We start from the raw sequence: 72,089 nt of genomic DNA, 5'->3' as shown, positions 1-72,089 counted from the left end.
CACAAACACAGAAAACTTCTACAGAAATAGCACAAAATCTCATGACAATAATTTTTCTCATTGTCAATGGTCTAAATGCACCAATTAAGAGACATACAGTGGCAAAATGGATTAAAAAACTGAATCCAACATTCCTCTGCCTATAACAAATGCATTTGAATAGTCAGAGCAAACACAGACTGAAAGTCAAAGGATGGAAAACAGTCCTTCAAGCAAACAACTCCCTCAAAAAAATCAGTTTGCCATACTAGCATCTGACACATAGATTTCAGGCTGAAAAAGATTAGAAGGGACATGAAGGCCATTTTTTAATTATCAAGGGATATGTACATCAGGAAAAACTACATTCCTGAATATATATATCAAAAAAGTGGCCTGAAAAATTCTTAAACAAGTGCTAAAAAACTTCAAGGATTATTGGAGCAACATAATAGTAGTCGGAGACTTCAGCAACACTTTATCACCTCTTGATAGATCAATGAGACTAAAATTCAGTGAAAGTACTGACTCTGAAGGAAGAAATGGAAGTGAGAGCTGGCAGATATACACAAGGATTTTCATCCCTCAAAATATGAACACACATGCACATGGAACATTTTCCAAGATAGACCACATGCTGGGCCACAAAACATACCTCAATAGAATCCAGAAGATAGAGATTGTATCAACTATCTTTTCAGACCACGATGCACTGAAAATAGAAATTAATCACACAAAGAAATGGAGAATCAAATGACACACCTGGAAATTTAACAGCTCAATGCTGAACAACCAGAGAGAAATCAACAAAGAAATCAGAAGATTCCTGGAAACGAATGAGAATGAGGACATGAGCTACCAGAACTTGTGTGACACAGCTAAAGCAGTGGTAAGGGCAAAGTATATAGCTCTGCAAGTGTTTATCAGGAAGGAAGAAAGGGCCCACATCAACAACTTGACTTCACAGCTTAAGATCTTAGAAAATGACCAACCAAATGAGCCCAAACTAGGCATGAGGAAAGAAATAAAACTTAGAGCAGAAATCAACGAGCTGGATTCCCCAAAACAATCCAAAAGATCAATGAAACCAAGAACTGGTTCTTTGCAAAAGTAAATAAGATTGATAAACCATTAGCAATACTCACAAAGAAAGAGAGAGAGAATCCTAATAAACCGAATCAGAACTGAAAGGGGGAAATCACAACTGAAGCCACAGAAATTCAATAGATCATCAGAGATTACTTTGAGATTCTATATGCCTCAGAAGAAGAGAACCTAAAAGAAATGGATAAATTCCCGAATTCCTATTACCTCTCAAGGATAAACCAAGAAGATCTGGAATATCTGAATAGATCTATCACTCTCAAGGAAATTGAAATGGTAACCAAAAGTCTTCCCCAAAGCAAAAGCCCAGGTGCAGATGGATTCACTAGTGAATTCTTTCAAACATTAAAGAAGACCTATTACCAATATTTTTCAAGCTATCCCAGGAAATTCAAGAAACAGAAATACTCCCAAACAGTTTTTATGAGGCACCTATCACCCTGATACCAAAAAGCAGACAGAGACACAACAACAACAACAAAAACAAAAATTACTGGTCAATATACCTGATGAACACAGACAAAAAGATCCTCAACAAAATTCTAGTAAGCAGAATTCAATGATTCACCAAAAAGATCAAACACCAGGAACAAATGGTTCCTGGGGGTGCAAGAATGATTTAATAAGTCAATTAACATAATTCATCATATAAATTAATAATTTATATCAACTATATAATAAATTCCTCCACCCCTCTCAGAGAGCCTGTCAAGCTACCGAGAGTATCAAGCCTGCGTGGCAGAGCCTGGCAAGCTACCCGTGCGTATTGGATATGCCAAAAACAGTAACAATAAGTCTCTTAATGAGAGACGTTACTGGTGCCCATTTGAAAAAATCGATGAGCAACGGGATGACAGTGACAATATAAATAATAGAAATTATAATATGCAAGTCAATTAACATAATTCATAATATCAGCAAAAAGATGAAAACCACATGATCATCCATCAATAGATGCAGAGAAAGCATTTGACAAGATCCAGCACCTGTTTATGATGAAATCTCTGAACAAAATGGGAATCAAACGAACTTTCCTCAATATAGTCAAAGCCATCTACCAGAAGCCCACAACCAGCATTATTTTCAATGAGGAAAAAACTAAAATCTTTCGCTGTAAGAATTGGAACAAGGCAGGATGCCCACTCTTGCCACTTCTGTTCAATATAGTACTGGAAGTACTTGCCATAGCAATTAGGGAAAACAAAGATATTAGCGGCTTCCAGAGAGGGAAAGAAGTGTAGCTTCCACTATTTGCAGATGACATGAGACTGTACTTAGAGGACCCTAATACCTCTGCCAAGAAGCTCCTAGAAACAATAGATTTGTATAGAAAAGTGGCAGGTTATGAAATCAATATCCAATAGTCCATATGTGCATATAGGATTTCCTATACGCAAATAATGAAAGAGAAGAAAGAGACATTAAAATAACTCCCATTCACAATTGTGCCTCAGATATCAAGTACCTTGAAATCAACTTAACTAAGGATAGGTAAAGTATCTGTACAAAGAAAACTACAAAACGCTACTTCAAGAAATAAAAGAAGACCCGAGGCAATGGAGACCCATTCCCTGCTCTTGAATCTGGAGAAGTAGCATTATCAGAATGGAAATACTCCTCAAAGTATGATACAGATTTAATGAGGTCCCTAAGGATAGCCAGGACACTTTACAAAGAAATTGATCAAATGCTCCTGGAATTTATATAAAACATAAATTTTCATGAATAGCTATGACAATCTTTGGAAAAAAGATGATTGGAAACATCACCTTCCCAACTTCAAACTTCACTACAAAGTGGAAGCAATTAACACAGCATGGTATTTGAATAAAGGCAGACCCACAGATCAGTGGAATAGAGTGCAATATCCTGACACACACCCTCAAATATACTATCATCTAATTTTTGATAAGGGAGCAAAAAATATGAAGTGGAGCAAGGAAAGCCTCTTTAACAAATGGTGCTGGTGAAACAGGACAGGTACATGCAAAAACACTTGACTCAGACTTCTATCTAACACCATGCAGATAAGTAAGTTTATAATTGATTAAATGCCTCAACATCAGACCAGGATCCATAAGGTACAAGGAAGAAAATGTTGCCAAAACCTTTCACGATATTGGAGCTTAAGGTATCTTCAAAGATGAAATGCCACTGACTGAGTAAGTGGAAGCAAAGATAAACGAACGGGACTGCATTAAACTAAGAAGCTTCCGCACTTCAAAAGAAACAGTGCCAAGATACAATGCCAGTTTTCGGAATGGGAAAGGTTATTTACCTAAGACCTTTCTGATAATGGGTTAGTACCAAAGATACAGAACGCACTTTTTTAACTTTCAAGAAAAACCATCCAATGCCATCAAAAAATGGGGCAATGAAGTCAACAAAAACTTCCTCAAAGTATAGATTTGAATGGCCAAAAGGCACATGAAAAATGGCTCTTCATCACTAATCATCAAGGAGATGTAAATCAAAACAACAATGAAATATTATCTCACACCTCAGACACTGGCACACATCCAAAAGAACAAGATCAACCTGTGGTGGCACAGATGTGGGAAGAAAGGGACTCTTCTTCACTATTGGTGGGAATACTGACTGGTCCAGCCTTTTGGGAAAACAATATGGACATTTCTCAAAAAACTAGAAATTGAGCTCCCATTTGACCCAGCAATGCCACTTCTGGGAATATAACCTGGGGCTCCAAAAACACACAGCAGAAATGCCATCTGCACTCTTGTTTATTGCAGCACTATTCATAATAGTCTGGAAACGACTCAAGTGTCTGAGAACAGACAAATGGATAAAGAAGCTATGGCTCATCTACACAATGGAATACTATGCAGTTGTTAGGAAAAATGAAGTCATGAAATTTACCTATAAATGGATAGACATGGAGAGTATCATGCTGAGTGAAAAGAGTCAGAAGGATAGAGACAGATCTAGAATGACTGAATTCATTTGTGGTGTATATGTCTCTGTTTATCTCTTTCTGTATATATATACATATGTATGTATATATATACATATATATATGAGTAATATAGCCAAGGAAAACAGGGAATAGGAGAACTGGTCAGTGATTGGAATCAACCACAAGTGTGTGTGGGGCAGAGGGTAGGAAAGATAGAGAAAAGACCAATATGACAATAATTGCTGGAAATTATCATGCTGGACAAAAAGTAGGTAAAGGGATATACCTGATCACCTTTCAGTATTTGTATTGCAAACCACAATGCACAGTGCCCAAAAGAGAGGAGAGAGAGAGAGAGAGAGAGAGAGAGAGAGAGAGAGAGAGAGAGAGAGAGAGAGAGAGAGAGAGAGAGAGAGAGAGAGAGAGAGAAGAAAGTGCCTGCCATAGAGGCAGACTGTTTGTGAAGGACTGATGGGAGGGAACCTGGGGACATTGGAGCTGGGAAATGTACACTGGTGGAGGGATGGATATTGAAACACTGCATGACTGAAACTAGTCATTAACAGTTTTGTAAGGGTCTGTCTCACAGTGATCTAATAAAAAAATAAAAAAAAGAAATGTCATAAATGTCATTTAGTCACTATAAATCTTTCTACTGTCAAAGGTGTGAGATTAAGGTAAAAGTGAAATGGTCTACTCTTTGGGATTTGCTGTTCATTGGTAGCAGAATCATTTTCTGTATTTGCTTCCAAGTTTCTATAGACCCACTATGCGTTTTACTCATCACCGTAATCACCACCACTACCAATCTTCTCCTCTTTATAATTTTTCTCTGAGTCAGTACTGCAGTCTGGTTGTTTCTGTATTATTTATTGTGTTACTGATTACAGTACATGTTTTATTTATTTATTTTTATGCTAAGAAGAAATCATCTTTCCTGATTACTCCCCGGTATCTGCAAGCACAGATGTTATATATTTCTTTATCCCCTCCCCCCCCGCCTTTCTCTCCCCCTCCCCCCAGGACGGCCATTTAAACTCTACTCTAGTGCCCACTCCACCTTTTTTGTGACAATTGGCTTTGGGCTATATGGTAGAGAATGTGACCCAGGGGGAGTGCATAGTTTTGCTTTGACTGCCAGGAACCTCCAGGCCACATTTAGTGATGCTTGGTGAGTTAATCAATTTTAATTAAGAAGTGCACAGCTGGGGCTGGAGTGATAGTTCAGCTGGTAGGCCGGGAGTTTGCATGTGGCTGACCTGGGCCCCAGCATCCCTTATGGTCACCTGAGCACCTCCAGGGGTAATTCCTGAACGCAGAAGCAGGAGTAACCCCTAAGTATCGCTGGGTGTGAACCCACCCCCCCAAATAGGAAAGAAAGAGACCAAAGAATTTATATGTGAGCTAAAGTAAATAGAGTGATTAATCTTAAGATTCTTTTTTTTTTCTTTTTGGGTCACACCCAGCGATGCACAGGGGTTACTCCTGGCTTTGCACTCAGGAATTACTCCTGGCAGTGCTTGGGGGAACCATATGGGATGCCGGGGATCGAACCAGGGTCGGCCGCGTGCAAGGCAAACGCCCTACCCGCTGTGCTATCGCTCCGGCCCCTAATCTTAAGATTCTAGACGTAGTTGCTTTGGCTCAAACCCCGGTTTTAAACTTGGAAGCAGTGTGCAATTAGCTAGCCTGTTTTCAGACCAATTTCTTTACATGTTAAGCGAGTCTATCTCTGTCCTCGAAGGAGAGATGAGAGCATTGATACTTATGAGAGCTTTGGCACTGCGGTAGGTTGAGATCTACTTCTTTTCCTTAGGTTTTTGGGCCATTCCCAGTGGTTCTCAGGGCTTACTCCTGTCTCTGCAGTCAGGGATCACTTCTGGTGGGGCTCAGGGGACAAGTGTGGTGTCTGGGACCATTACATGCAAGATGTCCTTACCTGGGCACCAGAGAAAAGAGTACAGTGGGCAGATCAGTGGCTTTGTTTGTGTCCCACCTGGTTTAGATCCCTGGTCCCCCCAGGAATGATCCTTGAGTGCAGAGCCAGGAGAGTAAGGAAGCCCTGAACACTGCTGGGTGTGGCCCAAACCCACCACTTTCTTGCCTCCCCCTCAAAAAAATAAAAGTGGTATTTCCTGCTTTATTGTCTCTCTGGCTCCAATGTAAACATTGTAATCGGGCCATCTCATAGTTCATTTTTCCCAGCACCTCATCCACTCACACCGTACATTCTTTTTTATTAGGCTTTTCTTGTCACTTACAATAAGACACACATGGGTTTTTCTTTCTTTTTCTTTTTTTAAAAAAACTTTTTAATTGAATCACTGTGAGACAGACCCTTACAAAGCTGTTCATGGTTGGATTTCAGTCCTACAGTGTTCCAACACCCATCCCTCCACCAGGGCACATTTCCCAGCACCAGTGTCCCCAGGTTCCCTCCCATCACCCCCCATCTCTCACCGCTACCTGCCTCTATGGCAGCCGCTTTACTTTCTGTCTCTGTCTCTGTCTCTCTCTCCTTTTGGGCATTGTGGTTTGAAATATTGATACTTGAAAGGTTATCAAGAATATCCGTTTACCTACTCTTAACCCACAGTTCTTATCCACACTGTAAGTATTCTCCGTATGATTTAATGTTGTGAGCCCCAAGAGAGGCCATTCATGAATTTTTAACATTTTTAATATACTTTAGTCCTTGAGTCTCTCTCTCTTTCTCTCTCTCTCTCTCTCTCTCTCTCTCTCTCTCTCTCTCTCTACTGTGGATACATGTGTCTAATGCCTATTGGATGGGGACCTTTAGCCTCTGTCCAGCGGGGTCAGTTGCCTAGAATGAGACTAACACACACGTGCCTGTTCGAGCTATAGGTGAGCTCGGCAGGCATCAGTCTATTCAGGCTGGACATTTATTCAACACAGGATTGCCACCCTACTGGCTGACTTGGTTTAAATTCACAGAAACACTAACATGCAATAGATACACGAGGGCTAGAGAGAGGCTGTGGTACTTCACACAGGCACCTTTAAATCAGCAAGTACCTTTAAAAATATAAAATCATAACAATTTCCTATCCTAATTTGTCATGCAGCTCTCCACAACTGAAAAGTCCTAAACAGTTTTATTCTATGCTCACTCACTGGGCACACATGTGCAGCCTGCAGATATTTACCTTCTAGTCTAGCCTTTCCTGCTATTCTATTCTTTCTGAGGTGCACATTTGCAAACCATTTGCATTATAAGACCTAAACTATTTTACCTAGGGGCATATCCCGTGGTTGGGTTTTTTGTCAGGGGGGTGAATTCCTATACACATGTCTCTTGCCCCCTGGATCTCAATTTTTGGGTAAATTTTCATTTTAATTTAAATCTAAGTATGATAATATAAAGAAAGAGAGCATCTGTCAAAAAATAGATGTCTAAATATTGGTATGGTACCTTTAAATTGAAATAGAGTTTAAAAGATTTTATTGGATAGACACAATTTTGAATAAGAACATAATTTTACAGATTGCATTTGCTATGACATTTAAGATAAAGGAACCAAAACACTTTTAAAAATAATTTGAATGTGTAGAATGATCTTCAGAGAAAACTGGATGCAAAATTTGACAATTTTGTGACATTTTTATCTTATATTAATTGCAAAGTCACTGCCGTTGCCACTGCCATCGATTTGCATGAGCAGGCACCAGTAACGTCTCCATTGTGAGATTTGTTGTTACTGTTTGTGGCATATCGAATATGCCACGGGGAGCTTGCCAGGCTCTGCCCTGAGGACGAGATACTCTCTGTAACTTGCTGAATTCTCAGAGAGGGGAGGAGGAATCGAAGCCAGGATGGCCTTGAAGTAAGAAGTGTATTATTGTAGTCAGACTTGTCAAAGGAGATGGTGATTTAAGAATAGCTAAAGGGGAGTCAGAGTGATATTTCGAAGTGAAGTGTGTTTGCCTTTGTCACAACTGACTCAAATTCGATCTCTGGCATCCGATAAGGTCCCGCAAGCCAGGAGCAATTCCTCAGTGATGATCCAGGAGTAACCAATGAAGCCAGACTCAGGTCTGATCATTTTGTCTGTATTACAGCAGGATTGTCTATTTCTTCACTACATGTGTGAACAAATTAATTGAGAATTTTTATCTGAGTACTTTGGTTCTAATATCATCTGACTTTAGAAAGCTTATGAAGAAGATTAAAATAATGATGTATGAAATAGAAAATATTGTGTGCCTGTTTACATGTCAAGAATATTTAACAACTAAAACACTACTGTCTGCAAAAATTTAATATAATCAGTATCCCTGAGAAAACATGGATAATTATTTTAAAATTATTTTTTATTTAATTAAATAAGTAATTTAATTTTTTAAAATAAAATTTTTTGTTTTTGTTTTTGTTTGTTTTTGGGCCACACCTGGTGATGCTCACGGGTTACTCCCGGCTCTGCACTCAGGAATCATGCTGGGCAGTGCTTGGGTCCATACGGGATTCCGGGCATTGAACCTGATAGCTCATGAGCAAAGCAAGCACCTTACCTATTTCCATCTCTCCTGCCTTGGTAATTATTTTTAACTCACACGTCAATTACCTCTTTTTTATTCTATACTGAGGCCTATGCTGAGACCTTTGCAATATAAGATCAGTCTGACTGTATTTTTTGTGAGATAGCAGAGAACACTTACCGGATGACCCAAACATGCAAAATCATCTTGTTTTGATCGGGGAAGAACTCACAGTTGTCATGCTCTCTTGTAGTTCAAATGTGTTCATGTTTTGATTCTAATAAACCTTCACTTCACTGGGAATTCAGAAAAGTTCTTGGTTAGAAATGATCATCTCTAAATATTGGATTAGCTACCAGTTTCTTCTATTAATGCTGCAATCCTATTCACTTGTGAATGCACAGGCTGAACTCAGATTTAATAGAAGTCTTGAATATAGATAATGAACCTGAGTGAAAAGGAAGACTGATGCAAGTCAGAGTTGATGAATTTAGGCATATATATATTTGATAGGACACTCTTTTTTTATTGTATTGCCAGGGATTAAACCCAGGGCCTTACATATGCAAAATGCTCTGCCATTGAGCTACATTTTGGCCCAAGATACTCTGTTAATGTGTTCTTATTGGACACATTTATAGGTAGATTTTGCCTAAATGAATAAGGAGGGTATTTTGATCTCTCTGTACTTCAAGACTCATTACTTCGCAGCCAGGAAGTATTTATGTGCAATACTAAAGGTGACAATGTCGAAGGATTTAGACCACAGGGACTTGTGCTCTCAGAGGTGATTAAAAAAACCTATGTCTAGCAGCAAAGCTTTACCCAAATAGCCATGCTATGGATTTTATTAGGTACTATTTTTAAAAATTATTTTGACAAAGATTTTTATCAGATAAATTGACTCATTTTAAATTTGCCTTTTGTGATTGAAATAAACACAAGAAATTAACACATTTATTGGCAATTTGATTTATCCAATAAATTCAGTTTCAACAAGTTGGAAATTACATGCAATTATCTAGGAGTTGTCTCCACAGGTTGTTCTTGATTAAAAAATCTGAGTCAAGAATAATTGAAATTCTAGGTTCATGAGCTACATCTTTATTATATTGAAAAGAATTAAAATAATAGTATGAATATCTTGATCTTACAATCAATTCAGTAGAAATGTACCATTCTATTTGATAGAACTTTATATATGCTTTTGTTTTTTTACTCTCCATACCTGATTCATTTTGTTTATTATACACTGGTTTTGGATATAATTTCTGTATTAACACACTCATATACACACAATTGCCTGGAGAGCACGTACGTAATGTTTAGTTGCTTTTGAATTCACAAGAAGATTATTTTTGAGATATGGTTTGGGATTTAGCTTTACTTAATGTTTTATTGCTGGAATGATCTAATATATTCTGTATACTTTTATTTTAACTTCTGTATTCTTATACATTGAGAAAATATACTACAGTAATATGCCTATTAACTCATTGATGGTAATTTTTGCTAATTGCCCTTTTTGACTTATCTGAAAGACTGAGTTATGAAAAAACAATTTTGTGACTGTCAATCGGATGTGTATGTGAAACTGTCTTCTGGGTGATTTCCTATAAGAGTAATTGTTGGATTTGGGAATGATACATAATAAACTTTGCAAATCATTATCTCTAAAGTGATTCTATTTAACTTACATTCTTAATATATAAATCCTTGCTTTTAACTACATTTTATTGAATAAATAGCCTGCAGATTTTAATTGTTGTCAACTTAGGGGATTATGATAATTGAGATAGAAGTGAGGGTCTTTTTCAGAGGAGAAAGAGCAAAGGGTACCCATTAAGTATAAGAAAGGAATGACGCAGGTTAAAATTCGAGCAGCCCACAGAATAGGGAATATGTCCTATTTGCTATGGTCAATTTTATATAGGGCTTTTCTTAAACTTCCTTATTTGGTCTTTCTATGCAGATAATAGTCTGTTGGTAGGGCATTGTCTTCAGGGGGAGAGTGTTGACATTTCAGTGGTCTTTAATGTTCTTAACACAGACTTCTGTGTTGTGTGAACGTTCATGCGGTTGGAGGTGCTGAGATAAGGAACGTGGAAGAAATATATTTCATGGAGGGCCAAGGTTCTCTCTGACTCTTGACAAAGGTAGAGAGCCCCGTGATCTCCTTTTATTGATCATGGTACCTCTAAAGGGTGCAATACAGTGACATCACCAAAGGCATCAAAAGAAGTTACAGGAGGAACATTGAGGCAGTAGAATATGCATTATTTCCTTGCATCTGCAGGCCAGTAATCTTGACCTCGAAAGAAGATACAAAAACCAGAACTGAAACCTTTCTTGGGCTACAAGCACTTGGATTTATATCCCAAAGACAAGGCTGGGCTGCCACATGAAATCTACATGTTAATTACAAACTAGGCAGCACCTGAAATCTACATCCCAAAGATGAGACTGGGCCAGAGCCCAGAATCTACAATGTCAAAGATCAGGCCTGGCTAGCACCTGAGATCTGCATGTCAAAGACCAACCAGGCTTCTGTGAGAGAAGGAAAACTGCCCCTTTCAATATACTGAAATTATTTTCTGAAGGAAGCTTGAAGGGAGAAAGTGTTCAGCTTCATCCAAAACAGTCTAGACACATGGGTCCTATGTTCCTGTCCGTAGTACGGTACAGTCAACATGAGCTCGCCCTGACAGCTCAGTCCAGCCCCAACACTTCTGTTCATGTTACGGCTTCTCCTGTCCTGGTGGGATCTCTACTGATTGGGCTGGTGTCTGTTTCTGCACCTTCAGAGGTCTATAGCCTGTGTGACTTTACGTTACTTCATGGCTAGTGACAAAGAAATTTCTCTAGTATCTCCAAGAAACTCAGGGCCCCCACCTGCCTGCCTGATTTATATTTCCCTTGGGGATTTCACCCCTTTAAAATTTAAGGGGTATATGTTTGAAGTTCCCTTTTCTTTTCTTTTTTATTTTTAATTTAAATTTTATTGAATCACCATGTGGAGGGTTACATAGTTCTCAGGATTATGTCAGTTATACAATACTCAAGCACCCTTCCCTTCACCCGTGCCCATATTCCATCACCAACCACCCCATTATACCTCCCGCCCCCTCCCGCCCCCCCCAGTCCCCGCCCTTGTAAGTGATAAGTTTCACTTCGTTTACGCTTTATCTTGGTTACATTCCATGTTTCAACACATAATTCACTATTGTTGCTAGGGTTTCCCCCCAAAAAAGAAAAGACAGTACCACTGTCAAGGAAGCATTTGATGGCTCTCCATTGCTGAGAATGCAGAGATATTAAGTCCCGCTGTTTATTACATAACTTTTCTATTTTTTTCCCCCCTCGTCCCGCGCCACCGAGTTCATGCCTGTTTAGTAATCACCACGCTGAAGTTCCCTTTTCTGGAGCTACTTTATGCTGGCAAAAGATGTAGGTGTATCTAATTATGGATTAAAATCTCTTGATATCATAGTTTTACTAGAGCCCAGACATTGTTTATTGGGCTCTTGTTAAAAGTAAGTTTTCACAGAGTTTCTGGAAATTTTTATTTTAAAATTAAAAAAATTATTATTAATTAATTCATTATTTTTTCTGGAAATTCTTCTTCTGCAGTTCCAACAGTTTTCTCCTAAATGGCTCACAAAATTATACATGTCATCTGATTCTTAGATAGCTCACCAAATGTCTTGAACTTGTTTCTTTGTGAAAAGACTTCCTGATGAGTTCAGAATTGGAAGTGAAACTTTTTCTCCCTAATGTGTCATGCATTTACAAACTAAGAAAAGAAACCCCAGAAATCTTCTTAGGGGGAGATATGTTAAAATATTAATCTAGAAGTTAAAAATTCATTTTTAATGTAGGAATACTGCTATTTATTCAGCCATTGATTAATCTGATTGAATTGGGCATGAACTTCACATTACTTAAAAAATTATTTTTAATTGAATGCCTGTGAGATAGACCATTACAAGACTGTTTATAATTGGGTTTCAGTCATACAATGATCCAACACCCAACCCTCCACCAGTGCAAATTTTCCACCACCAATGTCCCCTGTTTCCCTCTCACCATCCTTCAACCATTCCCACCCCATCCCCCGCCCCTCACCAGCCTCCAGCCTCCCTCTATGTGAGGCACTTTCCTTCTTGCTCTCTTTCTCCTTTTATTTTTGGGCATTATGGTTTGCAATACAGGTGCTAAGAGTTCATGGTGTTTGTTCAGGGCATTCAGTATTTTTATTGAGTTGGTAATGCTGGAGTAGCTTTTCAATTGGGTGACTGCTTTGAGGTATGGATAAGACTGCAGAGGCTTCCAGAAATGCAGGGAGGTTGGGGGGAGGTAGCTATCTCAACCTCGAGAAACACTGGAGATTTCTGGCACAAAATCTGCATTTCTAAATAAAAATAATTCTTATGATAATCTATTTCAGTGACCCCAAACCAGATTTGTGAGTATTTTTTCCCAGCTTCTGCTGCACCGGCCAACACTTCTTCTCTTCTCTCTTTGGGGGTCTTCCTTTATCACTTCTCTGTACAGCTTTTCGAGCTCAGACGTTAGCTTGTGGATGCTTAGGCTCGTGCCAAACCACGTTGGCAAATGAGCTCAAGAGTTTCTGAAGACAGGCGTCTGTTTATGGCTTTCCCACTCTCGGCATTTTTCTTGCAATCATGGAGGTGCTCAACCAGTCGATCGTATTCCTCATCCATGTTATCAACGATGGCATCTTTTCACATTGCCACAATAGTGCCAAAGAGCTCCCAGTTGGTGGTCATTCCTGGAGTTCTCTTCTTAAGCTTACACTTTGCAGTCCTTTCTCCCCGCTCTGTGAAGCAGAATTTTGCATGAATGAGATGTTGGTTCCATCCTGTTTGGAATTTTGGGACAACAGCGACATCAGTCAGGCAAAACCTTCGGTTGAATAGGATGTGGTCAATTTCATTGTGGAACTGTCCACCGGGAGACACTCATGTCCAACGTTTAGATTCGGCCTTCTGGAACTGTGAGTTACCATGCATGGTCTTGGTCAACATGATGAACTCAGACAGTCTCTCACCTTGTTCTTTCCATTCGAGGCCATGGGACCCATTGTGGAGTTCTTTGGGCAACCTTCTCGATCCTATCTTGGCATTCAAATCACCAACAATGATATTGTACAAGGTGTGGTCTTCTTTATAGAACTTCTCCAGCTCCATGTAGAACTTCTCAATTTCTTCTTCATCGTAGTTGGATGTTGGTGCATAGACGATGAAGATAGAAACTGCCGGCAGTGAGTCACATCTATTCAAGCATAATTGTCCAATTCGGATTGTTAGGCATTCGAATGAATCAATGCTCATGGCCAAGTTCATGTTGACAAGGACACTGATGCTACCGACGCCTCTGTTGTCGTATGTTCTGAGGAAGAGTTCTTCTCCAGTGTCGAAAATAGTGTGAGGTGATTGATGCCTTCTCGTTTCAGTCAGACTAATGATGTCATACTTGATCTTCTGCACTTGCACCATCAGGTCTTCGATGGATGCTTCTGATACCAGTGTACGTGTGTTGAAAATACAGTCATTTTAGTCTTTCTTCATTTTGGAAGTCCCTGAGATTTTATCAGCCTCTCCTTGCTCATCCTTCTTAATGCTGCCATATTGAGGGCTCTTTCGGTGTCAGGCAAATGAGGCCCATTATTGTTACTGTTTTTGGCATATCGAATACGTCATGGGTAGCTTGCCAGGCTCTGCCATGTGGGCGGGGTATTCTGGTAGCTTGCCAGGCTCTCCGAGAGGGATGGAGGCTCTTAGGGCAGGCTTCAATCCCCCTTACAGATGTTCCCATGGTTCAGACCATATTTGAAGTCCATCAAATATGGTGCGGAAATTATGGAAAATGGGTATTAAGTGTCCAGAAAGTGGCCTGGAGCATGGCGGTGGCTGTGTAGTGGAGGTAGTAGAGATCTGCCGGTGAAGTATCTATCTGGATCCGGTAGGGTGGGGCTTCTGGGTTTGATCCCTGGAGCACTGGAGATTGGAGGAGGCCTACAGAGGATGTTGTTTCCGGTTTCATTGAGCCAGGAGTCCAAGTTCACAAAGTTCTCCTTTACCTGGTTCTGTGGGTCTTCACTCATGCATGAGGTTCAGCCCAAGTGTATGGAAAGCGGCCTGGAGCGTGGTGGTGGCTGGGTAGTGGAGGTAGTGGAGGTCTGCAAAAAGTATTCGCTACGCTGGCCTGTCCTTTGACAACTACAAGACCAAGATGACTGCCCTCCAACATCCTAATGGATCTAGCACATCTTCCAGAAGGGCAATGGAGAGGATAATTCACGACTTCTACTCAGATCTCTTTGACAGCCATGTCCACCTGCCCACATATCAAATTCCGCAGGATGGATATGTCATTCCTCCCTTCCGAAATCTGACATGCCATTTCATCAGTAAAGACGCATATAACATCTGGTTGAACAAGGTCAGACCTGAACACCTGAAGAATCTGCTGCCAGTACTTGTCAATACACTGGCTTGGCTCTTCACACACTACCTGTCTGAATGCAAGGTTCTGTCCCAATGGAAAACCAGCAGGACTGTTCTGTTGTACAAGAAGGGAGACATCCACGACATCAGCAACTATTGCCCAAACTGTCTGTTATTCGTTGTCTACAAGTCGTTCACTCGAGTCATCCTGAATAGAATAGGCAGAACACAGACAAAGGACAACCATGCAAGGAAGCCGGGTTCCAAAAAGGATTCAGCACAATCGACCATATCCACAGAGTGACCAAACTCATTGAAGTTTCGCGAGAGTTCAAGATGCCACTCTGTCTAACATTCATCGATTTAAAGAGGCCTTCAATTCTGTTGAGACTGAAGCTGTCATCAAAGCCCTAGCCAAACAGGCCGTTCAAAATCAGTACATCAAGATCCTCCGCAAGGTGTATTATGGATTCACCACCAGAATCTCACCATTCTCCAAGGAAGTGATCATTGAGGTAAACAGAGGGGTACAGCAGGGTGATACCATTTCACTGAAACTCTTCAGTGCCACCCTTGAGAACATCATGTGAAGATTGGAATGGGAAGGAATGGGAGTGAAGATAGATGGTTGGCAATTACACCACCTCCACTTCGCTGATGACATCGTTCTCATAACGCCAAACATTAGCCAAGCAGCACAAATGCTGGTCAACTTCGACCGTGAGTGTGGAAAGGTCAGACTGTAGCTGAATCTCAACAAAATGATGTTTATGAAAAATGAACTAGTCCCTGACATTCCATTTGCTCTCAATGGAAAGAACATCTCTGAATGCAGCAGCTATGTGTACCTGGGTCAAGAACTCAACATGAGGAATAACTTGGGGCCAGAACTATGCCTTCAAGAGTGTTGAAGAAGTGGTTAAGAGGATGAAGAACCTCTGGCTCCAGGCACATCTTTTTGAGTTCACCGTTCTTCCTGCACTAACATATGCCTCAGAGACCTGGGCCTTAAGAAAACAGATGAGAATGGTATTAGGGTATCCCAAAGAGGAATCGAAAGAGCCATGCCAGGAGTATCACATTTCACTCAAGTGAGAGAAGGAATCCGGAGTTCTGACCTCCTTCGACGATCAAGAATCAGGGACGCTGTCTCGTTTGCCAAGGCATCGAGAATCAGATGGGCCAGACATGTAATGCGATTCAGAGACAACCGCTAGACTAGAGCTGTTACTACTGGATTCCAAGAGACGCCAAAAGTCCGAGTGGCCACCCACCTACGAGATGGTCAGACTCCTTCGTCAAAACCCTGAATGAACGGTTTAAGGCTCTTCCTGTTCCTGAAGTGAGCAGATACCATTGAACTACACTAGTATGTGATAGGGACGAATGGAGACATTACTGGTGCCCACTCGAGCAAATCGAAGATCATCAGGATGACAAGTGATATAAGTGAAACCAGATTTATTTAGAGTGAGGTGCGTTTTTTTTTATGAATAGAGTCAAGACCTTATCCCCTACCAGATTTTGTCCCAATAGAAAGTTAGCTAATTGGTTATAGCATTGGAACCCCAAATTCCTGGGCTCAATATTGCACTCTATATCTTTTATATTTCCTGTGAGGAGGCATTGCTCTCTTCATGAGGGTGGTCCATTTCCATCTTACTCTTCCAACCTCCTAGGTTTTTTCCCCCCATTTGTCAGATCTAGGTACCCTCCACATTGGCTGTCTAGCAACAGGCAGAAGAGGGAGAAGGTGAGTCAGCAAGAAACTTGTCTTGGAGAAGATGCCATAGATCTCACACATACTGTTTCCTTAACATTGTGGAGGTGAGGGGTAATGTGTTTACAGCATGACAGCCTCAGACTCAGTCCCATGACAGCAGAGAGGGAAAAGTCTGGGGATAGGCAGCCTGTGTAGGACCAGGTGTACAAAAGGAACTTGTTTATCCAAGTGGTACGTTTGTGTGATAAAGTCATTGTCAAGCACCCTTCTTTATTTGTAGAGCATTTGATTGAAGTTCTTCCTCAGGAATTAGTATGCATACCTATGACGTACTTATCACATTTCTTTATTACATGTTGTTGATATGTACTTACTGAGAATCCCCACAAATAACTTGCCTTTCATTTATATGTCTGGGTCCCCATCCTTTACCATTTCTTAATAAAATTGTGCCTCGTGAAGTTATTGGTACATGGAAAAAGTCCAGGAGAAATAGTTTTTTTGGTTGTGATTGATTGCTATTTGATTTCAACCTATGTAAACAAAGAAACTCAAATTATTTAATACAAAATAGTATATTGTCTATTGTCATTTGCATAATGCAGCTTTAAACTCTGCCATCTAAAATGCAATTATAAGATGTTAAATAAACTTCTACCATGGATCAGACCTCCTGACCCTTATTTCTACTTGCCACAAATAGGGAGTGTGGGGAGTGTAGTTTGGACAGAGAAGGGACCACTATGACAGTGATATCTGAAAATGATCACTCTGGACAAGAACTGAGTGTTGAAAGGAGGTAAAAGGATATGTGATAACCTTTCCGTACCTGTACTGCAAACCATAATGCCTAGAAGGAGGGAGGGAGGAGGAAGGGGGGAGAGAGAGAGACAGAGAGAGAGACAGAGAGAGAGTGTCTTTTATAAAGGTAGGCTGGGAGGGGGTGACAGGAGGGAAACTGGGATACTGGGGATGTTGGTGGTGGGAAGTATGCACTGGTGAAGGGATGGTTGTTGGAACATTGTATGATTGAAACCCAATCATGAACAACTTTTCAAACTGTGTATCTCCTGGCAATTTAATAAAAAGGAATAAAAAATGTTAAATAACAGTATTTTCTGTGGCCAAGGCTGATGCTATGTCTATAACTCTCTCTGCATTTTGAATTTTCTATGTTTTGATTAACTTTACACTTTTAACACGCAACATTTTCCTTATTGCTTTCTTTACATCTTTGTTTCTTAAAGTGTAGATGAGAGGGTTAAGACTGGGTATAAGTATCACGTACACCAGAGCAATGAATTTCCTTTCATTTTGTAATGAGCTGTTCTGTGGCCTCAAGTACATAGACATGAGTGTTCCATAAAAGAGGGTCACCACGGTGAGGTGGGAGCCACAGGTGCTGAGGAGCTTCTGCCATCTTGTTGCTGACTTGATCCTCATGACAGCTCGAGTGATTGCACCATAGGAGATGAGAATTGCTATTAGTGGCACCAGAAGAAATAGCACGGAGAGAGCAAGGAAAACTGCCTCAAGTACTTTTGAATTGGTACACGCAGTCTTGATGAGATCTAGGATCTCACAGAAGAAATTATCCACCTCTTGGTGCCCACATCTTGGCAGCATCAAAGTCAAAGTGGAGATAACTGTGGCACAGCCAAGAGTAGTTAGCCAGGCAGCCAGCACCATCCTGTGGCAGAGCTGAGGGTGCATTATCACCATGTAGTGCAGAGGCTGGCACACAGCAGCATAGCGGTCATAGGCCATCACAGCCAAGAGCAGACACTCTGTGGCACCCAGGTCAACGGAGACTGTGGCTTGAACCAAACAGCCCACATATGTAATAGACCTCTTTGAGCTCCACAGATTTACCAGCGTCTGGGGGATAATGCTGTTGGTATAGCAGAGATCTAAGAAGGACAGATTGGAGAGGAAGAAGTACATGGGCGTGTGGAGCTGGGGGTCCAGGTGAGACACCAGGATGATCATTGTGTTTCCTACCAGAATCACAACATAGAAGATGAGGACAAGTACTGAGATGATGCGTTCCAGTTGGGGCCATCCAGAGAACCCCAGAAGGATGAAGTCCGTGGTGGAACTTCCATTGCTCATTTCCATTGCTCCTTATGTTAAGTTAAGAGAAAACCAGGTTAACAAAAATTTCCATCTGTCTTAAGTTAGAGTACAAATCTCCTAAGTTTGTCTTGAATACCACAAGTCATCCATCTGCATATTTACTTTTATTTGGGGTTTCAATTTTCATAGTTTTGTTGGTCAAAGCCCAAAGCCTCTCCATATTCAATCACACTCAGTATGGTTCTAAAAGTCTTGAATGCATTCACAGTGAATTGTTAACCATTGAAGAAGTCTAACATATCATGTGGCCTAGGTGACTAAATATTTTGATTAAGTATTCAATCCATAAATCAGTTTTCTAATTTTTCACATTGTACGGCCATATGTGTTTGGTTTTAAGCACACATGTGTTTGGTTTTAACATACTTGCATGTATTCTCTTATATATTACATTCTCTGTCCCTCCTGGAAAGCCTGGCAAGCTACTGAGAGTGTCCCACCCGCATGACAGAGCCTGGTAAGATCTCCGTGGTGTATTAGATATGCCAAAAACGGTAATAATAATGGGTCTCATTCCCCTGACCCTGAAAGAGCCTTCAATATGGCACCGTTGGGAAGGACGAGTAAGGAGAGACTGCTAAAAATCTCAGGGCTGGGATGAATGGAGAAGTTACTGGCACATGCTCAAGCAAATCAATGAACAACCAGGATGACAGTGATACAGTAATTCAGTGATACTTGCTTATTATGACTATCAGGAGAGGTTGCGTGACTGCAAATCTGGAATTCTAAAATTGTAAATTGTTGAGGTCCAGAGACATCTCTGTAGGGAACTAATACATTTTGAGATTCATTTGAGAGTCTCTGGATCAAGACCGTTGATGCCCTGAGATGGTGCTCAGGTCCCCACATTTATTTCTTAAAAAGTTATAAAACTAGCACACCTACCCACAAGTCATTATTATTCACCTTACTCATTATTTAATTCATCTTCACTCTGATAATATAATGAAGATCTAAACTGGAAAGCTTAAAAATGTTCTATAAAACTTTAAAAAATTCACACATATGTTAAAAATATTCCATAATGTATATTGAACTGATAAGTGTCAGAATAGGAGAATATAAAGCTTTGGTTCAAATGCTTATTAAATTTATTTTCACTTTTTGACCACTTAAGGTGGGCTAAGGGGGGCTGGAGAGACAGTACAGTGCATAGGGCTCTTGCCTTCTGGCCAACCCAGGTTCAATTCCCAGCACCCATATGATTCCTCAGCTCATCAGAAGAAAACCCTGAGCACCACCAAATGTGTGTGGCCCCCAAGCAAAACAAAAAAATGTGGGCTGAGGATAGGAATGGAAAGGCCATGGAATTTGAGGATTAAATTGGATCTCAGATGCCACAGATTCAGACTGTCCTGCACGGAGATCACTCCATAGAATGATCACACAACTACCACGTTCATAGCCCCAGTCACGGGGCTCAGCTGCACATGGAGGAACTTATTTCCCCTGGTCAGAGCCTCCCTCTTACTTTGTATGATGGAATCAAAGATGCTGCTTCTCGGCACCCGTGTATTGACTTTCGTTTTGGTGCACCATCGTTCTGAAAAGACACAAAGTACTGAATTACAGATTGCCTTACTTTAAAAATATTTTTATAAAATTAAAAAGAAATATGAGCACCTAGGGCTGGAGCGATAATACAATGGGTAGGGCGTTTGCCTTTCACGCGGCCGACGGGTTCCATCACTGGCATCCCATGGAGTTCCCCTAAGAACTGCCAGGAGTTAATTCCTGAGTGCAGAGCCAGGAGTTACCCCTGAGCATGGCTGGGTGTGACCCAAAAAGCAAAAAAAAAAAGCATCTCAAAAACACAAACTTAAAAAGAAAATGAAGGTGAATATTCATATTCGTGTAACAAATCCAACTTAAAAAAACTTTGACTATTGCCCGTCTGTTTGTAATCACTCTGTGTTTCCAAACCACCCTAATGCACATGTGTAGACACTATTGTTTAATGCAACTCATTAAATATGTCCACGTGTCTTTTAAGTTGCTGTTAATATTAGGATTGTTCATTAGACTCTTAGCTTGTTCTTCCCAGTCTAATTCGCAGGTCACTGTCACTGTTTTAGCACCATATAATCTTGATTATTATGCTTTTCTGCTTGTTTTTAATTTGTTTTTGTTTTTGGCCACACCTGGTAGTGGTGCTCAGGGCTAACTCTTGCCTCTGTGCTCAGGGATCACTCCTGGCAGGGCTGGGTGGGAGGGTAAGAGCATGGCAAATGCCTATCCACTCTCCTACTGCTCAGGCCCTTCCCTGGTTGTTAATCACTAGATATGGATTTTAAATGCTTTAGATTATTGAATTAAAATAAATGAACAAAACCATGGAACTCCAGGGATGCTGCTCTCAGAGAAGCGTGAATATATTTTAGCAATGGCTAGCAGGGTAATAGCAGGTAATGGCCTTACTGAGTTAATTTACTCTAGTGTCTCCTATGGCCACTGGGATTTGAAGTATTGCCACATCAGGAAGTGTTTGCATAACCTAATGTGACAAAGGCAAATAGAGGATTTAATGCATTTTAACTTTCCAATATTAGGTTAAAGCTTAGATCTCTCTCTCTCTCTCTCTCTCTCTTTCTCTCTCTGTATACATATTTTGTGTTGCTGGAAATTGAAACTAGGTTTCAAGATACAGCTGAACCATATCTCCGCTCCTTGGATTATAATTTTTGATAAATTTTTATTTTAATTTAAAGTGAATATGACAATATAGCAAAATAGAGCATCTGACAAAGAAATAGCAAAGTTATTAAGATACTGGTATCAGAGCTTTTAGTTGAAGCACATTTAAAAATTTTAAGGTTAAACTACAATTTTTAATAGCAGCATAATTTTACAGATTACAGTTTCAGTGATGCTTAAGACAAATGGACTAAGCACATTTGATTGTAATTTGAATACCTATGATGATAATGACAGAAAAATTGAAAAATATTAATAATTGTGTGACATCTTGGATATTTCCTCAGTGCCCAGGTTTATATTGTTGTAATCACACACTTAGTCAAAGAGAAAATTATTTTAAAATAGCTAACGTCCCTGAGTTTAAATAAGTAAGACTGTTGTGACTCTATTAATCAGAATGAAGCGTTTCCTCATTGCACAAATATGAACGAGACAATTGAGATTTCTCAGCTAAGAACTCTGAGTCTAATGCCACCTGCTTTTTAAAGCATGGTTATGAAGAAGATTAAATGATGCAAAAATGCGATGTACCTCTCTCTGATAGAGAACAGTCGGCAAACAAAAATTCCACAAACTGCTCTTGTTGAAATTTAATATAATACTCATCCCTGAGATAACACTGGCATGTTGTTAATTATTTGTAACACACATGCGTTCCTTTTGTTTCTATGCTAAGATCTATCAATGTAGAATTTGCTTTGACTCTGTCTTTTCTGTGAAATGGTGTAGAAAGCTTACCTGAAGAGGAAGATAAATGAAATCATCATGTTTTTGTGAGGAAGGGAGGAGCTGTCATACTCTTGTGCCACAAATGTATGCCTGTTTCCATTAGGATGATCCTTCTCTGCACTGGTAGTTCAGAAGAGTTCTTGACCCAAAACAGTCACATCTGAGAAATATATTGGGTTAGCTACTAGTTTTTCATACCAATATTAGTTACATGTGATTGTTTAATATGTTTAATATGCACGATGAAGCAAAGCTGTGAGACTGGTAGAGTTGATGAATTTAGGTAAGTATATTTCACCCGAGTCTCACAGGTGCATGGCACCTATTCTACCTCTGAGCTACATCCTTGGCCTAAGATATTATTTTAAGGTGCTCTTACTAGGCACATTATAGGTTGATTTATGAATATGAATAAATAAGTAAAGAGATTACTATGTTGATCTCTATGTACTGGAAGAATTATCACTTGTGGTGGGGAAGTATTTAAAACAATGCTAAAGGCTACTTGTGTTGAAGTGATTTAGTCCTTAGGGATTGGTGTTCACAGAGGTGATTAAGAGATCTATTGTCTAGCAGCAGAATATTATCCAAAATGCAATTTTACGGAAATTTCCCTTAGGTACCAGGTTTCATGTTTTCAGTTTCTTTTATGAAAATTTTTATCAGATAGATGTATCTATATTTAAAATAGGAACAAGTGTTTAAAATATGATATAAATGTTTTACATATTATACAAATAATATAACATAAGTGCTTTAAATATAAAAATGTTTTGGAGATCAAAAATAAATGTGACTCAATACTAAAAAATTAGCACATTTAATTTCAATTTGGTTAATTCAAGGATTTCAGCTGGACATGATGGGCAGTTATCTAGGCATATTCATAGGAAAGAGGATATTGGATTAAAATTATGGAATAATGATGATTCTAGGTTCATAAGCCATTTCTCTTTTATACCATAATGTTATGAACACCTTGAATTTATATTAAGTTCTGTAGGGAAAATTTACCACAGTTTAGGTTTATCAATATATTTTTCTACTCTTTTTCCTCCTGCCAAAACGAACCACTTTGTCTTTGTCATAAATTGTTTTGGGACATAATTTCTATATTAACACACATATATACACAACATGAATGTCTAATTAGTATACATTTAAAACCCATATGTTTTGGGGGGCCACACTGGTGGTGGTTAGGGCTGACTCCTGCATCTGTGCTCAGTGATCACTCCTGGAGGGCTGTGGGGGACTCTACAGGGTGCTGGGGATCAAGCTGGGTCAGTTGCATGCAGAACATGCAGAATATATATATATATATTCTGTTCAATGAAAAGTCAAGATTTTTTTCCATGCAAACAATATTTTACCCTCTGATGTAGTTCTCTTTCCAAATCCTTACACTATCTCAAAGTTTATATTGTCTTTACTTACATTTGTTTATTTATTTTTGATTAAAAATTCTTTTTAATTAAATCACAGTGAGATATACAGTTACAGGGTTGTTCATGATTTGGCTTCAGTCATATAATGTTCCATCACCTGTCCCTTCACCAGTGTGCATTTCCCACCACTACCGTCTGCAGTTTCCTTTCCACATTACCCCCCACCCCCGCCACACACACCTGCCTCTTTGACAGGCACTTTTATTCTCTCTCTCTCTGTATCTTTCTCTTTATCTCTCTCTCTCTCTCTCCTTTTGGACATTATGGTTTGCAATACACATTTTGAAAGTTTATCATGTATATCTCTTTATCCCCTTCAAAACTCAGTTCTTGTCCAGAGTGATCATTTCCAGCTATCATTGTCAGTAGTCCCTTCTCTATCCTAACTGCCCCTTGTTCCCCCTGCCCGCCCCCACAGATACTTGTGGCAAGCTTCCAACTATTGACAAGTCTTCCCGACCCCTGTTTACCTGGCCTTGGATATTAGTTTTATACAGTTTTTAAAATTTATTATTTATTTATTAACTTTTTTATTGAATCTCTGTGATCATGATTGTATTCAAAATCATGTATACAAAACTGATCATGATTGGATTCCAGTCATACAGTATTCCAACACCCATCCCTCTTCCAGTATACATTTCCCAGCACCATTGTCCCCAGGTTCCTTCCCATCACCCCCACCTCAACTCCCTGCCTGCTTCTATGGAAGGAGCTTTTCTTCTCTCTCTCTGTCTCTGTATTTCTATCTCTGTCTCTCTGTCTCTGTCTGTCTCTCTTATTTATTTATTTATTTGTGAATCACCGTGAGGTACAGTTACAGGCTTACAAATTTTCGTGCTTGCGATTCAGTCATACAATGATAGAGTACCCATCCCTCCACCAGTGCTCATTTTTCACCACCAATGGTCCCAGCATCTCTCCCACCACCCCCATCTCATCCCCACCACCCCGCCCCGCTTCTGTGGTAGGGCATTCCCTTTTGCTTCCTCTCTCCTTTGGGTGTTGTGATTTGCAATAGAGGTATCGAGTGGCCATCATGTTCGATCTATGGTCTACTTGTGGCACGCATCTTTCAGCCCGAATGGGGTCCTCCCAACATCCTTTACTTGGTGTTCCCTTCTCTATTTGAGCTGTCTTTTCCTTCAGCATGTGAGTCCGGTTTCCAAGTCGTGGAGCAGACCTCGTGGTCCTTATCTCTACTATGCTTGGGTGTTAGTCTCCCATTTCGTTACTTTATATTCCACAGATGAGTGCGATCTTTCTATGCTTGTCCCTCTCTTTCTGACTCATTTCACTTAACACGATACTTTCCATGTTGATGCACTTATATGCAAATTTCATCCTCTCTTTCCCCTTTTGGGCATTGTGGCTTGCAATATTGATACTGAAAGGTTATCAAGAATATCCCTTTACCTACTTTTAATCTTCAGATTTTGTTCAGCTTGATCATTCCCAGCTATTATTGTCATGGCAGTCTGTTCTCTATCTTAACTATCCTCAGCCCCACACACATTGTGGTTAGTTCCAACCATTGACTAGTGTTCCTAACCTCTGTTTTCCCTGGCCATGTATATTATTCTTCTACTATATACATATATTCACATATATAGAAGAATATACACATATATTCTTTTACTATGTACATATATTTTTATATACCACAATGAATGCAGTTATTCTATATCTTTCCCTTTCCTTTCTGATTCATTTCACTCAGCATGATACTCTCCATGTCCATCCAATTATACGCAAATTTCATGACTACATTTTCCAATAGCTGAATAGTTTTCCATTGTGTAGATGTACCACAGTTTCTTTATCCAGTCATCTATTCTTGGGCACTCGGGTTGTTTCTAGATTCTGGTTATGTGAGTAGTGATGCAATGAACATAGAAGTGCAGATGGCATTTCTACTGTGTGTTTTTGGGCCCCCAGGGTGTATTCTCAGAAGTGGTATTGCTGGGTCAACTGGGAGATCAATTACTAAATTTTTGAGGAATGTCCATACTGTTTTCCAAAAAGGCTGAACTAGTTGGCATTCCCACCAATATTGAATGAGAGTTCCATTATCCCCACATCCACACCAGCACTATTGTTCTTGTTCTTTTGAATGTGTGCCAGTTTCTGTGGAGTGAGATAATATCTAATTGTTGTTTTGATTTGATTCTTCCGATGATTAGTGATGAAGAACATTTTTTCATGTGCCTTTTGTCCAACTGAATTTCTTCTTTGAGGAAGTTTCTGTTCATTTCTTCTCTCCAGTTATTGATGGGGTTAGATGATTTTTCTTGTAAAGTTCTACTAGTGCCTTATATATTTTTGATATTAACCCCTTATCAGATGGGTTGGATGAATAATTTTTCCCATTCCGTGGACTCTCTGTGTATTTTGGTCACTGTTTCTTTTGAGGTGCACAACCTTCGTAGTTTACTGTAGTCCCATTTGTTTATCTTTGCTTCCACTTGCTTGGTCAGTGGTATTTCATCTTTGAAGATGTGTTTTGCTTCAATGTCATGGGGTGTTTTGCCTACATTTTTATCCACGTAGGTCTGATGTTGAGGTTTTTTGATCCATTTTAATTTTTTTTTTTTTTTTACTTTTTGGGTCACACCCGGTGATGCTCAGGGGTTAGGAATTACTCCTGGCAGTGCTCAGAGAACCATATGGGATGCTGGGAATTGAACCCAGGTTGGCCATGTGCAAGGCAAACGCCTATCAGCTGTACTATGGCTCCAGACCCTTGATCTTTTTTTTTGATACGTAATGTTAGAGGTCTGAGTTCATTACTCCTATTGAATATAGTACTGAAAGTACCTGCCATAACAGGCAAAAATATGTCTATAAAGGGCATCTGGGGGGCTGGAGCGATAGCACAGCGGGTAGGGCATTTGCCTTTCATGTGGCTGACGAGGGTTCGATTCCCAGCATCCCACATGGCTACATGGTCCCCGGAGCACCGCCAGGAGTAATTCCTGAGTGCAGAGCCAGCAGTAAACCCTGTGAATCGCTGGGTGTGACAAAAAAACCCCAGAAAATAAAGGGCATCTGGGTAGAAAAGGAAGAAGTCAAGCTTTCACTATTTGCAGATGACATGATACTATACTTAAAAAATCCTAAAGAGGTTCTGGTGAGCAACGCGGCTGGAGAATGCTCCGGACCCGAAACCGGACCAGCAACACTGGGGATCCAGAGGGAGGAGGTGCAGCCACCACACCTTCTCCAGATGGAGCCCTGGTGACACTGAGCAGCAACTAACACAGCTCCGGGATGCGGGACTGGGACACATCCGAATCGCGCGGCCGCTAACGTGGCCGCACGACCTTTTCTAAAAACTGAAAACATACAATCTTTTAATGGAAGACTAATTATCAGATGCTTCCTTAGTAGGGCTGTCTTTCTTGGGGGGAAACTCCAACAACAATAGTGAGTTTTGTGTTGAAATATGGAACGTAATCAAGGTAAAGAGAAAATGAAGTGAAATTCATCAGTTATACATTTGGGGGTGGGGGGCAGGACCGGGGGTATACTGGGGATTTTGGTGGTGGAATATGGGCACTTGTGAATGGATGGTGTTTGAATATTGTATAACTGAGACATAAACCTGAGAACTTTGTAACTTTCCACATGGTGATAAAATAAGAATTAAAAATAAATCCTAAAGACACTACTAAAAGCTCCTAGAAACAATAGATTCGCATAGTAAAGTGGCAGATTACAAAATCAATACACAAAAGTTCATGGCTTTCCTATATGCAAATAATAAAAGAGAAGAAAAGAGACTTAAAAAAATTTCGTTCATGATTATGCTTCAGAAAGTCAAGTACGTTGGAATCAGGTTAACTAAAGAGAGGAATGACCTATATAAAGAAAACTACAAAACACTACTTCAAGATAAAAGAGGACACTAGGAAGTCAGAGACACATCCCCTGCTCATGGATAGAAAGAATTAACATTGTAAAAATATCAATACTCCCCAAAGCATTATACAGATTCAATGCAGTCTCTATAAGAATACTCATGATGTTTTTCAAAGAAATAGACCAAACACTCTTAAATTCAAATGGAACAATTAACCCCATGAATAGCTAAGGCAATCCTTGGGAAAAGAAGAGGGGTGACATCACCTTCTCCAACTTCAAACTGTACTACAAAGCGATAATAATTAAAACAGCATGGTATTGGAATAAAGGCAACCCACAGATCAATGAAATAGAGTTGAATATCCTGACATAAACCCTCAAATATATGATCATTTAATCTTTGATAAAGGAGCAAGAAATATAAAATGAAACAAAGAAAGCCCCTTCAACAAATGGTGCTGGGAAACCTGGGCAGCTACATGTATTTATGTCACTTGTATCACTTGTCATCCCGTTGCTCATCAATTTGCTCGAGTGGGCACCAGTAACGTCTCCATTCATCCATCCCTGTTGCATGCTAGTGTAACCCAATGGTGTCTGCTCGATCCAGGAACACGAAGAGCCTCAAACCGTTTGGTCAGGGTCTTGACGAAGAAGTCTGACCATCTCGTAGGTGGGCGACCAGGTGTTCTTTTGACATCCCATGGAATCCAGCTGGTACCAGCTCTAGTGTAGCAGTCATCTCCGTATCGCATTATGTCACCAGCCATCTTATTTTCGACACCTTGGCAAATGAGACAGCGTCCCTGATGCTCGATTGTAGATATAGTTTGGAAGTCCAGATTCCTTTTCTCACTTGAGTGAAATGTGATAATCCAAGCACAGCTCTTTCGATTCCTCTTTGGGAGACCCAAATAACGTTCTTATCCTGTTTTCTACTTATTTTTATTTTGGAGGGGTGGCATCCAGTGGTACTCAGAGGCTATTCCTGGCTCAGTCCTGATGGATCTATCACATCTTCCACAAAGGCAATGGAGAGGATTATTCACAACTTCTACTCAAATCTCGTTGACAGCCATGTCTACCTGCCCACATACCAAATTCCACAGGATGGATATGTTGTTCCCAACATCCTCCCTTCTGAAATCTGACACGCCATTTCATTGGTAAAGATGTGTACAGCACCCGGTCCAGACAAGGTCAGACCTGAACATCTGAAGAATCTGCCGCCAGTACTCATCAATACACTGGCTTGAATCTTCACACGCTACCTGTCTGAATACAAGGTTCTGTCCAGTGGTAAACCAGCAGGACCGTTCTGTTGTACAAGAAGGGAGACATCCATGACATTGGCAACTATCGCTCAATCGGCCTGCTGTCTGTCGTCTACAAGTTGTTCTCTCGTGTCATCCTGAATAGAATAGGCAGAACACTAGATGAAGAAAACCATGCAAGCGAACCGGATTTCTAAAAGGATTCAGCACGATAGACCATATCCACACGGTGACCAATCTGATAGAAGTTTCGCGAGAGTTCAAGATGCCGCTCTGTTTAACCATTCATTGACTTAAAGAAGGCCTTTGATTCTATTGAGACTGAAGCAGTCATCGAAGCCCTAGCCATACAGGGTGTTCAAACCCAGTACATCAAAATCCTCCACTAGCTGTACTGCATATTCACCACCAAGATGTCACCATTCTACAAAGATATGATCACTGGCGTAAAGAGAGGGGTTCAGCAAAGCGATACCATTTCACCGAAACTCTTCATTGCCACCCTAGAGAACATCATGCGATGATTGGAATGGGAAGGAATGGGAGTGAAGATAGACAGTCGGCAACTACACCGCCTCCACTTCACTGATGACATCATTCTCATAACACCAAACATTAGCCAAGCGGCACAAATGCTGGCCGACTTTGACTGTGAGTGTGGAAAGGTCGGACTGCAACTGAACCTCAACAAGACAATGCTCATGAAAAATGAACTAGTCCCTGACACTCCATTTGCTCTCAATGGAACGAACATCTTCGAATACAGAAGCTATGCTTACCTGGGTCGAGAACTCAACATGAGGAATGACTTGGTGCCAGAACTGCACAGGAGGAAGAGAGCAGTGTGGAACGCCTTCAATAGCATCGAAGAAGTGGCTAAGAGGACGAAGGTCTCTGACTCCAGGCACATCTTTCCGATTCCACCGTTCTTCCTGCACTAACTATGCCTCAGAGACCTGGGCCCTACGCAAACAGGATGAGAACACTATTCGGTTATCCCAAAGAGGAATCAAAATATCTATGCTAGGAGTATCATGTCTCTTGACTCAAGTGAGAGAAGGAATCTGGAGTTCTGACCACCATTGATGGTCAAGAATAAGGGACACTGTCTCATTTGCCAAGACATCAAAAATCAGATGGGCCGCACATGTAATGTGATTCAGAGAACCGCTGGACTAGAGCTGTTACTGACTGGATTCCATGGGACGTCAAAAGACCGTGTCACCGCCCACCAATGATATGGTCAGACTTCTTCGTCGAAACTCTGAATCGCCGGGTCTGACTCAAAAAGCAAAAGAAACCCCAAAAAACAAACAACCGAAACCCTGAATGAATGGCTTGAGGCTCTTCCTGTTCCTGGAGCAGCAGATTTCATTGGGCGCCACTAGCACTTGACAGGGAAAAATGGAGACATTACTGGTGCCTGCTTGAGCAAATCAAAGATGAACGGAAAAGACAAGTGATACTATTTTCCACATTAGTTTAAGCTTTGTCTTTTTATCAAAAAAATGGGGGAAGAGGTGAACAGAAACTTTCTCGAAGAAGACATATAGACGGCCAAAAAAATATAAAAAATGCTCTGCATTACTTCTCACCAGGGAAATGCAGATAAAAACAACAATGAATGTTATCTAACCCCAGAGATACTGGTGTATATCAAAGGAGCAAAAACAACCAGTATTGGCATAGATGGAGGAAAGAGGACACTCATATACTGCTGGTGGGAAGATTGACTGTTCCAGCCTTTTTGGAAAAACAATATGGAGACTCTTCAAAAAAAATCAAAACAACCTACAAATTGAGTGCCTATAGGACCCAGAAATTACCCTCCTTGAGCTCTGTTCTAAGGACAAAAAAAAAAACTCCGCTCAGATTAGACATTGGCATTTCTGTGTTCATTGCAATACTATTCACAATAGCCCCAATCTGGAAACAATTCAAGTGTTCCCAAACAGATTATTAGATACATAAACCACAATGTAATCACTGTATCACTGTCATCCTGTTCGTTGTTTACCGATTTGCTTGAGCAGTAATGTGAGACTTGTTGTTACTGTTTTTGGCATATCGAATACTCTTGGTAGCTTGCTGGGCTCTCTGAGAGGGATGGCAGAATCAAATCCGAGTTGGCTGCATGCAAGGCAAATGCCCTACCAGCTGTGCTATCGCTCCAGCCCACAATGCAATACTACTTAGATATTAAAAAAAATGATGAAATTATGCAATTTGCTGCTACATGGATGGATTTAAGAATATCATGCTGAGTGAAGATACTGAGGAGTGGTGCAGACACAGAATGATCTCTCTGATATTCAGGATATTAAGAAACATAGTAGAAGATTAACAAGTACGGAAAAGACAGTAGAAACTGAGAACTCATTTTCAGTAGGAAGCTTCCGGAGTGGGGAAGGTAGGGCAATACAATGGGGAGCACAGGAAGGGTATTCAGCCCACCCACCTCCCGAGGATACCCTGGAGTTTTCAGTCACGGGGCCTGTGTTTCCATACATTTCATCTGTCTGTTGTGCATCTCCTTGGAGTCTGGAATTGGTAGAGCAAATCCTTCGGGTGAGTGGACATGGTGGCAGCTGTGGGAAATGGGCCTCACCTGCAACAGTTGATCCTAATATCACCTACATCTTAGTTTGGTGGTGAGGAGATGAAATGATGTGTGAAAGAAAATATTAAGTATCATCTTTGCACTTAGAGAACATGAACCTACAACATCATTAATTGCTCTTGTTGAAATTTAATATGAAACATATAATTTCAGGAGACATAACACATTGGCAATTATTTATTATTTATTTGTTTTTGGGATAGACCCAACAGTGCTCAGGGATTGCTCATGGTTCCTGGGTCACTCTTGGAGGGCTCAGAGGACCTTATGGGGTGCCAGATATCCAACGCAGGTTGGCCACGTGAAGGCAGTGCTCCACCTGCTGTACTATCTCTCTGGTTCATTAGTTGTTTCACTACTCTGTCTTTTTCTCATGAGATGTCAGAAAATACTTATCAGAAGACAAAACTCACAAATTAATTTCATTCTCGTAGGGAAGAAATATTAGCTCTCGTGTTGCCCAAAAGTATTTATATTTTCATTATGATGACCTGTCATTTTATTCAGAATTCAGAAAACTTCTTGCTTTGGAAATTTTGAATCAGAAATAATGGATCAGCCACCAGTTTCTCCCACTAATACCGCAAGCACATTCACATACGACTGCCAAGACTGAACTAAGATTTGATAGAAGCTTCAATGTAACATAGGTAATAGAGGAAAATGAAGTTGGGACTGGTGGGAGAGTTGATGCATCTGGATAGTTATTACAATTTTGATTGGATATTTGTAGTTTATAAAATTTGCTTGAAGACACATTTATAGGTATGTTTCTGTAATTAAACAACAGAAGTACCATACTAATCTCTGTATGTTGTAAGAATCATGATCACGAAGCAGGGAAATATTCATGTAAAATTATAAAGACTATAGTGTAATATCACTTAAGCTTTGGGAACTAGTTCCCACAGGAGTTATTATGAGAACCAGGTCTACTGTCAGAGTCTTATCTAAATAGCAATTTAAAGAAAAGTTCCCTTAAGACATTTGTCTTATGTTTTTTTCCTCTCATATGGGAATAAGTTTCTCATATGGGAATTAATTGAAGAAAAATTTATTTATAGTTTAAACTTACTAATAAAGATTACAAATATGTTATTCAAACCTATAAATATTGACCTTTAATTATAATTTGGTTAAGTCACTGCCTATGATATCAAGAAGTTGGAGCAAATAGGCAATATCTAAATGTTTTGTCCATAGGAGAGAAAGTATTTTGTTAGAATTATGAAATAATTCTAAGTTCATAATTAATATCTTTGTTGCCCAATTTGAAAGTATTAAAAATCATGCATGAACCCCTTGAGCCACAATCTGGTAACGAACTGGATATTTAATAATAACCAGGATCTACCATTGTGCTTTCCCACTCCCGTTTATTCTGCTTATGCCCCCGGGAAATCATGATACTAAGTTTTGTGTACACTGCACACTCTTTTCAGGTGTAATTTCTATACCAACACTCTCACATAACACATGAACGCCTCAACAGCCTGCATTTTAATGAGTGGCTTGGGACGTTTCCTTTCCTTTCCATTTTCTATTTTGGCCTCCATGTGATGCTCAGGAATCTCAGGGTCCCTCTTGATGACAATTTTAGGCTCATTTTAGGTTCAGAGGATGTTGCTGTTGAGCCTGGCATGCCAGGGATGACCAGGACCACCCAGGACACCAAATGTGCCAAGGTTCCAGAGCCACACCTATTGGTGCTCAGAGACCACGGTGCCACTATTGAACTGTGTTGGCCACATGCAAGGCATGTTTGTTCTCCAATCCCCCAGTCGACATTCTCTAATTCACATGATGCATTTTATTTTATTTTATTTTTTTGCTTTTTGGGTCACACCCAGCGATGCTCAGGGGTTACTCCTGGCTTTGCACTCAGGAATTACTCCTGGCGGTGCTTGGGGGACCATATGGGATGCCGGGGATCAAACCCGGGTCGGTCGGCTGCGTGCAAGGCAAACGCCCTACCTGCTGTGCATGATGCATTTTTAAAGAAAATGATTTTGTGTTGTTGTGATTTTCTTTTGAAGAAATATAAAATTCAGTATTTTTTCCCATCGATTCATTGATCTTCATGAAAAAAGACTCTAAAAATGGTAGTCAGGATGCCAGAGAGATAATACAAAGGTTTAGGTGATTGCCTTGCACATGGTCAACTCCTGCTTGATTCCCTGCTCTAGTATGAGGCTCAATCACTGATAGGATGATCCCTGCACAAAGAGCCAGGAGGAAGCCATGAGCATAGGCAGGTGTGATCCTGCATCCACACCCCCAAATTTTAACTGAGATATGAGAACTACAGGAGTGTTAGTATTTATGCTTTTGGTGCACAAAATTACTTCACTTATGCCACCCTTTCATTCAGCGTCATATTTGCTGACTACTTCTTTTGGTTCATAAGAAAAAAGGTTCATATTTTATATTTGTCACTTAGAAAAACAATGTGAGTAATCAATAACATTCCCCTCGACTATTCCAAAACTCCTCTTAAAAACACCCCTTAAAAGTCCTGTATTACTCTGATACCAAAATCAGACAAGAGACTATTAAGAAAAGGGTTAATAATGACAAAGCAATTAATTTAATGAAGAATATTAATGAGAAATATCTGTTTTCCAGATATCAAGATTTATAATAAATATATGATAATTAACACAGGATGGTTGGTATAAGAAAATTCAAATTGACCAATGGATTGAGATATAATACACAGAAGCATGTCAGAATCCTCACAAGTATAAGTACACAGGACTTTAATATATTTGGGAGGTATTATTGCATCACTGGAAAAAGAAAAGTTATTGCAAGATATTAAGTGAGAATTTGAGATACCATATCAAAAAATAAATTTATCCCCACTCTCCAATTTAACTGTTAGAGAAAATAAATTATTTCAGATGACTGAAATTAGAATTTGAAGAACTTTGGCATAAATTATAAATAGCTTTCTGATTTTGTATAAATAGGGAATTTTTAAAGGAGGTTAAAAATAAGAACTTCATGTTTAAATTAGAAAAGTAAGATTATCAAAAAATAAGCTTATGAAGTAAAATGCTAAGCAACAAATAGAAAAATTATTTGCTAGGATGTAACCTATATGCTTAAGCACTTCTACCTTGTTGGATAACAATGTACACAATCAATAGCATCACTAAAATAACATATAAAAGTAAACAAATCCTATTAACAACATTCTTATAACTAACACAATATTCTGCATCATACTCTCACCTCTAGCTGACTGTTGCCTCAACCCAGGTGCTCTTAATGTGCCATGTCTTAAGTGTCCAGTGAGCTTTTCAGTCTGAGCTCAAGATTATCTGGTCCACCTGATGTGAGGTTGACAGAGGAGAGCAGGGGCTCACCCGGTCTTCTTCTGACAGGTTGGAGACCAGTTGGACAGTGTCCATCCAAGTCTCTGGCGTGTTGGGACATCAAGAGGAGATCCAGAGGTTCATGCCAGTTGCAAGTAAGTTGGAGACAGGGAGAAGATGCGTCTGAGTCTGCCAGGGTCTATCAGAAACCTGTCATTTAAAGGACCACTGACCAATCAATTTGGAGTGTCTCAGTCAAATTGGTCAGTCAGAGTTTAAGGTGGGAAGCATCTGTGCCACTAGATAATCAGATGTTTCAGCTTGGGGTCTGTGTCTAGTTCTCAGTGGCTTTGTAAGAAATTCACTAGCTAACTCTCCTCCTCCTCCTCCTCCTCCTCCTCCTCCTCCTCCTCCTCCTCCTCCTCCTCCTCATCATCATCATCATCATCATCATCATCATCATCATCATCATCATCATCCCGTTGATTGTCAAATTTCTCGAGTGGTCTAAGTAACGTCTCCATTCATCCTAGCCCTGAGATTTTAGAAGCGTTTCTTTACTCGTCCTTTCCAATGGTGCAGCATTGGAGGCTCTTTCAGGGTCAGGAGAATGGGACCCAGCATTGTTACTGGTTTTGACATATGAATATGCCATGGGGAGTTTGCGTAGCTGTCCCATGTGCGCAGGAAACTCAGTAGCTTTCCAGGTTCTCCCAGAGGGAAAACTAGGCTATAAGATGTGGCCCAGCTGCAAAGCGGCCACATGCTTCTGGGAGCTTGATTTTATAGTCTCTGGATGTTGTCCAAGCTAACTATATCACACACAAAATGGTGTAACTTTTGTTCACACAGAATGAAGTGTCTTCTGTTCATAACACTACCTGAGTTTAAATATGTTATTGGTCCAGCTTTTATTACTAATGTAGATGACTGTAAATGTCTCTTCCAGGTATTTGATTAAAATTACTATGAATAACCATACCTCTATATTTATGAGTAATTTCATTGTCACCCAATTTTCAAGAAGTTAAAAATATTAACTTGAGCTCTTTAGAGTCTACCACTCAACCTAGAATGGAAAACTTACTAAGAGCTGAGAGTTACGCATAAGCTTTACATTCTCTTTCCTGCTGATCCCCCAAAGAAATAATGATTTTGAATTTTCATCACACAGTTTACTTAGATATAATTTATATGCCAATATTCTCACATACATATATGAATGACTGTCACTGTCACTGTCATCCCATTGCTCATCGATTTGCTCGAGTGGGCACCAGTAAAATCTCCATCGTGAGACTTGTTGTTACTGTTTTTGGCATATCAAATACGCCACGGGTAGCTTGACAGGCTCTGCAGTGTGGGCGCGATACTCTTGGTAGTATCGGATTGCTGAGCAATCCGAGAGCGGAGGAGGAATCAAACCTGGTTCAGCTGCATGCAAGGCAAACACCCTACTTGCTGTACTAATAGTATTTATTTAAAAGTTTTTTCTTCAGTTTAGAAAAGAAATGTTATAATGTAGAAAGATAATACTTTTTGTTGATCTTAGAAAGGGAAATAATGTGATTTTATTTAATAGTAAGTCTTCCTACTAACCTTGATATTTGTTACCTAAATTATTCAACATATTTTATACAGGTGCTGTTCTTTTATTTCTGATTTATAATATTCCATCACGTTAAACGAGAAGGCAGCAAATAGGAAAATGCCCCTCCCCCCTGCCTATGGCTGCCAGAACCCACCTTGTGGACACAGGAACTGAGGCCCAATGATAAGACGTACCTGGTACCACTGCAGCCCAGAGAAGCCTGGACACAGTTTGCAGCACTGTTATCATTTGTAGTTTTATGTGTCACCTCCCCTCACCACCACCAAAGTGCCCATGGCAAGGAAATGGGTCATGAACAGGGGGGGTAAAGAAATGGACTGGAAAGAACAACTTTCTGGTTTATGTTTCTGGCTCTTACTACAATTAGATGAGTGGATGCACAATATAAAAAAAAAGGATGTAACATCAGCAACTTGATTATAGATTAGAAAACAAAAATATTCCATTATTATTATTATTATTATTTGGGGAGCATTTGGGACAGAGCTGACTGTGCTCAGGGATTACCCCTGGTGATACCTGGTGGACTGGACTGATAGCACAGTGGGAAGGGCATCTGCCTTGCATGACGCTGACCCGGGTTCGATTTCTCCGTCCCTCTTGGAAAGCCCGGCAAGCTACCGAGAGTATCCTGTCTGCATGGTAGAGCCTGTCAAGCTACCCATGGCATATTCTATATGCCCAAAACAGTAACAACAAGTCTCACAATAAGATGTTACTGCTGTCTGCTCGAGCAAATCGATGAACAATGAGACAACAGTGGTACAGTTATACTTGGGGGAACCATCTATGGTTCCAGGGATAAAACTGGGTTTGTTGTTGTATGCAAGGCAAAAACCTTACCCACTGAACTATATTTATGGCCCTCTCACATAAATTTTCACAGGAAGACAAGGGAAGTTGTTAATGAAAGGATTTTGAAATAATAAGCAACATTGGTAGAGATCACTTAATGTTCAGTATAACAGGTATGCATGATATCCGTTTATTATGGAAAGCTTTTCAGGCGTAAATTAAAATCTAAAGACTATCAGGAATGCATGCATGGTATAGGTAGGCTCGTAAGAACACCAAGTTAGCAAAAATAGAGCTTGTTTTAATGTTTTCTAATTTTCTCATGGCTTCAGTGCCATACATAATGTTTTATTTTTAACCAGTTATCTTGTAAATTTGAGCCTTAGCTCCATGGAAAAAATGTGTGTGAGCATGAGAAATCAGATGACTATCACAAAACCATTCCCATAACTGTCAGTAAGATTCATAGCAATATTTTTCACAAGTCATTGTCATCTCCCAGCTTAACATTATGCTGAAGGCATTTCTGTGATGAGTTTTAATTCATGACCATTTACACCTTTCTAACCAGGATAGCTCCTGAAAGGGGTTAATTATAGCACTGGGATTTCCCCTCCCAGTGGCCCCACTCAAGGAAAGAAAGTCAGATTATTATTCTTATTTCCATAAAGACCTCATCTGTTCTTCCATGAGGGCCCATCCCCAGACACTTCAAATACCCTAGAGTTTCCCATGTTCTGTGAAAAGCAAATCTTTCTAACATATCGGAGCTTTCCAATGAGAACCATGGGATTTTTAGATGCACCATAGTTAATTTTGTACATAGTATAGAGGGGCAATTAGTTTGATGTATTCCTATCACATGACAAGAGAGTAGCAGTTTATACACGATGAGGGGCTAGACCAGGAAGAGAACAGCCAGGAACGAGGGAAGGTCAGTATGAAAGAAGTGCTTGGGCATCAGCAGGAGAAACAGGTGAAGTATAAAGGAATGACTATCACAAAAAGTACAGAAACGCTAGTAACCAGGATGGGATGAGAATAGACTGTTCAGCCTTCATTTCTGAAGGCAGTGGACCTTGAGCTTGGGTCCTACTGGTGGGAAAAGAATTTGCCCGGAAATCAAGATGATATAGGTGAAAGCAATGTCAGTTTATTAAAGAGAAACAGCACAATGGGCTGACAGACTGGAGGCTTCTGGAAGAGAGGGTCTCTGAGACATTCTTGTGGGAGTATTTTTATTGTATGTGGCCTGGGCAGGAAGTTGTTGCTTGCTGTATACTAAGTGATTCTGGGATCAGGTGAGTGGGAGCTGTGTGGCCAATTCTGAGAAGGGAGGGGCTTGTCTATGGAAGGGACTGACCCAGTCCTGTGAAGAATGTGAGGTGTACATATCTGTGAGATGTATGTTTGGGTCCATCTGTGGAAAGGAGTAAATGGGCCATTTCTAGAAAACTGTGTGACGGTAGGGCGGAATATCTTGATGAAGCAACTCTTGAAGTAGGTTGTCTGAACTCATTCTAGAAATTGAGCAGTAGAGTTGAGCTACATTGAAGCATCATCTCGAGGGTCTTATGCTAGACCACGTCAATCTCTCAATGCTCAGAGGTTTCACCATTCATAAAACCTTTCTCTGCCCGGGTATTCACTTTTTTCTTTTCCACTAAGAAAATCAAACTATATAGCTCTGAACTCTTCACAAATTTTCATTTTGGGGTTATTTTTTATGGTTTTTAAGAACAAAGAAAAACAGGTTGCTCAACAGTTAAGGAAGTATCTCACAGCTGCCACTTTTCCTTTTACCTAAAATAATAAAGGATTCAGGCAGCTTTCTAAGTGAAGAACACTTCCACATGCATTCCCCAAAGTGCCCACAGCTCTTGGAAACTGCATGAACCTAATCATGAACAACTTTTCACTGTATATCTCACAGTCATTCAATAAAACAAACAAAGGACAGTGCCCACAGCATTTAGATTTCAAATGTTATGTGGATCCATTACTGCCTATTATCCTAGGGAAACTAAAAAACGTTTCTTTGAATTTTCTATTATCCCTCAACAGGTTTATGATTATTTGTATTATTAAACTAATAAATGAGGCATAAGCAAAGTTTTGCTTATCTGAAACTATTTTAAACAAGCTCATTAATCTTAGTTCTCCAGTTATAATTTAACTAATTAAACATCCTATATTTTTCTTAAAAAGTCAACATTTCCGCCAATAAAATGGCAAGCCAAAGTGATTTAGGAATTTTTAAATGGTGGGTAACTGTCTATTATCAGTAACTACAGAATAAAAGCACTTCTCTTTTTCATGAAAGACTGATAATACATTAGAGAAAATAAGCAACAGAAAATAAAACTATTAGTACATATTTGAATTTGATATCTTTATATGTATTTTTAGGATAACCACACGATGAACTTGTCATTGTATTTTATGCAATATTATTTGTAAATGTTAGTGATTTTTAATTTTTTATTCAGAAATTCCTTTCCAAAATTTAGAAAGTTTGAAACACTTAAAGCAATTAATGACAAGTTGGAATTTAAATAATATGTTAGTTGTTGTTTTAAAGCACAACAAAATTTTATGGAAACAGGTACTAGGTCCCATTTTTCAGATCTGAATAGCCTGTGATACATACACTCCCAATTCCCAGTGACTTTTCTGCTTAAAAAACTCTCTCTTTGTCTTTTGTTCTCTTATTTTAGTTTCTTTAGCTATGCATTTTGTCTTCCAAAATAACTTATAATTCCATTATATTGGAAGCATTCTAATTAGTGAGAAGTTTGTGTGTGAATAAACATATGTGCTTGTATGTGCATATACATATGAGTTTTTGTGCTTCCATATGCACACTATTTTTTATCTGGAAGTAATTTGTTTGACTATGAACAAACATCAGCACTTTTCTATAATCATATTCAAGTCACATTAATTTTAAACTCATGTCAACACTTTAAAATGATACTACTGAATTGTTTTTCTATATCTTGGTAAACTTTCATTTATTTGTATAATTACTAAGATTACTATGACTTCTTTTTTAGTAACCACAAAGTGTAAATTATCTCAAAAATGCAGAAAAGGATAGTCAAAATGATTTATGTTTTGCAAGATAGATATTTTAAATCAATTTTCTCCTTCATCATGAAAGTTGTTTAATCATTTATCCAAGTGAAAAACTTAAGGAGGCCTTAATAAAATGTTATAAAATTGAATGGTTACTGGCTGTATCTATAATAAAACAAAAGACTGAATAAAACATAAACTGAAAGAAAAATCTTTGTGATTGTTATATCAGTAGGACTTGGCGATGGTTGTGGTGAAGTTTACATATAGAAGTGTGAAGCTGAAGCTGTATGTCCAAATTTTATAGTATTGTTAACCAACAACAAATTAATAAATTGTAATGGAACTTTACATTCATAATTGTTGTATTTGAAAATAACATAGATTCCCCCACTAGCCGATATGTTTGACAATGAATGGATAGTCTTTTAGTTTGTGATTATTTCTTCAGATAAGGGGAAAAATTGAATGATGAAGGAGAAGAATGCAAGCTTTGAAGGTTACTTTATTCTCTTGGGTTTTTCTAACTGGCCTCATCTGGAAGTGGTTCTCTTTGTGGTCATCTTGATATTCTACTTGATGACGTTGATAGGAAACTTGTTCATCATTGTCGTGTCCTACCTGGACCCCCATCTCCACACTCCCATGTACTTCTTCCTCTCAAACCTCTCTTTCCTGGATCTCTGCTACACCACCAGCTCCATCCCGCAGTTGCTATTCAACCTCTGGGGCCCAGAGAAGACCATCTCTTATGCTGGATGCATGACTCAACTTTACTTATTCCTTGCTCTGGCATCCACCGAGTGTCTGTTACTGGTGGTGATGTCCTATGACCGTTACGCAGCTGTATGCAGACCTTTGCATTACAATGTCATCATGCACCCTCGTTTTTGCCAGTTGTTGGCCTTGGCTACTTGGGTAAGTGGCTTTACCGCTTCAGCACTTCATTCCTCTTTTACCTTCTGGGTTCCCTTGTGTGGACATAATCAAGTGGACCACTTCTTCTGTGAGGTTCCAGCACTGCTGAAACTGTCATGTGCTGATACCCGTGCTAATGAGCTAACCCTCATGGTCATGAGCTCTATTTTTGTTCTCTTACCCCTACTTCTCATCCTCAGCTCCTATGGTGCCATTGCTTGGACTGTACTGAAGATGCAATCTGGAACTGGACTTCAAAAGGTCTTTAAGACGTGTGGCGCTCATCTGCTGGTTGTATCTCTCTTTTTCATCCCAGGTATGTGCATATATCTTCAACCGCCATCAGGAAAGTCCCAAGATCAAGGCAAGTTTATTGCCCTCTTTTACACGGTTGTCACACCCAGTCTCAACCCTCTCATCTACACTCTCAGAAACAAAGATGTCAAAGGGGCAGTGAAGAGACTGTTGGGCTGGGACAGGGAGATGTGACAGAGATCAGCGATGCAGAAATTTGTGTTGGGTCTTGAAGTATGGTTTCTCTACACCTGGAGGACTTAGACTGCAAACCCACCAAGCTTCAGTGAGTTCAGTTTTGAGTTTGTTGTTCTTTCAATTGGTCAATTCTGGACTCTTATGTAGAAATAGCTTATTTATTTGTATCACTTTTAATGTCAAATTCTTTCAATAATGCAATTCTCCAATAGAAATGGGAGTCTGAGTTCTAAAATTAATGTGCTAATCTATGAACTGAGTATTAATATCTATAGGAAGAGTGAGCAAAGATTCCAGAATTATGAAACAAAGACTTATTGCAAAAACTCAGAATTATGAAATTATTTTACCTACCAGCAGTGCTCAGTTGTCCTGGCCAGTGGTACGTGGGCTTTATGCTACTCAGGATTGAACCCAGGGTTGGCCAGATGCAAGGCCAACCTTAAACCCTATTCTATCTCTCTGGCCTAATATACATATTAGCAACTTTTTTTTGGCTTAAACTCATTCTGTGGGCCTCTATATATGTCACACTGAACAGAATAAGTACTTTTTCAGAATGACTCCATTTTTTGTCTACTTATTTGTTTATCCATTATTCATTAGCTAAGGAATCTCATCTAGATTTAGGTTTTTGTAACATAGATGAATAAAACACTTTTTTTTTACCTGAAAAAGCTGGTTTTCTAGAAGATAAGAATTGGAGTGTACATATAAACTGAATTTGTCACTTGACATAATGCCAATAGTTTACCTATTGCAATGAAAAAAATAAGATGCTTAGACCAAATTCTGAAAATAATTGCCATTTGATAATGCTGTTAAGTGAAATGAAATCAAAATAATATGTTTAGTTTTATTTAGTTGATTAAGTTAACTAATGTATTGAACATACTCTAAAACAATTTGATATAATTGGTGTAGCTAGGTATAAATTGAAGTTACTCTAAAGCCTTTTGTTAAAGTTACTGAATCACTTACAGTTGATTACTGTGACTTACAGTTATAAAGCTTTCATGATTGAGTTTCAGTAATATAATGATCGAACATTCTTCACTCCACCAGTATACATTTTCCATCACTAATATCCCCAGTATTCCTCCCACCACCCTCACCCTACCACACCCCCTGCCTCCTGGAGACAATTTTGTTCTAACTCTCTCTCTACTTTTGGGCTTGTGGTTTGCAATACAGATACTGAGAGGCCTACATGTTTGGTCCTTTATCTGCTTTCAGCACACATCTCCCATCCTGAGTGATCTCTCCAACCATCATTGACTTAGTGATCCCTTCTCTATCCCAGCTGCCTTCAAAGCCTTTCTTTCTAAATGCCATTATTTTTTGCCAGCTAGTATTAACTTTCAATATTGAAAAAAAGTGATTCATGATCTTTAATATGCTACCTTTAGTGACAGATAAAAAGATTCATGAATCATTGCTGAGAGAGTTTTGAATTATGTATGAGAAGGTTTTCTTCTATTTCACTGTTTGAAAGTAGTCAAACCATATAGACAGTGTGAATAACTTCTAATATTGCAATTTATAGACTGACTAAATGACAATTCATAAGCTGGGACCAATGAAGTAAAGTAATATTGTAGTATCTGTAAAACCATAGCAGATAGAACTAAGTTCAGAGAATAATTTGATTCATCCAATGGATATTTTGATAAATTACCTAAACAAATTATTGATGAAAAGAATCAATTTATGATTTCATTTAAAAATTATATGAATATTTACTAATGACAAGGCTGTTGCACAGATAAATTATATACTTATATATTTTTCTACTTAAAATATGTTACTTGGAATTACTTCAGTAAAGTGGTTGATTATTATATCACACCCACTATTGCCATATACTGTGTGAATCTTACCTTAATGAGGCCTGTCATTTTATTTGTAGGTATAGTAGTCTAAGGATAATTTGTTTTAAAGTACAATCTTGTAAACACAGTATTTTTGTAGTGGTAATGCATACTAGTTATAGTAATAGCTTTCCATCTCTTTTCAAAAATCTAGATATAATTGATTTAGACACTCTTTAATGGATTAGAAGACTAAAATAAGATCTCAGAATTTTACCTACTTTCCTGAGTGTTTTATGATTACATAGTTTCCATTGTTTGGATTCATTCTCTCCATAAAATGTGTTTCTTTTTCTTTATCCTCTTTTGTCACATCCCTACGTGAATACTAATAAAGGGCACACAGTCCCTTGTCTTTGATCTCACCTTGTAAGAAAGGTTTATCTATGTAACACAAGTTCTACTAAATAATGTGGACCACAAATTACACCACATAACACTCAAACTTCACAAAATGTAAAAAGATACTTCTGCGTCCACAGAAATTTTATCAATTGAAATGCCTCATGCGGCACTCAGTTTTTCAATGTACAAAGAATTCCCTTTTTTTAGATCTACTGATATAAATTTCACTGTCACTGTCATCCCGTTGCCCATGGATTTGTTCGAGCGGGCACCAGTAACATCTCTCATTGAGAGACTTATTGTTACTGTTTTTGGCATATCCAATACGCACGGGTAGCTTGCCAGGCTTTGCCATGCGGGCTCCATACTCTCGGTAGCTTGCCCAGCTCTCTGAGACAGGCGGAGGAATTGAACTCAGGTTGGCCGTGTGAAAGGTGAAAACCCAACCGCTGTGCTATCGCTCCATCCATTTAAAATTTACACTTCAGTGAGTTCTAGCAATGTATAATATTGGAAATATCAAAATATAGAGTATTTGCTACATTCCCCAAATTACTCTCTGTCTTTTTGCAATGAGTTTGCTCCCTCCACTTAGGTAAAATTTAAGAGAAATCACAAAGAGAAGTACCTGTAGATCTGGATAGTCAGAAAAAGTTACCAGGGTACAGCTTCCTAAAGATATGAAGTTGGCTTGCTCTTCAAGCCCAAGTTCTCCCTTGAATATGCCTCACTTGCTTGTCTCTGTGTCTTTTTGCCTATTTTACTCTGGAGAAGGCTGTGTTCTCTCTGTTAAACAAATGCTTCTCTCTCACCCCTCACATTTTATTAAGTAAGTTTCAATAAAATCCACCCTGTCTCACAAACTCACAAAAAGGACATGGTATTATTGGAGGTGAAAAGCAAGTATTGGGAGGAAGTGGAAATAAGACACCCTTATAACCTATCAGTGAGAATATAAATCGCTGCAGTCCTTATGGGAAATGTATGAAAATCCCTAAAAAAAAGGAGAAGAAATTGAACTCAATCCAGTCATTCCTTTCTGAGAGTGTTCTAAACAAATACAAAACAGTAATAAAAGAGTACCACATAAATAGTTATGTTACAGACCTCATGTTTTATGTGTATGAGGCCCTAAGTTTGATTGATCTCTGGTGCTGCACAGAAAGAAAAACCAAAAAACAAAGTTGAATACTTTTTCTCCATGTTCACCACAAGGTTATTTACATTGGCAAAGCTTGGAAACAGCACTGATAATCATTAGAAGATGAATAGAAAAAGAGAATGTGGTTTGCATAATTAATGGAATACTACTCAGCTCTAGCTAAGTTTTAGCCTTGCCATTTGTAACAGCATGGAAGGACCTAGAGTTTTGTGCTTTTGAGAAACAAGTTAGATGGAGAAAGACAGATGCAATGATTTTGCCCATATGTGCTACATTAAAAACAGAACAAAACAAATGATCGAATTAAATAAAACGAGAATAATTTTTTTATGGTATGAGACCAGAAAGGACGTGGAGAGGAGATACATGAATAAGATACAAAGGGAAAATCAATTGGTGGAGTGAGAATTGGAGTTTTAGTGATGGATTTAATGCACGCAGATACAGACTTATAATGCGGCACACCTGTACTTTTATAGTGTCACAATGCAATGTTACATCAATAAAGAGCTATTACCCAAGTAAATGTCTTGTCTTGGTTTTATGTCTTGGAGGGTGAGTATGGACTCTTATAATCATCAAAAGTTAAGTAATTTTCAGTGTGCATCATTTCTCTGGTATGTTGGAGGTGTGAAAAATGAGAAAATCATTGCATTGAAAATAGTTTGCTATAATTATAACATTTTAAGTTATCCATATTTCCCAAAAGTTCAAATTATTGTACAAAAATTGATACTTGCAAGCAAGCACCATTAGATTGACAGGCTAAAAATGACCCTACAAACAACAGCATGAAGAAGAGTCAAGTCTGGTACTATTACCAGGTTGTCAGAAATTTCCCAGATGACTGGTTAAAATCTTCTCAATGACATAAAAATTTAACATGATAAATATATAGCTACTCAATTACATTAGTATTAAACTGTATCACTGTCATACCGTTGCTTTTCGATTTGCTTGAGCGGGCACCAATAAGGTGTCCATTGTGAGACTTGTTACTGTTTTTGGCATATTGAATACGCCACAGGTAGCTTCCCAGGCTCTGCCTAGCTAAATACGTACTGAGTAAGAATTCCAAATTATGAATGAGTCTTAGATAAGGCTTGCTAAGTGAAAGAAGTCAGTCACAAGATTATATTGTGTGATTCTTCATATAAGTGTCCAGAGGCCGGAGAGGGGTTAAGACACATGCCCTGCATTGGCTCACCCCAGTTTGATTCCTGGCACCATGCATCTCAGGGCGCAGCCCTGGGGAATCCCAACGCCACTAGATTGGCCTGGACAGTCCTCAGCACTGCCTAGCATCACTGCATCCTTAGGCCCTTGCACTGAATAGTACAATACATTGGTCAAAAATCACATGTAGGGTCCTGACTTCAAACAGTCCAGGACAGAGGCTGGAAGGATTGCATAGCGGGGAGAGCGTTTGTCTTGCACACAGCCCATCTGGGTTTGGTCCCTGGCATCACATAGTACCGCCTGAGCACCGCCAGGAGTAACCCCTGAGCATCACTGGGTGCAATCCCTTCTCTGCAATTCTTTTTTAAAATGTCCTGGATAGGTAAATCTGCATGATGGAAAACGGATTAACAGTTTTCTATGTTTGGGGATTTGGGGTAAAGGAAAGGATAACAGCTAATGGGTACAGGGCTTCTTTCCTGGAAGGATAATGAAACTGGAATTAGTGGCATGGTTTACAACTCTACTCTGGGACATAATTCAATGGAGGTATGCTTGTGGCCCAGCGCATGATCTATTTTGGAGAACGTTTCGTGTGCACTGGAAAAGAATGCGTATTCTTTTTTATGGGCATGCAAAGCCCTGTATAGATCCATTCGCCCTCTCTCTTCTATTTCTTCCTTCAAGGCCAGTGTTTCCTTGCTGAGTTTTGATCTTGTTGATCTATCCAGAGGTGACAAGGCGGTGTTGAAGTCTCCAACTACTATTGTGTTGCTAGCAATGTCCTCTCTAAATCTGTTAGCAGTTGTTTTAAGTATTTCGTTGGTCCCTCATTAGGTGCATATACGTTTACAATTGTGAGTTCTTCCTGCTGTATGTATCCCTTGATTAGTATGAAATGGTCTTTGCTGTCCCTTCTATATTTTTCAACCTGAAATCTATATTATCTGATACTAGTATGGCCACCCCGGCTTTTTTGAGGGAGTTGTTTGCTTGAAGGATTGTTTTCCATCCTTTGACTTTGAGTCTGTGTTTGCTCTGACCATTCAGATGTGTTTCTTGTAGGCAGCGGAATGTTGGGTTCAGTTTCTGAATCCATTTTGCCACTCTGTGTCCCTTGATGTGTGCGTTTAGACCATTGACTTTGAGAGAGATTATTGTTGTGGAGTTTTTTGTCATCTTTCTGTAGAAGTTTGTTGTGCTTGTATGAGTTTTTCTTTTCTTACAGGAGCCCCTTTAGATCTTTTAAGTTTGATTTTGAGTTTATGAAGTTCCTGAGCTGTTGTTTATCCATGAAATTGTGTATGGTTCCTTTGAGTTTGAATGAGAGCTTAGCGGGATAAAGTATTCGTGGTGAGGTGTTCATTTCATTGAGTTTTTCCACTATATCCCACCATTGTCTTCTGGCTTGGAGGGTTTTCTCCAATATGTCTGCTGTGAATCTAAGGGGTGCTCCTTTGAATGTGATTTCTTTTTTTGACAATGTTGCTTGCAGTATTGTGTCCCTATCCATGGCATCCATCATTCTGACTATGATATGTCTTGGAGTCTTTTTATTAGGGTTTCTTTTAGCTGGCACCCTTTGGGCTCCTAGGATCTGAACATCTGCATTATCCAGCTCTGGGAACTTTTCAGCAATGATTTCTTTAACTGAGGCTTTCTCATTAGGGTTGCCTTCCTGTCCTTCTGGAACTCCAATGATTCTTATGTTATTCCTCTTGGCATCATCCCCTAGGTCTCTGATTCGCCCTACAGCTATTTTGAGGTCTTTTCCAATTGTTTGTTGTAGCCTGTGGGCTTTCTGCTGCTCATCTTCAAGCTCACTAATTCTCTCTTCAGCTGTAGCCATTCTACTGTCAAGGGCTCCCACTGTGTTTTTTATTTCGTCTACAGTGTCTTTTATTCGTGGCATTTCTGAATGTAGCTTTCCTATTTCTGCTCTCATTTCTTCCCGTAATTTCTTCTCTGACTGCTCCACCGTTTCTTTAAGTTTGATGAACATTCTCAGAATTTCTTCTCAGAATTCCTTATCGGAGAGATCATACTTGTGGGAAAACCCTGCTGAGGCTTCTGGACTCTTTTTCTCGTCCTCTCCTTGCTGTGGGGATTTGCACTGTTTTTTCATGCTATCACGGTTGTATGGATGTGGGACCTTCCAGTTCACTAGAGCTAATCTTTCTTTTTGTGAGGCTTCGATATTTTGGTGCAATTGGAGCAGGCTAGTGGCTTATTTGCCTTTTGTGTTTGAGATAGCTGGGGAGATCCCCACAAAGTTAGGTAATGGGGATTGAGACTTCTGTCAAGTATAATAAAACAGGGGAAAATAACTGAGCCCCGGAGATCATGCCCCCTGCAGCGGAGGCCATGCCCACTATTACAGAGGCCACGCCCCTTCTGGCTACTGGATGCTGTGTTGAGATCAGGTCCTTGGCCCCATATGGGCACGGAGGGTTGGGAAGCTCAGTGAGGGCAGCGGGCGCACCTGATCAGGAAGCAAGAAGTGCAGGGTCGGTGGAGGCTGGGGGCGGGGGTCCCTTTCCGCTGGACTCTGGGTTGAGATCAGGTCCTGGGGTAGCACGCGGACCGGAGGGCTGGGGCTCGGGCTTCTATTTTTATAGTTTTGTTGTGGTCAAAGCCCAAAGCCTCTCCATATTCAGCCACACACAGTATGGTTCTAAAAGTCTTGAATACATTCACAGTGAATGAACCATTGAAGAAGTCTAACATACCATGTGGTCCAAGTGTCTAAATATTTTGATTAAGTATTTGATCCATAAATCCATTTTCTAATTTTTCACATTGTATGGACGCCCCATGGAATCCAGCTGGTAACAGTTCTAGTGTAGCGGTCATCTCTGAATTGCATTATGTCACCAGCCCATCTAATTTTCGATGCTTTGGCAAATGAGACAGCATCCCTGATTCTCGATCATTGAGAGAGTTTGGAAATCCAGATTCCTTCTCTCACTTGAGAGAAACATGATATTCCAAGCATAGCTCTCTTGATTCCTCTTTGGGAGACCCGAATAGCGTTCTATTTTTTTAATCTTTTTTTTTAATTAAAAATTTTTTTTTCCAAATAGCGTTCTTATTCTGTTTTCTACTTATTTTTATTTTGGTGGGGTGACATCCAGTGGTACTCAGGTGCTATTTCTGGCTCAGTCCTGATGGATATATCACATCTTCCACAAAGGCAATAGAGAGAATTATTCACCACTTCTACTCAGATCTCTTTGACAGCCATGTACACCTGCCCACATACCAAATTCCGCAGGATGGATATGTTGTTCCCAACGTCCTCCCTTCTGAAATCTGACACGCCATTTCATTGGTAAAGATGTGTACAGCACCCGGTCCAGACAAGGTCAGACCCGAACATCTGAAGAATCTGCTGCCAGTACTCATCAATACAATGGCTCGGCTCTTCACATGCTACCTGTCTCAATGCAAGGTTCCATCCCAGTGGAAAACCAGCAGGACCGTTCTGTTGTATAAGAAGAGAGACATCCACGACATTGGCAACTATCGCCCAATCTGCCTGCTGTCTGTCATCTACAAGTTGTTCTCTCGTGTCATCCTGAATAGAATAGGCAGAACACTAGATGAAGGAAAACCATGCAAGCGAACCGGATTTCTAAAAGGATTCAGCACGATAGACCATATCCACACGGTGACCAATCTGATAGAAGTTTCGCGAGAGTTCAAGATGCCGCTCTGTTTAACCATTCATTGACTTAAAGAAGGCCTTCTATTCTGTTGAGACTGAAGCAGTCATCGAAGCCCTAGCCAAACAGGGTGTTCAAACTCAGTACATCAAGATCATCTGCTAACTGTATTGTGGATTTACCACCAAGATGTCACCATTCTACAAGGACGTGATCATTGACAGAAAGAGAGGGGTTCGGAATACCATTTCACCAAAACTCTTCAGCCATCCTCGAGAATGTTATGGAACAACTGGAATGGGAAAGAATGGGAGTGAAGATAGACGGTCGGCAACTACACCACCTCCACTTCACTGATGATATCGTTTTCATAACACCAAACATTAGCCAAGCGGCACAAATGCTGGCCGACTTTGACTGAGTGTGGAAAGGTCAGACTGCAGCTGAATCTCAACAAGACAATGATCATGAAAAATGAACTAGTCCCTGACACTCCATTTGCTCTCAATGGAACGAACATCTTCGAATGCAGCAGCTATGCGTACCTGGGTCAACATGAGGAATGACTTGGCGCCAGAACTGCGCAGAAGGAAGAGAGCAGCGTGGAACACCTTCAAGAGCATCAAATAAGTGGTTAAGAGGACGAAGGACCTCTGACTCCGGGCACATCTTTTTGATTCCACCGTTCTTCCCGCACTAACGTATGTCTCAGAGACCTGAGCCCTATGCAAACAGCTGTAAAAAACTAAAGAACGGCGATGGGCGTGTGCACTGGCAGGCTCTCCTGGCGGCTCTGTCTCACCGCCCGAGTTCGGTGCTCTGGAACCACTGTGTGTGGCTGTTGGTCAGGGGCAGGCGACAGAAGGAAGAAGGCCAAACTGGTTGCTCGATCAGTTTATTTCATTCTCTCTCTCTGCTTCTCTCCTGTCTCTCAATCTCTCTCTGGATCTCTGGATCTCACCCCCCAACCCACTCTTACAGCCTAGTTAAATCCCCCCAGCATGAAGGGGTTGGGGCGCACACATAGTTGTGGTCACCACTAATAGGGGTGAGGTTCCTTTCCCTCAGGGGATGCTTCTTCTAGGACTGATTCTGTTTCAGCAGGAGCATCCACCCAAGGGCGCAGTCCTATGAGTGTGTTTCTCCTCTCCTCATCCAGCAAACATATAAGCATTCATAATATTAATCATTTTGTATGGACACAATAAGAAATGCATTAAAGCTTATAGAATTGCTCTCCTGGGGCCATCTCGATCTCAGACTTCCTGTTCCTGTTCCTCTTCCTCTTCCTGTTCCTGGAGTGAGCAGATATCATTGGGCTATACTAGCACAAGCCAGGGAAAAATAGAGACATTACTGGTGCCCACTTGAGCAAATCGAAGATCAACGGGAAGATAAGTGATACAAGTGATGCTATTTTCCACATTAGTTTAAGCCTTGTCTTTCTATCAAAAAAAAGGGGGGAAGAGATGAACAGAAACTTTCTCGAAGAAGACATATAGATGGCCAAAAATATATAAAAAATGCTCTCACCAGGGAAATGCAGATAAAATCAACAATGCAATGTTATCTAACACCAGAGATGCTGGTGTATATCAAAAGAGCAAAAACAACCAGTATTGGCATAGATGGAAGGAAGAGGACACTCATATACTGCTAGTGGGAATATTGATTGTTGCAGCCTTTTGGGGAAAAAATATGGAGACTCTTCAAAAAAAAAAAACAACCTACAAATTGAGTGTCTATAGGACCCAGAAATTTCCCTCCTTGAGCTCTACTCTAAGGACAAAAAAAAAAAGACAACTCTCCTCAGATAAGACATTGGCATTTCTGTGCTCATTGCAATATTATTCACAATAGCCCCAATCTGGAAACAATTCAAGTGGTCCTAAATAGATTATTAGATACATAAACTACAATGTAATCACTGTATCACCGTCATCCTGTTCGTTGTTCATCGATTTGCTGGAGCAGGCACCAGTAATGTGAGACTTGTTGTTACATGTTGGCATATCGAATACTCTCGGTAGCTTGCTGGGCTCTCTGAGAGGGTTGGCAGAATTGAATCCGACTCGGCTGCATGCAAGGCAAATACCCTACCAGCTGTGCTAACACTCCAGCCCACAATGCAATACTACTTAGATATTAAAAAAAAGATAAAATTATTCAATTTACTGCTACATGGATGGATTTAAGAATATCATGCTGAGTGAAGATACTGAGGAGTGGTGCAGACACAGAATGATCTCTCTGATATTCAGGATATAAAGAAACATATGCCACTGTCACTGTCATTCCATTGCTCATTGATTTGTTCGAGTGGGCACCAGTAACGTCTCTCATTGAACCAGTAATGTCTCTTATAAAGAAACAGTAGAAGATTAACAAGTACTGAAAAGACAGTAGAAACTGAGAACTCATTTTCAGTAGGAAGCTTCCGGAGTGGGGAAGGTAGGGCAATACAATGGGGAGCACAGGAAGGGTATTCAGCCCACCCACCTCCCGAGGATACCCTGGAGTTTTCAGTCATGGGACCTGTGTTTCCATACATTTCATCTTTCTGTTGTGCATCTCCTTGGAGTCTGGAATTGGTAGAGCAAATCCTTCGGGTGAGTGGACATGGTGGCAGCTGTGGGAAATGGGCCTCACCTGCAACAGATGATCCTAATATCACCTACATCTTAGTTTGGTGGTGAGGAGATGAAATGATGTGTGAAACAAAATATTAAGTATCATCTTTGCACTTAGAAAACATGAACCTACAACATCATTTATTGCTCTTGTTGAATTTTAACATAAATCATATTTCAGGAGACATATCACATTGGCAATTATTTATTTTTGTTTTTGGGATAGATCCAACAGTGCTCATGGATTGCTCCTGGCTCTGTGTTCATGGATCACTCCTGGAGGGCTCAGAGGACCTTATGGGGTGACAGATACCCAACCCAGGTTGGCCACATGAAGGCAAGTGTCCCACCTGCTGTACTATCTCTCTGGTTCATCAGTAATAGTTTGTACTCATACTTTAAAAAAAATTTATGTTCGTCTTAGAACTATGTTAATTGAGATATTTTGAATCTGGAATCTGTTTCTACTCTGTGTCCTTTTCTCATGAGATGACAGAAAATACTTATCAGAAAGGAAAACCCACAAAATAATTTCATTCTTGTAGGGAAGAAATATTAGCTCTCTAGTTGCCCAAAGGTATTTATATTCCCATTATGATGACCTGTCATTTCATTCAGAATTCGGAAAAGTTCTTGCTTGGGAAATTTTGAATCAGAAATAACGGATCAGCCACCAGTTTCTCACACTAATACCACAAACACATTCACATATGACTGCCAAGACTGAAATAAAATTTGATAGAAGCCTCAATGTAACATAGAAAATAGAGGAAAATGAAGTTAGGACTGGTATAAGAGTTGATGAATCTGAATAGTTAATTACAATTTTGATTGGATATTTGTAGTTTTTAAAATGTGCTTGAAGACACATTTGTAGGTAGGTTTCTGTAATTAAACAATAGAAGTACCATGTTAATCTCTGTATGTTGTAAGAATCATGATCACGAAGCAGGGATATTCATGTAAAATTATAAAGATTATAGTGTAATATTGCTTAAGCTTTGGGAAATTGTTCCCCACAGGAGTTATTATGAGAACCAGGTCTACTGTCAGAGCCTTATCTAAATAGCAATTTAAAGAAAAGTTCCCTTAAGACATTAGACTCATGTTTTTTCCCTCTTTTAATTTTCTCATATGGGAATTCATTGAAGGTAAATTTATTTATAGTTTAAACTTACTAATACAGATTAAAAATGTTACTTAAACCTATAAAATTGACTTTAAATTATAATTTGGTTTAGTCACTGCCTATGATATCAAGAAGTGGGAGCAAATAGGCAACATCTAAGTGTTGTGTCCATAGGAGAGAAAGTATTTTGTTAGAATTATGAATTAACCCCTTGAGCCACAATCTGGTAAAGAACTGGACACTTACTAATAACCAGGATCTACCATTGTGCTATCTCACTCCCGGCTATTCTTCTTATCCCCCGGGAAATTATGATACTAAGTTTTATGTTCACTGAACACAGTTTTCAAGTATAATTTCTATATTAACACTCTCACATAACACATGAACGCCTCAACAGTCTGCATTTTAATGAGTGGCTTGGGACGTTTCCTTTCCTTTCCATTTTCTATTTTGGCCTCCATGTGATGCTCAGGAATCTCAGAGTCCCTCTTGATGACAACTTTAGGCTCATTTTAGGTTCAGAGGATGTTGCTGTTGAGCCTGGCATGCCAGGGATGACCAGGACCACCCAGGATACCAAATGTGCCAGGGTTCCAGAGCCACACCTATTGGTGCTCAGAGACCACGATGCCACTATTGAACTGTGTTGGCCACATGCAAGGCATGTTTGTTCTCCAATCCCCCAGTCCACATTCTCTAATTCACATGATGCATTTTTAAGAAAATGATTTTGTGTTGTTGTGATTTTCTTTTGAAGAAATATAAAATTCCATGGAATAAAAAGATTTCAGTATTTTTTTCCATTGAGTCATTGATCTTAATGAAAAAAGACTTTAAAAAAGACTTTAGAAATGGTAGTCAGGATGCCAGAGAAATAATACAAAGGTTTAGGTGATTGCCTTGCACATGGTCAACTCCTGCTTGATTCCCTGCTCTAGTATGAGGCTCAATCACTAATAGGATGATCCCTGAACAAAGAGCCAAGAGGAAGCCATAAGCATAGGCAGGTGTGATCCTGCCTCCACACCCCCAAATTTTAATTCAGATATGAGAACTACAGGAGTGTTAGTTTTTATGCTTTTGGTGCACAAAATTACTTCACTTACACCACCCTTTCATTCAGGGTCATATTTGCTGACTACTTCTTTTGGTTCCTATGAAAAGGGTGCATATTTTATGCTTGCAAAACAATGTGAATAATTTTAGAAAAACACTTAGAAAAACAAAGTGAATAATCAATAATATTCCGCTCAACTATTCCAAAACTCCCCTTTGAAACTCACCTTAAAAGTCCTGTATTACTCTGATATCTAAATCAGACAAGACACTATTAAGAAAAGGGTCAAAGATGACAGAACAATTAATTTAATGAAGAATATTACTGAGAAATATCTGTTTTCCAGATATCAAGATTTATAATAAATATATGATAATTGACACAGGATGGTTGGTATAAGAAAATTCAAATTGACCAACGGATTATGATATGATACACAGAAACATATCAGAATCCTCACAAGCATAAGTATACAGGACTTTAATATATTTGCGAAGCATTATGGCATCATTGGAAAAAGAAAAGTTATTGCAAGATATTAAGTGAGAAGTTGAAATACCATATAAAAATAAATTTTATTCCAACTCTCCAAATTAATTATTAGAGAAAATAAATTATTTCATATGACTGAAATTACAATTTGAAGAACTTTGGCATAAATTATAAATATCTTTCTGATTTGTATAAATAGGGAATTTTTTTTTTGGCTTTTTGGGCCACACCCGGCGATGCACAGGGGTTACTCCTGGCTCTGCACTCAGGAATTACTCCTGGTGGTGCTCAGGGGGACCATATAGGATGCTGGGAATTGAACCTGGGTCGCGTGCAAGGCAAACACCCTACCCTCTGAGCTATCGCTTCAGCCAAATAGGGAATTTTTAAAGGAGTTTAAAAATAAGAACTTCATGTTTAAATTAGAAAAGTAAGATTATCAAAAAAATAAGCTTATGAAGTAAAATGCTAAGCAACAAATAGAAAAAAACTTGCTAGGATGTAACCTATAGGTAATTAAGAGCAAGTATAAAAAAAAAGGTTTTAAAGAAAAGCAATGCTATAGAAAAACTGTCAGATTTTGCAAGCAAGTTTTCAGAGAAAGCAAATCTTACATAAGCACAGACTATATGAAAATTTTAAATCTAAATAAAGCACTAGAGAAATAAACATTTTACAACTAGAGAACAAATAAAATATTCATCTTTCAGGTGGTAATATCACTGTCACTGTCATCCCGTTGCTCATGGATTTGTTCGAGTGGGCACCGGCACCAGTAACGTCTCTCATTGAGAGACTTATTGTTACTGTTTTTGGCATGTCCAATATGCACGGGTAGCTTGCCAGGCTCTGCCACGCAGGCTCCATACTCTTGGTAGCTTACCGGGCTCTCGGAGAGGGGCAGAGGAATCGAACTCGGGTAGGCCGCATGAAAGGTGAAAGCACAAAAATCTAAAAAATCTAGATTCAGATGTTGCTGAAAACGTAGACCAAAGGAATAATTTTTATATAACTTAAGTGGGATAAATTAAAAGAAGTCCTTTGAGTAAAGTGGGTTATAAATTTTAATATTTGCTTGTAAAAAAACACAGCCCATTTTATCTCCTAGGCATACAACAAGACACATTTTCATATAGTGTCCCAAGTGATAAATACAAAATCATTTTATCCCCACTTTGCCTTTCATAAGTGTCAAAGTAATAGCAAAAATGACCCCAAATGAACTACTGGAGGAGGTGTTTTGCACACCTAAAACATAAATACATGAATGTATGAATTGTCACCCTCTTTCCTCAACTACAATGAGTTGAAGAGGTCAATTCTCCAACTCCTTTCTTATAAGGGTAAATTCTTTGACCAACTCTGAACTCATGATGCTTGTCTGGGTCTGGCCCATGAAGACATCCACTTCATCAGTTAGCAGACAAAATTATTTTAATATTCATATTACATAATGTAATATTCACATATTACATTAGGACAAAAGGTAGGGCATTTGCCATGCATGTGGCCGACCTGGTTCAATTCCTCCGTCCCTCTTGGAGAGCCCGGCAAGCTACCAAGCGTATCTCACCCACATGGCAGAGCCTGGCGAGATCCCCGTGGCATATTGGATATGCCAGAAACAGCAACAACAAGTCTCACAAGGAGACATTACTTGTGCCTGCCTGAGCAAATCAAACAACGGGAGGACAGTGCTACATTGCAGTGCTATCTTTCCTTCTGAAAGAGGAAGGCTCAGTTTACCCTTGCCAGCCGCTGCGAGCAGTCCCGCTATTGGCTGGCCCATCTTATGTTTTTGGCTCCCTGAAAATCCCTGGCCTTTTTTGACAAACAGGGAGTTAACAATTGTTCATCATAATATCCTGTATCAGAGCTAGGCTCACAGGGAGACTAAGGTAATGGACGGTACCAGGGCAGGTGACCAGGAAGACAAACCAGCCTGACCATCCTTTAGATTCCCTGATTCTCTGCAACACAGAGACCCGGTTTTCCTATAACAATCTCACAAAAGAGCCCTAGTTAACTTAGCCCTGTCCTAAGCTCCTCCCCACCTGGGGAGCTTCTTCTCTTGTCTCTTCTACTTCCCAATACACTTGCTGCTTTCCCACTCTGAGTCTGAGCATATTGATTATTCAGTATTTTTATTCTTGAAAATATTGAAGAACCTGGAGATCGTGAACGAACACAGAGACCCTCACGCTTCTGCCTCAGCAGCATCACTTCCTCTCTCTGTGTTGCAATTTAAGCTGACCACTGTCACGAGTGTGACAGAGGGGAGTCAGATATGCTTAAGCACTTCTACCTTGTTGGATAACAATGTACACGATCGATAGCATCACTAAAATAACATATAAAAATAAACAAATCCTATTAAGAACATTCGTATAGCTAACACAATATTCTGTATCATATCCTCACCTCTAGCTGACTGTTGCCTCCACCCACTCAGGTGCTCTTAATGTGCCGTGTCTTAAGTGTCCAGAGAGCTTTGCAGTCTGAGCTCAAGATTGTCTGGTCCACTGATGTGAGGTTGACAGAGGAGCAGGGGCTCACCAGCAGCGCCATCCTTCAGACAGGCTGGAGACCGGTCGGACAGTGTCCGTCCAAGTCTCTGTCGTGTTGGGACATCCAGAGGAGACCCAGAGGTTCATGCCAGTTCCAAGTAAGTTGGAGTCAGGGAGAAGATCCAGAGGTTCCATCTGAGTCTCCCAGGGTATATCAGAAGCCTGTCACTTAATTGTCCACTGACCAATTTGGAGTGTCTTCAGTCAAATTGGTCAGAGTTTAAGGCGGGAAGCATCTGTGCCACTAGAAAATTAGATGTTTCAGGCTTGGGGTCCGTATCTAGTTCTCAGTGGCCTTGTAAGAAACTTACTAGCTAACTATATCACACACAAATTGATGTAACTTTTGTTCACACAGAATGGAGTGCCTTCTGTTCATAACACTACCTGAGTTTAAATATTGTTATTGGTTTTATTATTAATGTACATGGATGTAAATGTCTCTTCCAGGTATTTGATTAAAATTACTATGAATAACCATAACTCTATATGAGTAATTTCATTGTCACCCAATTTTCTTTTTTTGTAATTTAATTTATTTTATTGAATCACCATGTGAAAAGTTACAAAGTTCTCAGGCTTATGTCTCAGTTATACAATGCTCAAACACCCGTCCTTTCACCAGTGCCCATATTCCACTACCAAAAAACCCCAGTATACCTCCCACCTCCCACTCCCCACCCCCCCACCCCCCCACCCCTGCCTGCATAACTGAGAAATTTCACTTCATTTTCTATTTACCTTGATCACATTCCATATTTCAACACAAAACTCACCATTGTTGTTGGAGTTTCAACACACAACTCACTATTGTTGTTGGAGTTTACCCCCCAAAAATATGGCCCTACTGACAAGGAAGCATTTGATAATTAGTTTTCCATTGATGAGAATGAAGAGATATGAAGTCTCTTCATGGTTTAGGATTTCTGTATTTTAGTAATTAGGTTCAGGGAGATTTATGTAGGAAATTGCATCATTTCCCTTCCTGGGGCAGCATGGGGCTGAGGCTTAGTTCATAGTCTAAAGACATGGCTGCAAGCACTTGCTGGGACCAGAAGTAGTGTAGCTGGCTCTGGATCTTGGTGGTTCAGCAGCAAAGCGGCCGTGCAAAAGCATGGTCACCTGGGTCGAATCTCGGTGGAGCGCGAGCCGGTATCGCCCCGGCCCGAGACTGCCCAAGCATCCCACTGTTTCAAGTTCAAAAGACATTATTTTTCCTCCTTCCCGCGCCACCAAGGTCATACCTGCTTAAAAGTCCCATAATATGGTGGACACCACGCCGCTTTTCTTTCCCACAAAGGGAAGAAAAACCAAGGAAGAAGGATATTTCCCCTTCTCAGCCGGCATGGGGCAAAAGCTTAGTTCACAGCCTGGAGACATGGTTGCAAGCACTTTCTGGGACCAGAAGTAGTGTAGCTGGCTCTGGATCTTGGTCCTTCAGAAGCAAAGCGGCCATGCAAAAGCATGGCCACCCGTGTCACCCAATTTTCAAGGAATTAAAAATATTAACTTGAACTCTTTAGAGTCTACCACTCAACCTAGAATGGAAAACTTACTAAGAGCTGACAGTTACCTGTAAGCTTTACGTTCTCTTTCCTGTTGACCCCCCAAAGAAATAATGATTTTCAATTTTCATCACACACTTTATTTAGATATAATTTGTATACCAATATTCTCATGTACATATATGAATATCACTGTCACTATCACTGTCATCCCATTGCTCATCACTTTGCTCCAACAGACACCAGTAACATCTCCATTGTGAGACTTGTTGTTACTGTTTTTGGGATATAGAATACGCCAAGGGTAGCTTGACAGGCTCTTGAGATACTCTCCGTAGATTGCTGGGCTCTCGGAGAGGGGTGGAGGAATCGAACCAGGGTCGGCTGCATACAAGGAAAACGCCCTATCTGCTGTGCTAAGTAGTATTTATTTTAAAAGGATTTTTTTCAGTTTAGTAAAGAAATGTTCTAATGTAGAAAGATAATACTTTTTGTTGAACTTAGAAAGGGATAGAATGTGATTTTGAAAGTCTTCCACTACCCTTGATATTTGTTATCTAAATTATTCAACATATTTTGTACAGGTGCTGTTCTTTTTTATTTCTGATGTATAATATTCCATCACGCTGAAACAAGAAGGCAAGCAAATAAGAAAGTGCCCTTCCCCCCTTGCCCCTCCCTCATGGCAATGAGTTCTTGGGAGTAATAAAACCAAATAGAACCCACCTTGTGGACGCAGGAACTGAGGCCGAATGATAAGATGTACCTGGTGCCATTGTAGCCCAGAGAAGACTGGACACAGTTTACAGCACTGTTAATATTTGTAGTTTTATGTATACCAGTAACCTCCCCTCAACACCACCAAAGTATCCAAAGCAAGCAAGTGGGTCAGGAACAGGGGGGGATGAAGAGACGGACTGGAAGGGACAAATTTCTGGCTTATTTTTCTGGCTCCAGCTACACTCAGATGAGTCGATGCACAATATAAAAAAAGGTTGTAACATCAGCAACCTGATTATAGATTAGAAAACAAAAATATTCCATTATTATTAGTATTATTAGTATTATTTGGGGGGCATTGGGAAACACAGCTGACTGCGCTCATGGATTACTCCTGGTGATATTTGGTGGACTGGAGCAATAGCACAGTAGGTAGGGCGTCTGCCTTGCACGCGGCTGACCCAGGTTCGATTTCTCTGTCCCTCTTGGAAAGTCCGGCAAGCTACCGAGAGTATCCTGCCTGCACGGCAGAGCCGGGCAAACTACCTGTGGTGTATCCAATATGCCAAAAACAGTAACAACAAGTCTCAGAATGAGATGTTACCATTGTCTGCTCGAGCAAATCGATGAACGAGATAACAGAGCTACAGTACTGCAATGATACTGGGGAGAACCATCTATGATTCCAGGGATAAAAATGGGTTTGTTGTTGTATGCAAGGCAAGACCCTCACCCACTAAACAATCTTTCTGGCCCTCTCACATAAATTTTCACAGGAAGAAAGGGAAGTTGTTAATGAAAGGATTTTGAAATAATAAGCAACATTGGTAGAGATCACCTAATGTTCAGTATAACAGGTATGCATGACATCCGTTTATGGAAAGTTTTTCAGGCGTAAAATTAAAATTTAAAGGACTACCAGAAATGCATGGATGGCATAGCTAGGCTTGTAAGAGCATCAAGTTAGCAAAAACAGAGCTTGTTTTATTTTATTATTTTATTTTGCTTTTTGAGTCACACCCAGCAATGCACAGGGGTCACTCCTGGCTCCGCACTCAGGAATAACTCCTGGCGGTGCTCAGGACCATATGGAATACTGGGGATCAAACCCAGGTCAACAAAGTGCAAGGCAAATGCCCTACTCGCTGTGCTATTGCTCCAGACCCAAACAGAGCTTGTTTTAATGTTTTGTAATTTTCCCATTTCATGGCTTCAATGCCATAAATAATGCTTTGCTTTTAACCAGCTATCTTGTAAATTTGAGCCTTAGCTCCATGGAAAAAATGTGTGTGAGCATGAGAAATCAGATGACCAGTGCAAAATCATTATCTAAACTCTCAGTAAGATTCATAGCAATATTTTTCACAAGTCATTGTCATCTCCCAGCTTAACATCATGCTGAAGGCATTTCTGTGATGAGTTTTAATTCATGACCATTTACACCTTTCTAACCAGGACAGCTCCTAGAAGGGCATTAATTATAGCACTGGGATTCCCCCTCCCAGTGGCCCCATTCAAGGAAAGAAAGTCAGATTATTATTCTTATTTCCATAAAGACCTCATCTATTCTTCAATGAGGGCCCATCCCCGGACACTTCAAATACCCTAGAGTTTCCCATGTTCTGTGAAAAGCAAATCCTTCCAACATCTCGGAGCTTTTCAATGAGAACCATGGGTATTTTTAGATGCACCATAGTTAATTTTGTATCATGGTATGGAGAGGCAATTAGTTTGATGTATTCCTATCACATGACAAGAGAGTAGCAGTTTATACACGATGAGGGGCTAGACCAGGAAGAGAACAGCCAGGAACGCGGGAAGGTCAGTATGAAAGAAGTGCTTGGGCATCAGCGGGAGAAACAGGTGAAGTATAAAGGAATGACTATCACAAAAAGTACAGAAACGCTAGTAACCAGGATGGGATGAGAATAGACTGTTCAGCCTTCATTTCTGAAGGCAGTGGACCTTGAGCTTGGGTCCTACTGGTGGGAAAAGAATTTGCCCAGAAATAAAGATAATATAGGTGAAAGCAATGTCAGTTTATTAAAGAGAAACAGCACAATGGGCTGACAGACTGGAGGCTTCTGAAAGAGAGCGTCTCTGAGGCATTCTTGTGGGAGTATTTTTATTGTATGTGGCCTGGGCAGGAAGTTGTTGCTTGCTCTATACTAGGTGATTCTGGGATCGGGTGAGTGGGAGTTGTGTGGCCAATTCTGAGAAGGGAGGGGCTTGTCTATGGAAGGGACTGACCCAATCCTGTGGAGAACATGATGTGTATATATCTGAGATGTATGTTTGGACCTATCTGTGGAAAGGAGTGAATGGGCCATTTCTAGAAAACTGTGTGACGGTAGGGCAGAATATCTTGGTGAAGCAACTCTTGAAGTAGGTTGTCTGAACTCATTCTAGAAATTGAGCAGTAGAGTTGAGCTACATTGAAGCATCATCTCGAGGGTCTTATGCTAGACCACGTCAATCTCTCAATGCTCAGAGGTTTCACCATTCATAAAAACTTTCTCTGCCCGGATACTCACTTTTTTTCTTTTCCACTAAGAAAATCAAACTATATAGCTCTGAACTCTTCACAAATTCTCATTTTGGGGTTTATTTTTATGGTTTTTAAGAACAAAGAAAAACAGGTTGCTCAACAGTTAAGGAAGTATCTCACAGCTGCCACTTTTCCTTTTACCTAAAATAATAAAGGATTCAGGCAGCTTTCTAAGTGAAGAACACTTCCACATGCATTCCCCAAAGTGCCCACAGCTCTTGGAAACTGCATGAACCTAATCATGAACAACTTTTAACTGTATATCTCACAGTCATTCAATAAAAACAAAGGATAGTGCCCACAGCATTTAGAGTTCAAATGTTTGTGGATCCATTACTGCCTATTATTCTAGGGAAACTAAGAAAGTCTTTGAATTTTGTGTTATCCCTCAACGGATTTATGATTATTTGTATTATTAAACTAATAAATGAGGTGTAAACAAAGTTTTGCTTATCTGAAACTATTTTAAACAAGCCCATTAGTTTAGTTCTCCAGTTATAGTTTAACTAATTAAACATCCTTATATTTTTTTAAAAAAGTCAAGATTGTGACATTTGATCCAGTAAAGTGGCAAGCCAAAGTGATTTAGGTATTTTTAAATGGTGGGTAACTGTCTACTATCAGTAACTACAGAATAAAAACATTTCTCTTTTTCATGAAAGACTGATAATACAGTAGAGAAAATAAGCAACAGAAAATAAAACTATTAGTACAAATTTGAATTTTATAGCTTTATATATATTTTATAGGATAATCACATGATGAACTTGTCATTGTATTTTATGCGATATTATTTGTAAATGTTAGTGATTTTTAGTTTTTTATTCAGATTCCTTTTCGACATGTAGAAAGTCTGAAACACTTAATGCAATTATTGACTACTTGGAATTTAAATAATGTGTTAGTTATTGTTTTAAAGCACAGAAAAATTTTATGGAAACAGATCCCATTTTTCAGGTCTGAATAACCTGTGATACATACACTCCAAGTTTTCAGTGACTTTTCTGCTTGAAAAACCCTCCCTTTCTCTTTTGATCCCTCATTTTAGTTTCTTCAGCTCTGCATTTTGTCTTCCAAAATTAGTTATAATTCCATAACATTGGAAGCATTCCAATTAGTGAGAAGTTTGTGTGTGCATATACATATGTGTTTGTATGTGCATATACATATATGTTTTTGAGCTTCCATGTGTACACTCTTTTCTATCGGGAAGTAATCTGTTAGACTATGAATAAACATCAGCACTTTTCTACAATCATATTCATGTCACATTAATTTTAAACTCATGTTAACACTTTAAAAGTTACTACTGAATTGTTTTTCTATATCATGGTAAACTTTCATCTATTTGTATAATTACTAAGATTACTATGATTTCTTTTTTAGTAACCACAAAGTGTAAAGTATCTCAAAAATGCAGAAAAGGACACTCAAAATGATTTGTTTTGCAAGACAGATTTTTAAAATCAATTTTCTCCTTCACCATGGAAGATGTTTAATCATTTATCCAAGTGAAAAACTTAAGGAGGCTTTAATAAAATATTATTAACTTGTATGCTTATTGGCTGTACCTATAATAAAACAAAAGACTGAATAAAACATAAACCTAAAAAAAACTCTTTGTGATTCTTACATCAGTAGGACTTGGCGATGGTTGTGGTGAAGTTTACATATAGAAGTGTGAAGCTGTATGTCCAAGGTTTTATAGTATTGTTAATCAACAACAACTTAATAAAATTAAATGGAAGTTTACATTCATAATTGTTGTATTTGAAAATAACATAGATTCCCCCACTAGCCGATCTGTTTGACAATGAATAGACAGTCTTTTAGTTTGTGATTATTTCTTCAGATACAAGGGGAAAAATTGAATAATGAAGGAGAAGAATGCAAGCTTTGAAGGTTACTTTATTCTCTTGGGTTTTTCTAATTGGCCTCATCTGGAAGTGGTTCTCTTTGTGGTCATCTTGATATTCTACTTGATGACGTTGATAGGAAACTTGTTCATCATTGTCGTGTCCTACCTGGATCCCCATCTCCACACCCCCATGTACTTCTTCCTCTCAAACCTCTCTTTCCTGGATCTCTGCTACACCACCAGCTCCATCCCTCAGTTGCTATTCAACCTCTGGGGCCCAGAGAAGACCATCTCTTATGCTGGCTGCATGACTCAACTTTACTTTGTCCTTGCTCTGGGCTCCACTGAGTGTGTGCTATTGGTGGTGATGTCCTATGACCGTTACGCAGCTGTATGCAGACCCCTGCACTACAATGTGATCATGAACCCTCGTTTTTGCCAGTACTTGGCCGTGGCTACTTGGGTAAGTGGCTTTGCCGATTCAGCACTTCATTCTTCCTTTACCTTCTGGGTTCCCTTGTGTGGACATAATCAAGTGGACCACTTCTTCTGTGAGGTTCCAGCACTGCTGAAACTGTCATGTGCTGATACCCGTGCTAATGAGCTAACCCTCATGGTCATGAGCTCTATTTTTGTTCTCTTACCCCTACTTCTCATCCTCAGCTCCTATGGTGCCATTGCTTGGACTGTACTGAAGATGCAATCTGGAACTGGACTTCAAAAGGTCTTTAAGACATGTGGCGCTCATCTGCTGGTTGTATCTCTCTTTTTCATTCCAGCTATGTGCATATATCTTCAACCGCCATCGGGAAAGTCCCAAGATCAAGGCAAGTTTATTGCCCTCTTTTACACGGTTGTCACACCCAGCCTCAACCCTCTCATCTACACTCTCAGAAACAAAGATGTCAAAGGGGCAGTGAAGAGACTGTTGGGCTGGGACAGGGAGATGTGACAGAGAGATCAGCCCTGCAGAAATTTGTGTTGGGTCTTGAAGCATGGTTTCTCTGCACCTGGAGGACTTAGACTGCAAACCCACCAAGCTTCAGTGAGTTCACTTTTGAGTTTGTTGTTCTTTTAATTGGTCAATTCTGGACTCCTATGTAGAAATAGTTTATTGATCTGTATCACTTTTAATTTCAAATGATTTAAATAATACAGTTCCTCAATAGAAATGAGAGTCTGAGTTCTAAAATTAATGTGCTAATCTATGCACTGAGCATTAATATCTCTAGCAAAAGTTGAGCAAAGATTCCGGAATTATGAAGCAAAGACTTATAGCAAAAACTCAGAATTATAAAATTATTTTACCTACCAGCAGTTCTCAATAGTCCTGGGGAGTTCTACATGGGCCCTATGCTACTTAGGATTGAACCCAGGGTTTGCCGCATGCAAGGCCTATTCTATCTCTCTGGCCATATATATATATCACACCCACCCCCCCACACACACACATATATATATATATATAAATACATACGTACATACATATGTATATATATAGTTGTCAGGCTTTAAATAGTGAAAAAAGACATACAACTAGCAACTTTTTTGGCTGAAACTCATTCTGTGGTTCTCTATATTTGTCACACTGAACAGCACGAACAGTCTAAGTACTTTTTCAGAATGGTTCCATTTTTTTCTACTTATTTTTTTATCCATTATTCATTAGCCGAGTAATCTCATCTAGATTTAGGGTTCATGATGCTTAGACAAAATTCTGAAAATAACTACCATTTGGTAGTTATTGTGAGAAGATAATGCTGTTCAGTGAAATAAAAAATAATATGTTTAGTTTTATTTAGTTGATTTAGTTAACAATATATCAAAGATACTTTAAAAAATTTATTTAATTGGTGTAGCTAGCAATATATTGAAGGTAATCTAAAACCTTTTTAAAAATAACTGAATCACTATCAGATACAGTTATAAAGCTTTCATGATTGAATTTCAGTCATACAATGATCGTACACCCATCCCTCCACCAGTGTACATTTTCCAGCACCAATATCCACAGTATCCTTTCCACCCCCTTCATCCTGCCCAACCCCTGCTTCTATGCAGACAATTTCCTTCTAATTCTCTCTCTACTCCTGGGCTTATGGTTTGCAATATAGATACTGAGAGGCCATCTGTTTGGTCCTTTATCTACTTTCAGCATACATCTCCCATCCCGAGTGATTCCTCCAACCATCATTGACTTAGTGACCCCTTCTCTATCCCAGATGGCTTCAAAGCCTTTCTTTTTAAACACCCTTATTATCTGCCAGCTAGTATTAACTCTTAATATTGAAAAAAAGTGATTTATGATCTTTAATATGCTACTTTTAGTGACATAAAAAGATTCATAAATCAGGATTGAGAGAGTTTTGAATAATTTATGACAGGGTTTTCTTCTATTTAGTTTTTCAAACCCATATAGAAAGTGGGAATAACTTCTAATATTGCGATTTATAGACTGACTAAATGAGAATTCATAAGCTGGGACCAATGAAGTAAAGTAATATTGTAGTGTCTGAAAACTGGAGCAAATAGGACTAAGTTCAGAGAATAATTTGATGTATCCAATGGATATTTTGATAAATTACCTTAACAAATTATTGATATAAAGAATCAATTTATGATTTTAATTTTTAAAATTATATTAATATTTATTAATGACAAGGCTGTTGCACAGATAAATTATATACTTATATATATTCTAATTAAAATACATTACTTGGAATCACTTCAGTAGAGTGGTTGATTACAAATATCACACCCACTATTGCTATATACTGTGTGAATTTTACCTTAATGAGGCCTGTCAGTCTATGTGAAGGTATAGTAGTCTAAGGATAATTTGTTTTAAAATACAATCTTGTAAACACAGTACTTTTGTAGTGGTAATGCATACTAGTTATAGTAATAGCTTTCCATCTCTTTTAAAAATGTAGATATAATTTATTTAGATAGTCTTTAATGGATCATAAAACTAAAATAAGATCTCAGAATTTTACCTACTTTCCCGAGTGTTTTATGATTATATAGTTTCCATTGTTTGGGTTCTTTCTCTCCATAAAATGTGTTTCTCTTTCTTTATCCTCTTTTGTCACATCCCGATGTGAATACTAATAAAGGGCACACAGACCCTTGTCCTTGATCTCACCTTGTAAGAAAGACTTATCTATGTAACACAAGTTCTACTAAATAATGTGGACCACAAATTACACCACATAACACTCAAACTTCACAAAATGTAAAAAGATACTTCTGTGTCCACAGAAATTTTATCAATTGAAATACCTCATGTGGCACTCCAGCATTTCAATGTACAAAGCATTCCATTTTTTAGATCTACTGATATAAATTTACATACAATAAAGTTCATCCACTTAAAATTTACACTTCAGTGCAATGTAACAATGTATAATTGTGCAAATATCAAAATATAGAGTATTTGCTACATTCCCCAAATAACTCTATGTCCTTTTGCAATCAGTTTGCTCCCTCCATTTAGGTAAAATTTAAGGGAAATAACAAAGAGAATTACCTGTAGATCTGGATGGTCAGAAAAAGTTACCAGGGTATGGCTTTCTAAAGATATGAAATTGTCTTTCTCTTCAAGCCCAAGTTCTCCCTTGAACATGTATCTCCCTTGCTTGTCTCTGTGTCTCTTTGTCTATACTCTGGAGAAGGCTGTGTTCTCTCTCTTGAACAAATGCTTCTCAAATCTCACCCCTCACATTTTTCTAAGTTTCAATAAAATCCACCCTGCCTCACAAACTCACAAAAAGGACATGGAAAGAAGACACCCTTATACACTATCAGTGAGAATATAAATTGCTGCAGTCGTTATGGGAAATAGTATGGAAATCCCTAAAAAAAAAAGGAGAAGAAATTGAACTCAATCCAGTCATTCCTTTCTGAGAGTGTTCTAAAGAAATACAAAACAGTAATTAAAGAGTACCACATAAATAGTTATGTTACAGACCACATGTTTTATGTGTATGAGGCCCTAAGTTTGATTGATCTCTGGTGCTGCACAGAAAGAAAAACCAAAACACAAAGTTGAATACTTTTTCTCCATGTTCACCACAAGGTTATTTACATTAGCAAAGTTTGGAAACAGAACAGATAATCATTAGAAGATGAATAGAAAAAGAGAATGTGGTTTGCATAATTAATGGAATACTACTCAGCTCTAGCTAAGTTTTAGCCTTGCCATTTGTAACAGCATGGAAGGACCTAGAGTTTTGTGCTTTTGAGAAACAAGTTAGATGGAGAAAGACAGATGCAATGATTTTGCCCATATGTGCTACATTAAAAGCAGAACAAAACAAATGAACGAATTAAATAAAACGAGAATAATTTTTTTATGGTATGAGACCAGAAAGGATGTGGAGAGGAGATACATGAATAAGATACAAAGGGAAAATTGATTGGTGGAGTGAGAATTGGAGTTTTAGTGATGGACTTAATGCAGCGGCACACCTGTACTTTTGTAGTGTCACAATGCAATGTGACATCAATAAAGAGCTATTACCCAAGCAAATGTCTTGTCTTGGTTTTATGTCTTGGAGGGTGAGTATGGGCTCTTATAATTATCAAAAGTTAAGTAATTTTCAGTATGCATCATCTCTCCAGTATGTTGGAGGGGGCCCCACCCAGTGATCCGTAGCCATCCGGGTTCAGTACCGGGTCCTGTGGTGCTGGAGACGGGCCTTGCTGATGGCGCTTGAGGGTTGCCTGAGTATGGAGCTAGGAGTGGAATAGGTTACAGGACACCAAAAGCAGATGGTAACTTGCTTAACATTTCCAGGACCTGCCAGATTATTTTTCAAAATTGCTTCATGATTATTTCCACCCTTCCCAGCTGTCCGTGAAGGCTTGCAGCTGTACAGTTGCGGCAACATCTTTTTTTATTTTCTTTGTCTTTTGTCTTTTTTTCTCTTTCCCCCTCCTGTGCTGGGGCCAGGAACCTGCCTCACACCTGCTTCTTATGGTTTTTGGGCCACCACTCTATGTGGTGCTGGGCTTAAACCTGGGTTGGCCAAGGGTATATACCTTACCTGCTGTACTGTCTCGCCAGCTCCAAGATTATTCAGATTTCTCCCTATGTTTTCTATCCTGTTATTGTTTTCTAGCGGTGCTTGGGAGAGCCTTATGGGATGCTAGGGATCAAATCTGGGTCAGCCTCATGCAAGGCAAACTCCCTACCTGCTGTACTATCTGGTCCCCTGAGCACTGAGCCAGAAGTAAGCCCTGAGCATTGCTGGGTGTGGTTCCAAAATAAAATCCAAGCAAACAAAAAATATAAAGGCCTGCAGACTTCTTGGTAAGAAAACTTGGAACTTAACACAACCATCTCCCACTTTTCCAGATTCTCTGGGTTGAAGAAGGACGTTTAGAGGATTAAGATCTAGTTCCTTTTGGGCTGAAGAGACTCTCCGTGGAACTTAGAGATGGCCCTTGGCTTCAGAGCCAACTGTAGACTGCTGCTGGGTGTGGCCCCAAAAACAAACTGGACAAACAAAACCAAGAGGATTTTCTTTTACTTTCTGTTTAATTTTCTTCCAATCTGCATTAGGCCCAGCAATTGTTCCTTGTATTCTTTTGGAGTTTTACATTTCTGGAGCTATAGCATAGGCATAAGGCGCTTGCCTTGTATGCAGCCGACCCAGATTCAATTCCTTCACCCTTCTTGGAGAGCCTGGCAAGCTACCGAGAGTATCTCGCCCACATGGCAGAGCCTGGCAAGCTACCCCAGGCGTATTCGATATGCGAAAAACAGTAACAAGAAGTCTCAGGATGGAGATGTTACCAGTGCAAATCGATGAGCAATGGGACAGCAGTGACAGTGATTGTATATTTAAATTTTACTAAGATTGTAGATGATTATATGTTTCAGGAGTACAGTCTTCCTATACCCAACCATGGCCGTCACCCAAATGCATCTACATAATTCATCGACTCTCTCCCTTCCTTTCAGTCTCACACCTGCCATTGTAACTTCAGTTCTGAGGTCAGAGTGATTTGTTACAGTTGACCATTGCCTGTTGCTTTATTTATCATCTGGTATTTATATTTCTTCTTTGGATTTATTTCACTGAGCACAACTCCATTCAGTTCTATCAATGTTGTGACAAAAGGAAAGGTTTTTTTCTTTTTCTTCATTCTTATTTTGGAGGATGACCATGTCTTCAGTGCTCAGGGGCCTGTATGGGTGTGGTGCTGGGGGTCAATATGGAGCTATGAACTCAGTCTCCCCTGTGCAAAATATGTATTCTAGCTTCTCTAGCCCTTGGATTTATCTCCAGGGCTCGGATTTTATCTTTTCTTATTGTTGAGCAGCATTTCATTGCGTATATATAGTACAACCTTATTCATTCGTCTGTTGTTGGGAACTTGGGTTGTTTTTGACCTTGTCTGCTGTAAGCACTACTAAATTGAACTTAAGTTGCATATAACTTTTTAATTATGCATATCTGTTCTTGGGTGGGTACCTATGGTGCAGTTGTTGGATCATATGATCATTTTGCTTTGGGAAACCAGAGTGCTGTCTGCTGCTGCCAGTGGTGGAATAGAGCAACTCTTCCCTTAACAGAGACACCACCATGCTCCCAGGAGGCCACTGAAATAGGGGAGTACCTGGGAAAGTGTACAATGTCCCCGCAAGTGTCACAAAGTTCCTGGCAGGTCGCATCATCTCTGTCTAGGAATTAAAACATGATATCTAAGGCTTGTGGGGGAGTTTCAGAACATATATTGGGATGAAATTAAAATATTTCTGTGTAGAAAGGGATATGACTGCAGTTGCTACTGAGATTAATATCTAGATAGATCAGAATCGGAAGAAGAGGAGATTGAGATGATCTCCTTCAAAGTCTGGGTAACCTCCTGCCATAAGTTGTCAGACTGCATGTGACTTCCACTTGATCTGCAGAGCCCAGGAGGGAGTCCCTCCCCACCTGTTGCTCAGGGGGCTGTGGATCTCAGGGTAGTTCTTGCTCTTAGCAGAGGTAAGAAAGAAAGAAATTAAGTTGGCCTCATTCAGAGTCTTAATTCTCCTAGTCAAGAGAAAGAATTGATAGAGGAGACACTTACAAAATATTGATAGAAATTGCATAGGCCAAATAGGAATGATATGATATATGTAAAGTGTTGATGGAAAATAATTTCAACTGTGAATGCATTGTTCAGGGCCTTGACGAAGAAATCTGATCATCTCGTATGTGGGCGGACAAGCGTTCTTTTGACACTGGATTCCTGTGGAATCCAGTCAGTAACAGCTCTAGTTCAACGGTCATCTCTGAATCACATTACGTGTCTGTAAGACTCATATATCTTACTCCCTCCCTCACCTGTTTTTTTGACGTCTTGGCAAATGAGACAGCGTTCCTGATTCTCAATCATCGATGGAGGTCAGAACTCCAGATTCCTTCTCTCACTTGAGTGAAATGTGATATTCCACGCATAGCTCTTTCGATTCCTCTTTGGGAGACCCAAATAGCATTCTTATCCTGTTTTCTGCTTATTTTTATTTTGAAGGGGTGACATCCAGTGGTACTGAGGGGCTATTTCTGGCTCTGTCCTCAGTAGTGACCATTGGCAGAGCTCAGGAGAACATATGTGGTACTTGGAATTTGAACTGAGGTTGGTCACATGCAAGAAAAACATCTCACCTGTACACTCTCTCTGGCCCTATG

General features: G+C 39.5%; 3 protein-coding genes across 3 annotated transcripts; 2 read left to right on the top strand and 1 right to left on the bottom strand.

The window, feature by feature from the left end:
* Window positions 1-17,857: 17,857 nt before the first annotated feature.
* On the bottom strand, window positions 17,858-18,805 carry LOC129402452 (olfactory receptor 2W1-like). Its single transcript, XM_055129088.1, has one exon. The coding sequence runs from the start codon at window positions 18,803-18,805 to the stop codon at window positions 17,858-17,860; it is 948 nt and encodes a 315-aa protein (XP_054985063.1).
* A 21,926-nt stretch (window positions 18,806-40,731) lies between these two features.
* Window positions 40,732-41,670, top strand: LOC129402420 (olfactory receptor 2J3-like). Its single transcript, XM_055128932.1, has one exon. It carries the CDS (start codon window positions 40,732-40,734, stop codon window positions 41,668-41,670), a length of 939 nt encoding a protein of 312 aa, XP_054984907.1.
* A 22,750-nt stretch (window positions 41,671-64,420) lies between these two features.
* LOC129402382 (olfactory receptor 2J3) lies at window positions 64,421-65,356 on the top strand. Its single transcript, XM_055128797.1, has one exon. The coding sequence runs from the start codon at window positions 64,421-64,423 to the stop codon at window positions 65,354-65,356; it is 936 nt and encodes a 311-aa protein (XP_054984772.1).
* Window positions 65,357-72,089: the final 6,733 nt, after the last annotated feature.

This window comes from Sorex araneus, chromosome 2 (assembly GCF_027595985.1).
Source record: "Sorex araneus isolate mSorAra2 chromosome 2, mSorAra2.pri, whole genome shotgun sequence".
NCBI classification, from domain to species: Eukaryota; Metazoa; Chordata; class Mammalia; order Eulipotyphla; family Soricidae; genus Sorex; species Sorex araneus.
The sequence above is the reverse complement of the archived record's forward strand: the minus strand, read 5'-3'. Positions and strand labels throughout refer to the sequence as shown.

Bases quoted from the DNA above. Each gene is read 5' to 3' on its own strand.
- LOC129402452 (XM_055129088.1), bottom strand. From the start codon at position 18,805: ATGGAAATGAGCAATGGAAGTTCCACCACGGACTTCATCCTTCTGGGG.
- LOC129402420 (XM_055128932.1), top strand. From the start codon at position 40,732: ATGATGAAGGAGAAGAATGCAAGCTTTGAAGGTTACTTTATTCTCTTG.
- LOC129402382 (XM_055128797.1), top strand. From the start codon at position 64,421: ATGAAGGAGAAGAATGCAAGCTTTGAAGGTTACTTTATTCTCTTGGGT.